Raw genomic sequence first — 69,662 nt, 5'->3', positions numbered from 1 at the left:
TGAGGCGACGACTGGCGGTGGTGATGGTGTGGGCGGTTCCCTGGTAGGAAAACCCCTTCCTTTCCTTTCTCGTTCTGGTCTACCCTAAACTAGATCTACACACTAGAAGAAACCTCGCTCTGATACTATTGACAACGTTGATAGGATCATCTAGGCGTAGGTCTAAGGGGTAAAACTTAACTGGACAAAGAACTTGCTGATGTACCTCATCCAGCGTAGTGTCGCGGCCATAGCGCCGCCGATGACGTAGCAGCGACGTGGAGGCGTGGTCTAATGGCGGCGACGAAGGCAATGGCGCTTCTCGTCGTTCACAGCGCACCTTCTCGATCGGTCTAGGGTTAGGACATCGGTGGGGAATATGCGGCTACAGTGAACCTCGTACCTTGTGCCCCGGTCTCTACCTTCCTCTTTATAGCGCTATGCGATGGGGGCCCATCAGTCAGGAGAACAGCTGTTCGTCCCTGATCAGGGCGTGGATCAAAGGTCCAATTGGCCATTGGGTCAACTGGATGGAGATCAATCTAATAAAAAGTATTATTCGTTAATTTATTGTGAGAGAAAATATTGTACTATGACCGATAAATTCAAGCATCCATCTACCACCCATGACAAGATCCATCCGTCACCCAGTCTGAAAAGCAGTGGCGAGCTGCATTTCTTCTGAAACTGTAGTTTTTCTCTTTTTCCCCCCACTGAAAGTACAGTCAATTATGATTTGAAACGGAAGTGAAGCTAGTGCCTTAAGTATACGGCCATGGGCTAATGGCTGTCTCCGGTGTGAATACTGAATACCACCTGCTCGTTCTTCTGAGCTCCTAACTCCCAACTCCCAACCACCGTTGTTGGACCTTTTCTCTGAATGAACGTCTGAAGCGCTACTGATTGAACGAACGACTAGAATGAAGACAAGACCTGGGCTGTATACATACATCCATCACCAGCGCTCGGCGGCCGCTGTTTGAGATGGCTGTCGTGTCATTGAATCCATACGGAGTTATTAGAGCCGGTGAAAATGGTTTCGTCCGTCCCTGAAGCCAACAGGAATGTGGAGCGATTCCTCTCCGTTTTGTTAATCGTTTTTGAAAAGTGCTTTAGCTACTTTAGAGAAACCCCGGTTCCGAAGCTATTTTGGGAGGAGCTGAATCCGATCCGCTGCCAAAATGGCCGCCAAAATGGCCCTTACACAAGCTCGCGCAGTAGGCAGCAGATCGATTCACTGAACTTTATTTGAGACGTCAGTTTGCGGAGGAGTGTAGTGTACATAGAACTGAAAGTAGCTTATGAGTTAAGAATTACTATTACGAGGTATTTTCGTCACTGTTCGCTGACAATTAATATAATCCATCTTTTTCAGCTTGTTTTTTTAGCTGGAACAGTGCTTTTCTCTCCCAACAAATCAGCCGAAAGAGTATTTCGGCTTTTTTTCAGCGAAGCTAACCGGCATAATCGCGCACGCTGTCAACACGACGAACTGAAAACGAAACGAGTCTGAAAGAAAAAGGAACCGATGGCAATGGAAATCTAACTTGAAGATGGACAGTAACATTTTGTCCAACCATCTCCATCCAAATCATTCCAATCCAAACCGGCCCGCTCGCCCTGCTCCGCTCCACCTGCTCCCAGCAGCGCGACACGGACGCCGTAGCCGTAGCAGTACCAGGCAGCGGGCTAGCTGTGGCAGCTCGCGCGAACACGACCGGCGGGCGCCGGGCGGGCTCCTGGTGCGTCCTCGCAGTCACAGCCTCCGGCCACAGGCCACCGACCCGCAGATGAAGGAGCGCAGCACCGCCTTGCCCGTCCGCGTCGCGGCCTTGGCCACGCCCACGGCGCTCCGCCTGCGCCGGCGGCTCCGCGCGGTCGCCCTCTTCGCCACGGCCACGGCCAGGACCACCGCGTCGTCGGCGTCGTCGCACGGACGCCTCGGAGGCCGCGGGAACGGCAGCGCCATCAGGTGGGTGTCGAGGACGCGGTGCACCGACGCGAGCTCGAACGCGTCGTACAGCGGGGTCCCGCAGTCCCACGGCCACGGCGGTTGCGCCGCCGGCTTCTTGTGCTCCGCCGCCGCCTCCTCGGCCCGGTCCACGGCCATTATTCGTGCTAGCGCCACGGGAACCCTGACGATTACTGCCTGCCATGTTTATAATCGAGCCAGCTAGATCACGCTAGATTCAGCTGGGAATCTCCTAGTTCCAATTCAGCTAATCAGTTAATTTCCACCCTGGAACTGGAATGGACGTGGACGCTCCGTGAAAGATCAACTCAACGCATTTCGCGTCGTAGCCGATCCTGCGCAAAGATTCGTCCTACCACCTTTGTCCTAAATCAAATGTTAATTAATAATATCTTTGACCATCGTTTAAAAAAAATAAATTTATGATATAAGATTTATGTTTTAGCTATAAAAATACTTTGATAATATATATTCCGTAACTTATATGTTGTGAAACTATATATTTTTTTTAAAAAAATAGATGGTCAAAAATAGTAATATTTGACAAGCTAATATGGCATATAGAAAAGAACGAGCAATAGTAGCTTGTGATGGTGTGGTATTTGACGTGCCGTCATTAATTAAATTGGTTAAAATGGCTAGATATAGTGCACCAACCACCACACCACAGTTTTTTTTTTTTGACATGAGGAGCATCAATTGCACGCTGGCGTGCAATTTGCTCGTTTAGATGGTGACTGAGAGTAACATGTTTCTAACCCAATTATGGAAAGTAGTTAACCGCAGTTGGCCGTGATGCTGGACGATATCTGGACGTATCGGTATCTCTCTATCTCCCTCCTGCCATCGAATCTACCACATCTACACCTACACGGCGGGTGGACATTCACATCCGGTTGTCCGTTGTTTGAAAAATGGAGTAATCCGTTTTGATCGTTGCGAGATTCCGATTTTAACTCAAAAATCAAATATCGTCGCTGACCACCAAACTATGGAAACTTGACGAATCTGGCCATCTAGTTGATTTCTTTTGTATTATATCTGTACCAAAAAATTAGAGTATTTTTAACAATTTTATAACTGACGAAACTTAAATCAATAAAAAATTAAACCGACACAATTTTAACACTTATTAAACATCAACTATCAATGAAGTCTTGATTTACGCCTCACAACTGACGGGGTGTTGCTGACGTGTCATCCCATTACATAAAACCGTTGTCTAAATCCGTCTTAGTGCAAAAACAAACGATTTTCAAAAATTGAAGCTGGTTACAAATTCAACTTTGTATTTTTTTTATTGGAATTCGACTCGGTAATTGAGGAGGAAAATCAGAATACGACACTGTACGAGGGATGCGGCGCGTGATGCTTTTTTCCAGCCCATGGACCCACGGCCCACTCTGAAGCTTTACTGGGCTGAAAGGCTCGTCCTGAGTCCTGACTACTGTTGCCCTTTCCATTTAGGTGCATCATCATCCGGGGACCAACGGGAGCCACCCAAACTCGGCAAAGCATCCACCCCCTGATCCCCACCACGCCCAAATGCTGGCTACCACCTGCGCCGCGCCGCCGTGCCCGTGCGCACGGTCGCGGCGGCTCCCCGCGGCGACCTTTGGCGGAGGCTATGGCATTGGGCGCACTCGCCGCAGCACGAGGCCAAGGGCGCCGAGGAGAGCGGGGGTGGTGCGGTGCGGGCTGCTGCCCGTGGACCCGTGGGCGCCGACGATGGACTCCCAGAGCGTGGCGTCGCAGCTCTTCGCCGTCTCGCTCTTCCCCTACCTGGGCTTCCTCTACTTCATGACCAGGTCCAAGACCGCGCCCGGGCTCACGCTCTTTGGTTTCTACTTCCTCCTCGCCTTCGTCGGCGCCACCAGTACGCGTTACTAATCCCATCCCTACTCTAGTTTTGCACGTCTGCATTTGGCCAAATCCCAAACGTAGTGTTGTGTAATAATTCCTCACACCTTGATTGCACCTGCTATGCAAATGGGATGGTGGTACACTGATGCACAAGTTGTGCTTTTGCCAATTGTAGTAGTAATGTTCTTATAACTTGTTTTATTGTTCTGTTAAGTGCACTCTAACATACAAGTTGGTGATTTTAGTATATCAGTACTTAGCTTGTCTACAGAAACGTACATGAAAATTTAATGCCAGGCTTTTGTCGTCAAGCTTGACTTTGCCAAGGCGTTCGACTCCGTCAATTGGGAGAGCTTGCTGCAAATCCTATGTGCCCGAGGGTTCCCAGACAAATGGATTCGGTGGATGAAGGCCCTGCTTGAAACATCAAAATCTGCGGTTTTGGTCAATGGGGTGCCAGGACCATGGATCACCTGTGGACGAGGGCTGCGGCAGGGTGATGCCCTCTCGCCGTACCTGTTCCTCCTTGTCGCCGACGTCCTTCAGATGCTGATCAAGAACAACAGGGCCATCCGGCACCCCCTCTCCGACGACGGGCCATGTGCTGTGCTCCAATACGCCGATGACACCATTGTCGTTGTCCGAGCAGACTCTTGTTCCGCTCAACAACTGAAGAAAGAGTTAGACAGCTTCGCCGCGGCCACGGGCCTCGCCATCAACTTCACCAAAAGCACCGTCACTCCCATGAATGTGGATGAGGGCCGTGTGAATGACCTGGTGAACATCCTACACTGCCGGCGAGGGAGCTTTCCACAGACATACCTGGGGCTGCCTCTGTCCAATACCAAGCTGCAACTGTCCGCCTTCGCGCCCCTGATCGCCAAAGTGGACAGGTACCTTGCCGGTTGGAAAGCTTCTCTGCCGGGCGCGTGGTCCTCGTCAATGCCGTGCTCAGCAGTCTGCCAACGTACGCCATGGGTGCCATGCTCCTGCCGCCGGGGGTCTGTGCAGCAATTGACGCCAAGCGCAGAGCTTTCCTGTGGTCGGGCACTGACCGAACGTCGGGAGCCCAATGCCTCATCGCGTGGGAAGAAGTCTGCGAGCTGAAGGAGGATGGTGGCCTGGGCGTCAAGCGGCTGGAGACACAAAATGCCGCCCTGCTACTCAAGCTAATTAATCGCCTACACCATCCAGGCTGCTCGGCCTGGGCACGCTGGGTGGCCACCCAAGCAACGCTCCATGACCTGGGGGCAACCTCGCCGGAGCTCATTGGACGGCTCTACGGCAACTCTTCCCAGCATACCAAAAAATGACGACAGTCACTGTGGGCGATGGGCGCAACACGGATTTCGGAAGGACACCTGGCTGTTGGATGCCCCATTGCAGACCTCATGCCGGCTCTCCACAGTCATGTGACGGGGGCTGCAACGTCCGTGCACGACGTCGTACGCGGTGAGGAACACGGTGCAACGCCGCCTCTCCACCCAAGCTACTGAGGAGCTGGAGCACCTAAGTCTGCTCCTGATCGACGTCGAGCTTTCGGAGAGGCCGGACGAGCACCGGTGCTGCTTCGAAACTCCGGACCACCGGCTCTGGTCTGGGCTCATCTACAAGGCGTCAATGCGTGGTGACCAAACCTGCCCCTCCTTCGACTTCGTCTGGCGGAGCTTTGCCGCACCGCCCCCCCCCCCCCCCCCCCCCCCCCCCCCCCCACACACACACACACACACACCTCGCGTCAAGTTTTTCGGTTGGGTCGTGACCAAGGATCGCATCCAGTGCTAGACAGCCCTCCGTCGCAAGAACATCTTACAGGAGACAACCTGCGACATCTGTGGTGGCGCTGATGAAAATGCCGATCACATCATCTCTGGGTGCCCGTTCGCTAAAGCCTTCTGGAGACGCATTGGATGGCAACCAAGCCTGATCGCCCCGGTCACTGAGCTTTGGAAGACGTCCCCGCCACCACACGTTCCACCCTCTGCGGTGAGCCCCCTGGTACTACTTTACTGCTGGGAGCTCTAGAAGCATCGACACGACGTCGTGTTCCGCAGCCTCCCCCCGACCTGAACAGGCTCATCACGGCCTGCAGAGAGGCAATCAGGTCCTGGAGCTGCCGCTTGCCTTTGAAAGATAACGCTCTGAGAGCGTTTTGGAGATCGATCATGAATATGTAATCTCCCATCTTACCCCCCCCCCCCCCCCCCCCCCCCCCTCTTCCAAACTCATTGTAATTGGATTGGCGCCAATGCCCTTCCACCCCCCGGCTATGCCGGCATCTGTGGAATGAAAATTCAGGTGGGGAGGCCTCCCCCCCCGCCCCCCCCCCCCCCCCCCCCCCCCCCCCCCCCCCCCCCCCGTGTTGACCTCAAAAAAGAGAAGTTATATGAAACTGTGAGGGCAATTATCTGTGTGTCAGGTACATTTGCTAAAGTTCCACTTCCACAGTTAGATCATTGTGAAGATGTTACAGATATTAGTGGTTGAACACTATGTAGAATGGATAAATTAGTCTAAAAGGGACTGAACATCTCAGTGGCTTGCTCATATATGATCACATAGGCTTTTGCTCCAGTATACCATACCTCTTTTAGAAAAGTTTGTGGATCCTATAGCGAAATATTTAATATCAGGTGAGGCATAGGATGCTGAAGATTGGTGCTGTACTGCTATTGTTGCTTTGCTTTAAATTCTTTTTTTTTTTGTGAAAGACATGCATTCATACAAGCCTCAGCAACAAAATAAAAATACCAGTAGTCTTACATATGGACCAATTGAAAGAAATAAACAGTGAGCAACTGAGCATTAGAATAATCAGAGGACCAATCTTTAACTTTCTTATTCTTGATGTTACAACAGATAAAAATACCAGTAGTCTGGACCAATTGAAACAAATAAACAGTGAGTATTAGAACAAAGACCAATCTTTAACTTTCTTATTCTCGAGGTTACAGATAAAATACCAGTAGTCTTAAAATGGACTAATTGAAACAAATATCTTCGACCTTTTCCTTTTTGGAGAGTCTTCGCTTTCTGGCCATTATTCCAGTGTCGTTAGATGGCTAGGCGGGGAGAAGTCACGCGAAGAGATTTTCTATGCAGCTTTAACTACAGAGAGATGTGTAGTCAGCTCTAAAGTTCTACAGAAGGAAGCAACCTGAAACTGAATTAGTTTAGTGATTGGAGCTTACGGACCAATTGATTCCAAGGTCACAGTGATCCTTGCAAGTCGTCTGACATTTCAAATTTTGTATAGTGTAATTGTAATTCCTACGCATAGCCCTCTTGAGTTTAGTAATGTTTTGTTTCTGACTATTTAGCTGTCTAGCAGAACATTATGTCAGTGCAATTAATTGTTTCCATGTTGTTTCATGCACCGGTTTTTATCCCTGGAGCAGTACCTGCTGGGATTTATGGTAATTATGCCATAAAATTTTCACCATCCTTATATTCTTTGCTTATACACACCGTGTGCACTTATTGATACAATGATATCCATTGCAGCAAAAGTTCATTACGGAACGTCGCTATCTAATGTTGACTGGCTGCACGGGAGTGCGGAACCGCTACTTACTCTTACCAATCTATTTATCGTTTTGGGGCTGAGGGGAGCCTTGAGGAAGCTGGAGGAAGAGGACGCGAATGGGAGGATTTCTGAAGCTTCTCAAGACAGTAAAGAAAAAAGTTCTGTCTAGATAGGTCTATCAGTACCCCTGATGGTGCATTCAGTAACTAGGAGTGCGTGTATTTCTTGTTCTGCTCAACTAGTTAGTAACGAGGTTTTGGGTGTAAAAAAATCTGGCAAATCTGCTTTGTGCATATGCTGAGAAAAAACAATGTATATTTACCGCATTTCTGTGTAGTTGTAGTCTCCAGTTACGCTATTCTGAGTAGTTGCAGTGTCCAGCGTGTAATAGGCAATGGTACTACAACATCCATTGGGATAATTATTCACATTCTGATTCTGAGTGCTTCAACATGATTACCTGGTCTGAATCTTTGCTCCTATATTTAGATTCAGATAGCCTGCTGGGTACAACGTTTTTTGGGGGGCTTTGTCCGCTAGTTCATATCATCTTGAAGCTGTGTTATCATGATTTGCATGGACCCAGCTGTTGATAGTAGCAGAAGATTACTACACTCTAGTCTACTCTGAAGCTAATACTAATGCCGGAATTCGGTAAGACAAGCTACCGTACATGCTGCACATATATATGTATTGACTGCAGATACCCCATCTAATTGTCCGCATACAGGTCCCATTGAAAGGGCTCCGTTGCATTGGTGAACAGCTCCTCGAACTGGGTCTCGAACTCCATGCCGCCTGCCGGGTGGCTGCTCCTCAGCTGCCAGTCCAAGGCCGTCGGCGAGAGGAGCGGGAAGCAGCCGGCGAAGTCGGCGCCGGCGCCGGCAGCAGCCGCGGAGGCGAACGAGTATGGCGTCGTGGGCTCTAGCAGCCCGGCCCGCAAGCACTCGGTCTCCAGCGCGGGCGTGGAGGCTCCCTGGTCCTGGTCCTCGTGGGCGCCGTGCCCGTGCCCTGGCTGCAGCTGCAGCTCCTGCCGCAGCTGCTGGGCGCTGGGGTGCGCGGCCTGGGCGCAGGTGTGCGCGCCGTGGTACACGACGTCGTGCAGCAGCGGGTCCCCGTCGGCGCGCTGCACGTGCTTGGTGGCGAGGCAGCCCTGCGAGTGGCGGTGCGTGCACCGGAAGTAGGACCTGCGATCGATTTGCAACCCACCCCACACGTGTCAGCGTCGCTCGATCTGCGCCGTCGGTTAGTCAAGGAGTCGTCTGGTGCAACAGTGCAAGGGAAAGAGGGAGTGACGTGTGGGGCGTGACGTGTGCGTGCTGACCTGGGGTACTTGGCGCCCAGGATGTCCTTCTGCCCGTACTTCCTCCAGCTGAGCCCGTCGTCCAGCGCCGCCGCGTCCTGCACCGACGCCGCCCGCAGCTGCCTCCTCACGCACGGCGTCCCCTTCCTGCGGTACACACATCGATCGGATTGCCAAGTCATGCTCTGCTTGCTACTCGCATGTTTGAAACAGTAGTACTCTGATGAAACAAGATCGATCGACTTGCCTCCTCTTGGACTGGGCGGCGGTGGCATTGCCGCCGTCGCTGCGGGGGCTGCCGGCCCCGGACGCCGGCGAGTCGACGCAGCAGGACCTGGCGATGCGGATGGACCTGTCAACGGCCGACGCCAGCTCGGCGCAGAGCTCCCGCGCGCCCGCCGGGAGCGGGTCCTGGTCCATGCGCGCCTCCAGCTCCCGGACCATGGCCAGCACCTGCGCCAGCTCCGAGGCCAGCGCGCTCTTCTCGCCGCCGTAGCCGCCGTCCATGTCGTCCTCAGCTCAGCTCCTTCGCCAAGAAGGCAAGATCAGCTACTTCGCCAAGAAGAGAAGGCAGAGGCAGTCTGTGTGAGCTCTCGCTCGGTGGTGAGTGTGGCAGCGACGGTGGGGGAGAGGCTACTTATAGAGTTGGAAAACGGGGCATGATACTGTTCAAAGCTGGGAAAACGAAAAACGGGATCATTTCGGGTTGGACCGGACCGAGACCGATCACCGAAGAAAAGGTGGAGACTAACCAGCGAATAAGAATACCCCTCTGACTGGCGTTCTGGTTCAAACCAAGCACTTGGACTGGTCTTTGGGTTCTGGGCCCCGGCCGGTCACCTGGGTCCGGCAGTGTGCGGCACTGGCACTCTGGCAGTGCCATGTCGCAGACAAGCGGGGCCTAGCTAGATGCTAGCTTACTACTAGCTCCTAGTGCTCTCTGACTATTATTCCCGGCCGGCCGACCGGGCTTTCTTTTTCACCGGGGAGATTCGTAGTTGCATTGCTTTCGGTCCAAGGAGTTCCCATTTGGGCGTGTCCGCGTGGTAACCACGGCCATTAGCGATCTTTCAGAGAAAAAACCCACGGACATTACCTGTGCCCTGCGACTGCCAGCGGCCACGCCTCTCGATCGGTTGCTTGCCACCGGACGCTGCTGGATTACATTGGTTGTGTGCTGTGCTACTGCCTACGGGCTACAAGCTACAGCGCGCCCGTGTTTTTCGTGACTGTGGTGGGCAAGTTTGCCTGGCGTCGTCGGGCCGTCGAGTGAGCGTGACTGTCTGCGTGAGTCCCTGCCACGTGTGCCAGCGGCGACAGGCGTAGGACGCGGTTGTGTGGCCTCGCCGGAGGGAAGGAAGGTGACGCGATGGCTGCCAGCGGTTTCGCGGCGGCTTCCTGCAGAAATTCAGCGAAGTTTGCACGTAGCTTTTCCCTGTCAGAGTGTCAGTGGGCACGTACGGCAAAGTTAACCCTAGTGAGAGCGACGGCATCGATACGCTTCGTCTCCGTGGTATAGTATGGCCATGTTTACTTTGCAAAAAAAATTTTTGAACCCGATGAATAGTATCATTTTCGTCTTATTTGGCAAATATTGTCCAATCGTGGACCAACTGGGCTCAAAAGATTCATCTCGTGATTTCCAACTAAACTGTGTAATTAGTTATTTTTTTACCTACATTTAATACTCCATACAAGCAGCTAAAAATTGATGTGATGGAGAGAGAGTGAAAAAACTTGGAATTTGGATGGCATCTAAACAAGCCCTACGTAGGACCAATCTGGTGCGTCAAATCGGGGCGATATGGTAGACCGTAGCCGTAGATTTCCTGTCCCAATGGTGCCGTCATATCCTAGCGTCTGTGGTCTCCTGTACAGCTGTACTCACATAAACTCACAAGAGCATGGTGAACCCAGCTGCTGGCGGCTCGCCTTGCTTTTTTCGGATACAGACAAGTCAACTCGATCGCTAGCTCAACCTAAAGTACTAGCGGTCCCTAAATTTACGACGATTCCAAAGGTGTCGTTTGTAGCACGGTTCTTCAGTTCTTCAGGTCGGTCGCTAATGGGAGTAGTTCATTCAATGTTGGTGCTTTTAGGGTAATCTACGATGGCGTTAGTATGGGCCTCGGATATTCTCGCAGCAAGCAAAACAGCCTGACTAGGATGGGTATGTCGAGCATGTCACTGAGGCTTTGTTAGGATGCGTATGTATTCATCTAAATCTATATGTGTTGAAGTGGATTGGAATGGAATTAAACTAAATTCCATTCTATTCGACTCCAACACAGATGCGTCATGTTCGCTTGGCTTATAAGCCGTACTTTTTCAGCCAACGAATAATATTTTTCTCTCATAACAAATCAACCAAAGATACTTCCAGTCATGGCTTATCAGCCAAGCGAACAGGGCAGTGGATTGAAGTGAATACACTTGCATCCAAACAGGCCATGAGGAGGTTCAAACAGAACATGTATCTCTATTACTTGGTAGATAAGCTATAAGCTAGATATACTTAGAAGCCAGTCCATTCGGATCCAACTCATATTCCTCGTAATAAACTAGCAATTAGAAAGTAGTCATATACTATCATGGTTACCCGATGTAAACCCTATTCCGAGACTATATAAGGAGGGGGTAGAATCTCCTGTAGGACATCATCGTTATTTTTGGCACTTAGCACTCCTTCAAACCGAACACACGTCGCATGGAGAAGTTGTTATCCACTAAACATAGGATACCGTGTACCCGAACTAGTAAAAATATGTATCTTGTATGTTACCTCTCTAATTCCCCTACGTGCAAAATAATAATATATTGTCGGACGCTAAAACCTATGACAATTGGCACATCAGGTAGGAGGATTTCGCGTGTAGATTCAATCTTGCAGATCGGATGGACATCAACATGAACATTGGTAACCTCGACACTTTTGGTCTAGGCATCAAGATCTCCTTTGGTAGCTTGGATTTCGTCATAGATCGACTCGGCGATCTACAAGACTGCAACTGTGCGACCTCGAGCCGGTTTGTAGATTGCTGAGCCGATCTTACAGGAGAAGACTTGGCACCATTTCTGAATAGGGTCAATTCAACTCACTAGCCCAATCCTAAGTACTAGTGGTCCCTAAATTTGCGTCCCTTTCAAAGGTGTCGTTTGTAGAACGACTCTTCGTTCTTTAGGTTGATAGCAAATAGGAGTAGTTCTATAATGTTGGTGTGGTTTTACGGTAATCTACGGCTTATTATGGTAAGTTTATATAAAACTGATAATTTCTCTTAATGAAAAACATATAATAGCACGGTCTCGAAAAGCTAGTGGTCTCCTAAATTTGCACAATGATATCATCCGGGTTCTAAACTCTTGAATTTTGAATATCTAAATCTCTGAACCTGTATACTAGTTTCGTTCGGGCCCTAACTCCCAAATTTTGATATTTAGTTTTCCGAACTTATAGGGTTGCGTCGTCCAGGTCCAAAAATTTGTTCAGAGTCAACATTACTTCAAACGAACTTTGACCCGCTCCATGTGTTGACAACTTGACATGGTATGTTGATACACCTCCACCTAGGTTGATGTACATTGGTACTCCATTCATATTTTGACCATGTAATTGAATATAAATGGTTTTAGTCCCTCAACTCCTACCATCATCCCTGGTAGATCATAGCCCATACTGTGTTAGTGTCATATATATCATATATTCATAGCAACACCATCTCATCTGGTCTCTTAAGCTCACAAGAGCTTGGTGACCCAGCTGTGCTGGCTTCGTAAAACACGGTGTCGGATCTACTGTTTTGGCCCCTGTCCTAAGCTCGATCGGAGTGTGAGTGTGCGACGTGTCAAGCTATTTCTCGGGTTAGTTCGTTGGGTTGAGTTGGGTTCCGTGTAAAAAAAATGGGCGTACCCAATGTAATGGTTGTTGTGGGTACAAAATTATAAGAGGAACCCATCTAGTAATATGTACTAGTTGGTTTAGTTTTTTTTCCAGTGGGGTCAGTTACTGCGATCATGTCTAACTAGCTAACCGCAGTATGCCGCTCCAGCGAAGCAAACCCATGGGATTCGACAGGGGGCGTGTCCCGGCCGTGTCGGCGCTGCGATTGCCCTTGCCCCGGCTCGAAGTAACGTTCGGGCACGGAAAGGGGGCCACCAATAATATGTCTCAAGTTCATCCTACGTTTCACACGACACGTACGACGAGCAGCAGTAGCCCGGATTCGGTTCATTGATTGCTTGGGATTTGGGAGGAATCCCCGTCCTGGCGCGTCCTCCACCAACTTTTAAGTGAAAGTGACGGCAATGGTAAAAGCCCGGATTCGAGAAGGCCGGACCGCCGGAGCCACCTCCCGGACCCGGTGTCGTCCGTGCGGTCGCCGCCGCCGCTGTCAGCTAGCAAGCTGCCGCCGCTCACTGAAGTCGTGGCGCTGATCCGCCTGATCGAGCTTTTCCCCTCGTGTTTTCCGGTGCCGAAAGCGGCCTCTGCCGATGGCTGAAGGCTGACCCGGGCGGCCCCACCACCAGGTCGACATGCCGTCACGCGTGACCTAGCTGGGCCTGGATCTCGTTGCGTCATCCAGGACAAGTGGCCTTACGCATGTGGGCCGGTATTCTCCGAAACGCCAGCGCGGAAGGAAAGCGAAAAGAAAAGTCGGCACCCTTTAGGCCGAGAGAGCGACAGGCAGTCGCAGAAGCGCGATCGCTCTTGGAAAACTCGAAGGGACGATGTACGCACGGCACGGTACAGGGATTGCCGCCTCTCGCCTCTCCACATCTCTGTGACACTGACCCTATCCAATTCCAAGCAGGAGGAGCCACGTGAGGAGCAGCAGGAGGAGGAGGAGCTGCGATGCCGGATCACGCAACCATTCCGTTTCCAGGCGTGCCTGAGACTGCCTCTCCTCTCAGTTTCCAAAACGATCGCTAGCAGCAATTAGCATGTAGTACTGTGACCGATCGGTATGTGTTGGAGGCGAGAGGGAGAGGGAGTGAGAGAGAGACATGCCGAACAGCGACGGAGCCTGAGCTAAAATCAAGAGGGGGCCAATTCCATAAGCTCATGTTACACCTAACTAGATGTTACTACCTTCTAGCTTACGCTTGCTCCATGAATAAGAGAAGCTGGTAAGTAAGATGAAAAATGAGATGAAATGCTTGTGCATATGTAAAACTCGTCTGATGACATCGTGGATGAGCTCCAACATCATTCAATACAATGCCTGCCAATGCTTTAAGAAGAGAAATGCTTGCGAAACATATATTGTCTTTACGTAGTATAGCAATTGTTGTAGGCAGCAGCAGCCAACTGTCATGGGAGCTAAAAAAAATCTATAGTGCCTAATAGCAGTTGCAACGTTTAGAATAGAAGGTATTGCTAGCCACAGTCCACATCAAAGAGGCTATATATCTTAGTAAATTTCAGTCCAGCATATTGCACCAAGCTAGCATGAAGTCCAGCATATTAAGTATCAAGCATTGGTAACAAATAAAAAGTCACTTTTCTCCTTCCTACACGTAGAACAGGGAGGGAAGGAGGGAGGGAGGAGAGCAGTTCAAAGACTTCAGGCGCATATATAGCAGTGCAAGCCAATTTTTTAATCGAAGCACCGTGTGCTGAGTTCGGCAAGAGGTGCTGCGATACACCAGACGAAGAATTCACTCAAACGTATTGCACTTAATAACGTGCGTCGCAGCTGTTCACGTTTCGCTCTTTAGAAAACTTCTTGACCAAAGGGGGGCCGCAGCCCTCACGTGGCTCCGCCCATGATGCCGAATGCAGAACGTCCGGTCCGGCGTGCACGCACGTCCTTCCTGGAACCTTCGTTGCTTGCTAGGACATTAAAATTCCCCAAATCTATTGTCTTTGACTATGGGAGCAGGTGAAGGCTTATAATTTTGCATACTGTATTCCTTTAGAACATTTTCTAAATATATCTTTTGTGATAATCCTAAAACCTCCATTCTTCTATCTCGGTGAATCTCTATTCCTAGAACGAACGAAGCTTCACCGAGATCCTTTATATCAAAGTTCGAGGACAAGAACGTCTTTGTTTCTAGTAGTAGATTAACATCATTACTAGCGAGTAAGATGTCATCCACATATAAGATTAGGAAAATGTATTTCCTATTTTTGAACTTTGCATAAACGCAATTGTTCTCTACATTTTCTTAAAACACAAACTTTCTTATTGTACTATCAAACTTTAAATACCACTATCTTGATGCTTGTTTTAATCCGTAAATGGATTTCTTCAGGCGGCATCCCATACGTTCTTTTCCTTCCACAACAAAACCTTTTGGTTGTACTATGTAAATATTTTTCTCCAAATCCCCGTTTAGGAACGCCGTCTTTACATCCATCTGATGTAATTCTAAATCGTAATGTGCTACAAGCACCATTATAATTTTAAAAGAATTCTTACATGAGATTGGAGAAAATGTCTTATTGTAATCTATGCCTTCTCTTTGTGTGAAGCCTTTCGCCACAAGTCGCGCTTTAAATCTTTCTACATTTCCTTTGGAATCATATTTAGTTTTTTGTAGACCCATTTACTGTCTTGGCTCCTTTAGGAATTGTTTCTAAGTCCCAAACTCCGTTGGTATTCATTGATCTTATTTCATCCTGCATGGCTTCAAGCCACTTTGATGAGTGAGCCTTCTCATGGCTTCTTCAAATGAGGTGGGATCACCCTTCATTTGAAATTCTTCACATTCATAGACTTCGTAGTCATCAGGAATAGCTGGTTTCCTTACTCTTTGAGACCTTCTAGGAGCCTCATTAGTTGACGATTGTTCTACATGTGGCTGTTGTTGCTCTTCCTCATGTGTGACAACGGGTTCTATAGGATCCTAAATGACAGGTTCCTCATGTTCATTCATTGTTGCCACTGGAGAACTAACAACATGTGATGTTACTACAGTGTCTTGCACTATTGGTACAACAACAACAGGTAGCGTGAAGAATGGCTCCTGAACCATCGGAGTGGGCACGTATACCCGCTTTCCTTCAAAATTAATTTCTCGCGCTATCATGCTCCCCCTGACCATATCATCCTCCAAGAACATAATATGTCTTGTTTCTACAAACTTCGTATGTCTGTCAGGATAATAGAAAAGTTAACCGTTTGACTTTTTTGGATAGCCAATAAAATAGCAACTGATTGTCTTGGAGTCTAGCTTCCCTATGTTTAGGTTAAATACTTTAGGCTCAGTTGGACAACCCCATACATGTAAATAGTCAAGTGAGGGTTTTCTTTTCTTGTCCACAACTCATATGGTGTTTTGGGCACCGACTTATTTGGCACTCGATTAAGAATATGAATGGCAGTTTTTAACGCCTCCATCCATAAACTTATCGGTAGAGTAGAGTAACTTATCATACTTCTCACCATATCCATTAAGGTACGGTTACGTCTTTCAGCTACTTCATTCTGTCGAGGCTCGCCCGGTGTAGAGTACTGGGCAACTATGTCATTTTCCTATAAGAACCTTACAAAAGGTCCAGAATGGCCATATGGGGTGTGTCGACCGTAGTACTCTTTCTCACGGTCGGATCTTACTATCTTAATCTTTAAGTTGTGCTGATTTTCTAATTCAGTCTTAAATATTTTAAATTTATCCAATGTTTCTGATCTTTCCTTAATTGAATAAATATAGCCATAATGAGAATAATCATCTATGAATGTTATAAATGAATCATAACCATCCACACTCTTCATAGAAAAAGGACCACAGATGTCTGTGTGAATTATTTCTAAAATTTCTACGCTTCGTTTAGCATCTTTCTTTATTTTCTTAACATACTTTTCTTTTATGCAATCAATGCATTGTTCTAAATCTAAATATTCTAATACCGGAAGAATTGATTTCTTAATCAATCGCTCTATTCTTCCCCTCGAAATATGGCCTAAACGACAGTGCCATATGTAACACCCCGGTGTTATGCTAGCATTTAGGCACTAAAAATCATGCATGTCATGCATCATCAAGCATCCTAATCATACATGCCTAATCATGAAAATAATAACTGAAACACTGCTTCGAAACATATGAAACATGTTGTGAAACCTGAATGTTGCATACACTTGTTAGAGTTGTTTTGCCCTAATTTTGCTTGCTAGGTTAGTAGAACTTGTTTGGTTATGATTGTAAATCATCTAGAATTGTTTAGCACAATTTTTGGAGCAAGGTTTGTATTCAAATTATTGTCAAATTTTGCTTTAAAAATAATTCCCCAAAAATTAGGGTTTTGAGTTAAAATTTAACTTTGATTTTATAATTCAAAATCCAGATAGAATTAGACTTTGGTCATAAAATCAAAGTTGTAGAGAATTACATTCTAATCAACTTTCATTTTTGGTACATTTTTAAAAGATGTCATTTTCTTGCTCAAAATGATATTTGAAAACTGGTGTTTGAAAATCTCTTGAAAATATAAATTGAAAAAAGGCTTCCCTCATTTTGCGGGCCGCCGCCTCGTTTCCGGCCCACGGCCGAAGCCAGCCCGGCCTGCAGCAGCAAGCCTCCCGCCGCGCCGCGCGCCTCGCCAGCCTAGCCCAGCGCCGCGCCTGGCCTGCCTCCACGCTCGCCCGCCCGCTGACGCGCCGCGCCGCGTCCCGACCAGCGGCAGAACACGCCCGCCGCGTGGCAGCCATGCGCCGTCGACGCTGCCGCGCGTCGCAGCCGGCCTGCGCCCGCTCCCACGCGCCGCCTACATCTGCTGAAGCCGCTGCGCTCGCTTTCACTCTCCCACGCTGCCTCTCTTCTCCTCCCGCGCCGAGCTCGCTCGCTCCCCCTCGCCGCGGCCTCCGCACCCGCCGGGCAAAATTCGCCGCCCCTCCTCCACCTCGGCCAGCAATCGAGCGCCAGCAGCTCCGCCTCGCTCTCCGGCACTTTGTGCTCACGCTTGTGCCGACTGTTGAGCCCAGGTAGCGCCTTCTCGCGCCTCGCCACCGTCGGCCATGGCGCCGCCGTGCTCGGCCGCCGTGGAAGGCACTCTTCCTCCCTTTCTCCTCCCTACCTAGCTACATGCCCGCATTCGCCAGCTTTTCGTGAATTGCATGCGCTCGCTCGCTTGCCCTGGCACGGCCGGAAATGGCCGCCGGCCCCGTTGGCCGAGCCGCGCCGCCGCGACGTCACGGCGCCGGCATGGCCTTCGCCTCGACTGAGCTGGGCCAAGAGGCCATGGGCCAACGCCCGGCCAGGCCGCCTCCCTTTCCCGTCGCTCGGGCCGCGCAGGCCAAGTGTGGCCGTGGGCCGACTGATTCCCGCGGGCCGGCCCAGTAGCAATAGGGTGTTTGTTTTCAATTTTTCTTTATTATTTGAAAAGAGAAATGGTTTGGAAAATGTCTGGATACTCAAATTTGCTCCAAATCTGTTGAAATAAATTTTGCTAGGTTCCTTATCACCAGATCTACTTGGGAAAATTATTGTATGTCATTTTTGAGATATTTTTCTGTAGAACTTTATTTAATCATGTATATTGCTGATAACTTGAAAAATATGTAGAAAAAACCTATAAACTTCAGAAAAATATGATTTCCAAGATTGTTAACCTTCTTATGTAATGTACTTCCTAGAAAAAATATGTGTCATGCTTGTGCTGTAGAAAATTTTTGAGGTGTAGTTCAAGTACCTTTAATAGCTGATTTTTGTTATTTTTGCTAGAGAGCAAACTTTGTATAAAACATGCATGTGATAATTTTTATACAGTAATTGTATGCTATGAAGATCATAGGAAAAATGCTAACTTTGTTGTTTGACACTTTTCACAGTACAAAGTAATTTCATGTTCATAATCATGCCATAGTTTGTTATTTTTGTGTAGGCTAATCCACTCATTCAAATACCATGAAAATCTGTTAGTAGACTACTTAGGGTAGTGCTGTGCTATGGTAATTTTCTAAGATTTTTCTAAGCAATAAAATTAGATGTTGCTATTCAAACCTATTATTAATTAAGGTTTAATCAAGCGTTGCTTTATGTGTGATTAAGAAATTAGTGAAGCTTTGGTGTATCTTTGAAGCATTTAATAAGATGTGTTGATTTAGCATATTAGTAGTAGAAGAGAATATAGTAGATGACATGTGCTTGTAGTATATGTTCTCGGATGATGTTGACTACCTTGCATTCAAGCATATCCATTTTATTCATCTCATCCGATGCACCGATTGCATAAGCACTTACGCACATTGCATCATATAGGATCGCAAACCGAGAACTCAGTCGTCATATCCGAGGAGCCCGAGGAGCAGTTCGAGGTGCAGCCGTAGGAAGTGCCCGAAGCCGACGAGGAGGACGTTGAGGAACTTCCAGAGTGCCCCGATCACCGCCCGAGCTCCTTCGAGAGAGGCAAGCCCCGGAGCATTTTTCTCCCGGTTTGCAATTTTTAATTAAATACTTTACTTTAATTGATGCATTACGTTCAGGAGTTGTTTGCAACCGTTGCTGCATTATACCTTGTCTACCTTTGTTATACTATATCCTTGTTACTCTGGTATCCGCAGTCGAGTCAATGCTTAGCTGGCTTAGACCGGTAGAAGTCGGGTGATTTCCTGTCACCTGCGAGCTATATGTGGTTACCTGGATCTGCTTGGATGACTATGAAGTTATGGTATAACTAAGTGTTAAATGAAGTTGAGACCGGACGGAGACTTACAGAGTTTTGGACTGTAGTGCTTTCCGTCTGTGTCGATTAAGGACCGACCGTTGTTGGACCTCGAGTCATGTTGAACGCATGCCTTACATTTAGCTGGCCGGATAAAGTACCTTCCGACCGCGAAGCTGGGAGATTATTCGGGCCGAGTAGATTGCCCGCAGCGCACTGTGCCGGAGCAGGTGTGGTAGGACACGGGGGCGAGATGATAAGACCAAAGTGCAGTCGGTCGGCCCCCGGGTACATGTGGTTCCTGGCAAACTCGAGATACCTGGATAGTTGACTCGGTGATCAATATCTCACTTTAGCGGGTGAGTGAGGTTTATGTAAGGAATAAATCACCAGCTGGTTAGGAATCGATTCGAATCGCCATCGCTCCTGGATAGTGAGCATTTGACTTGAGTGACTTCATCGTAGTAATGTTGATGGAACACTTGGACAGTTATCATGAATATGACATTATGGAAGTTGTTTAATGATCATTGGTTATCATTATCTGCTTAATCACATGTTTGCTCTAGTATAGGTGCAAATCTAGTCGACAGGTTAATAATAATTAACTTGACAATAATGCTTTTGAAAAGGGTCTTGAAATGCTAAAAATGCTTCTTTTTGCAAATGAGTCAGCTACCCTACTATAAAGCTCTTCATAATCCTTGGTGTCACTTATTTTCGGTTATGTCGGGTAAGTCTAGCTGAGTACCTTCTCGTACTCAGGGTTTTATTCCCACTTGTTGCAGATGGGCAGATGTATTACGGCTACTGTATCAACTGCCTTTATCCTGCGATGGGTGATGCTTAGGACCATGGGCATGGTCATTCCTTACGTCTCATCTGATGCTTTTGTTGGAGATGATCATTCGCTGGCACTATATTTGAACTCCGTGTGAGTGTGTGTGGTTTGAACAAATAGCTTCCGCTACTTTTATTCGAACTTGTTTTGTAATAACTATGTTTAAACTCTGATGTATCTGAGACGCAAACTTTTATGTAATATGTGATGGTGACCGCTAAACTTATTACGATCTTGGCTGAAATGGAAGTTGGTTTGAAATCCTTCGTGATTTCACGGACTACCGGGTTATACGGGCTTAAGTTTGCTAAATCGTCTGCTCTGGCGGATGATTTTCTTACTTAATTTCGTATAATTGGTCGGTTCTGTTACACCATAATTTCGAGGATACATCATGAACTCTCTTCCGCTTATTTTTTGCATTCATAGACGAAGAGGCATTCTCATTCTCAGTGCTCACATCATTCACATTCTCAGAAAGTGATAACAAATAAAGCTTGTCTTGTTGAAAGGCAAGACCAACACACTTATTATTAAACACAATCTGACATTTGCCATTACCAAAATGGCAATCATATTCATCATCGTCTAGAATCAAACACTTATCAAATTTCTACGCAAAGAGGGTACATAAAGGACATCTAAAAGCTTAAGTATAAAACCATCATTTAATTCTAATGGAAGGTCTCCAATGGCTTCAACTTCAGCTTTGACTTCATTTGCTACCTTAATTCTTTTTTCTCCTCTTTGCAGGGTCCTCCTCATATGGAATTCCTATAGTGAATTTGCAACATGAATAGTTGCACCTGAATCAATCCACCAAGTAGATTTTGCATAACTTAAATACAAGGACTTATCTATAAATATAATAAAATCATCACCTCTCTTCAAAAGGCTCTTTAGGAAATCTGGACAGTCCCTCTGGTAATGTCCATACTTCTTGCACCATTTGCATTGATCCTTGTCAACTTGACCATTGCTGTTCTTCTGATGGTGGTCATTCCGAGGGGCTTTCCCTTGAGGTTTGACATTCTTGTTAAAATTCTTCTTTTTATTGTCCTTCATATGGTTAGCAGAGTCACCATGTGAGCTTTTAAACCTTTTCTCTTCTTGCACACACATTTTAATGAGCTTCTCAATGTCCTATTTGTCGGGCTGCATGTTGTAATTAACAACAAAAATTTCATACTCTTTAGGCAATGAAGCAAAAATAAAATGAATCGGGAACTCATCCTTGAGCCCCAAATCCATTGGCTTGAGCTTGGAAGCCGTGTTCCTCATCTTCAATATGTGTTCTCTTATCCCTCCACCATAGTATTTCTCATCGAATAACTTCTTTATCAGGGTACTGGCATAAGCCTTTGAAGAGCCAGTAAACTGACTCTTTACTTTTTTGAGATACTCAGTGACGGTGTCACAATCTGGGATTGGCCTCCTTATTGCATCTGAAATAGTGGACTTAGCCACCATTAAGCACATGCGGTTCGAAATATCCCATTTCATACGATCAAGATCGTATTTCATTCTCACTTATGCATGATCTCGCTGTCGAGCAGTGAAATCAGCATCAGTTTCATTTTCTTCCCTCGCCGGGTTCACTGGCTCAGTAGGACACGGAGAGGTAAGCGCTAGGTCATTTTCGGACAACGTAAGTGTTAATTCATACTTCTCTCGCTATACACGATAGTTGCCCCCTTCAAGAGGTGGAATGTGCGAGATAAATGTCATAGGGTTGAGACCTGAAAACAGCGCCAGAGATAGTGAGAAAATATGACATAATAATTGCATGCCTTAATTTAGCGTTGGTCAAAATTAAAACATACAATATTATTCTATATTAATTCTACATCATCGTTGGGTAGAAATAGAATTAATGCATGAAAAAACTCATTAATACAAAATTATAATATTGCTATTATCAACGTTGGTCAGAAAAATAACAATATCATAATTTACTGAATAAAATTAACTGCTCTTCAAATTAAATCCTCCCGTTGGTTCGAATTTCATTAGAAGATAATAAACATCTACTTTGTAGTGGAAACATGAAAAATTAATTTATCTACTTTTCAGAAGCATTTTACTATACTCATCTACTCTCTGAAAAAATTGTCCCTTTGATTTAAATTTTGACAGAGATTAAACATTAAAACTTGACAAAAGTCATCTAAACTGCTTCTGAAAAATAATAAAACTTCAACAGTGAATTTACTGTGCATTCAGCCCGGCCCATCCGGCGCACGCGCACGACGCAGCAGCAGCGCGTGGCCCAGCAGCGCCTGCGCACGCGCGCGCGGTGCCTTCCCCGCGCCCAGACCGCAACCTGGGCCTGGGTCGGGATTTGCCAATCTTGCCTGGGCTGAAGCGAGCCCACGCGATCTCAGCTGTTCATCACCATCCGACGGCCAGGCGTTGATTTCGCGAGATCAAAACCGCTCGCGGCCGCCGTCTCCAAAACCCTAGGTCCATTTCGTCCCTCCCCTTTCTCTCTCTTCTTGCACACCATGGCCGCCGCACCCGAGGTCTCAAGAGCGGACGCGACGCAGGAGGTGGCGGTGCCGCCGTGGCGCCCTTCGTCGGCGCACGCGTGCGGCCGGAGCCACGCGCGGCACCGTCGAGCGGCACAGCGGTGGTGCCCTTTGCGCCCTGCGCACGTGTACGTAGCCCCGCAGAGCGCCGGCGAGCCGACGGCTCTCTTCCAGCGCGACGGTCTTCCCGCACGACGGCGGTAGCGCCGGTGGTGAGGGAAACCCGGGTAGGTCCCTCCCCTCGCCGACCTTTCTTCTAGGGTTAGGGTTAGGATTTGAAAATTTCGAAATCTTTCATCTCCTTCTTATTTCTTTTTAGTTTTCTTCCCCGATCTGGATGTACACACTAGGTAGGCTTTGACACCATTGATAGAACTTAATACCGACTAGCAGTAGATCTAGCGGGTATAAACTTGCATTTACGATATAGTAAACCCTAGAACATGAACTAAAACTGAGAGAGATAGAGAGAGGATGAGAGTGGGGAGGGGTTACCGACCATCGACAGGCTTGGCGGAGGAGCTGACCATGGTGTCGATGTAGGGCAACAGTGGAGTCCGGCGGCGCAAGCGGTGGCGCTTCCCGTCGCTCACAGTGTCCTCTCTAGATTGGCTTAGGGTTTGTAGGTAGGATTGTGGTGGCAGCAGTGAACCTCGTACCTAGTGCCCCGGCCCCTACCTACTTTTTATGGTGCTGCGCGACGGGAGCCCACCAACCATTGATTCGGTTGGACGTCCCCGATCAAGATACGGGATAAAGGCCCGACTCGGTCGTTGGACCGAGTCGGAGAAGATCAACTTAACATCATGTTCCATCTCGCATGCATGCATGCTATCCACTCCAGTCTCCAGCGATGATCCAGACCAGAGAAGGTTCCTTCCGGGGCTCCGCAGTCCACACCATCACCATGGCTGTGCTGGTGCTGCATTCCTGCGTGCTGCGCATCATCACTAAATCCAGCCGTAGACTAGTAGCACCACGACCACAGCCACACAGGAATACATACCAGATCCAGCACCTTTTGATTTTTTAAGGGAACAGCAGGGAAAAGGCGAGGCGGGCAGCGACGCCGGCGTCTGCATCGGCACTCGGCTCGGCGACTCCGACATTCCGACGTAGAGTAGCTTTTGGTCGCCTCGCCTGGAAAGTTTTCTCCGTCGTCAGCTTGGGCCGCCGTTTTTTTCAGCCAGCCGGGTCTCGATTGATGGCGCCTGGTGGTCTCCACTCACCACCCTGCAGTTGGACGACGTGGTGTTTGACCGGAGAATTGGAGGTAGCTTTGCTTGCTAGTTGGGCTGTGACTACTGGCGACGACGCCCCAGCGCCCACGCGACCCACCCGCGGCCGCCCGGGCTCCACTCCACCGGGTCGAACCGGCCTGCACGGCCCCTGTACGATAACAGCATGCGGTTCATTCGTCGGCCAGGGCCCAGGCTTCATTCTCCTTTCCCAGTGCGGTGGCCCGGCCGCCGGCCGCGTGGGATCTGCAGGCGCGGCCATGCGCCGCCGCGAGCTGGACCGTCGTCCGTAAATGCGTTGTCGGCCGGCGTCTCTCGTACGGTCGGCGCGGCCGTACGTGATGGCGACGCGCTCTGTACTTTGCGCTCCTCCCCTCGTCCTGCTCCTACGTTATTATACGTTAGTAGCGTCGTCCAAAGACTGTCCTTGAGATCATGTCAGGTTCATACGAGAACGAGATGCTGATTTTTACTGCTACATGTTCGTGCCGCAGTTCCTCCTCCGAGCCGGGGACCAGTTCACGGACAGGGGACATCACGATTCATCGATCCTTCTCCCCTTTAATTAATTCCCACCTCAAGGCCGCTAGTACTATCATTTGTCAAAGCATATGCTTAGGTGGTGTTTAGATCCCGTGTGTAAAATTTTGGGTATCACATTGGAGGTTACATGAAGATATCATATGGGGTGTTCGGATACTAATAAAAAACAAATTACAGAATCCGTCGGTAAACCGCGAGACGAATTTATTAAGCCTAATTAATTTGTCATTAGCACATGTGTTATTGTAGCACTTTATTGTCAATTCATGGATTATGCTTAAAAGATTCGTCTCATAAAGTAGTCGTAATCTGTGCAATTAATTATTATTTTTAGTTTATATTTAATACTCTATGCATGTGTCTAAATATTAGATGGGATATGACGTAAAGTTTTAACGGAGGAACTAAACAAGGACCGACTTAATTTGACGCGATGGCCGGTGCTGTGCAGGGATTTCAGTGCACATCTTCAGTCGACGAAGCTATATACAGGCTCAGGGTTTTTAAGCCAGGAGGTCTCGAGTTGATTGCAGTACACCCGCCAAAGATCTTAATGCAGCATGTGAGCTCTGGTTGAACACTGCAAGACGAGAGACGTGCCTTGTCTCGTCGGAAAATAATAAAAACACAGCGAATACTGAACAGACAAAGGAGGAGCCCACGCCATTTTTGCAGACTGAATGAACGGTGCTTATATCAAGAAAACAGCTACAGTCTACAGATACATAAAGGCTTCCAGTTTTCCACGGTAAATCTTAATAAGTTAATACAACTGATGTGAAAAAATGAACAACAAAGAAGCACATCGTAGAGCTCAGCATCTGAAACAAGCCATGATGTTCAGATGTTGTCTTCCCTGGTCACCAACCGGCAACCGTGCAGGGAGCGGTTCCTTCTTGCCTGCCGGGAAGATTGCTGCTTGTTGAGTCGCCGCCGCCGATTCCTCTCAGGATCTCGTGGGCATGGCCGAACTGTTGTAATCGGTAGTCGGTACCCAGCTCTGTCTATCAATGGCTCTGTACACGGCACCGCAGAGCGCCGACGGCTCTCTTCCAGCGCAACGGTCTTCCCGCACGACGGCGGTAGCGCTGGCGGTGAGGGAAACCCGGGTAGGTCTAGGGCAACTAATCCAGAATAAACGAACCAGCCCTTATCAGGTTTTATAGTGCACATCTCCTCGTCTATTTGTTTCGGTGGCAAACATTCATTGGACCGGTGACTGGTTTGCATTTCTTGTTTCCTACCTTCTTTATCATCAAACTTAACGCCCATGCCATCACTGGGTTACAACTGAAAATCAGGTTACAATTGCTTCCAAATGACAACCGTGTCCTAGGAACAACTGAAACTAGGTTCATAGTTTTTCCAAAGAGCTAAACACAAGCTATATCTATTACCAGGCAATGCAACTCAAGAGAGCACTTGTATTTAACAGAGTAAACAGCAGAGCCCAATTTTTCATGAGAGGCCAACATACCAAACAAGACGGTGAATTAAAATACATTTTTATACCTAGTCATTATATGCAGGTCAGAACACAATTTATATAAGAAGTAACGATCAACCACACCACCCACAAATTTCTGAAAATGGCAAAATTCAGACCATGGCTGTATCTTAACGAATTTGTGTGTTAAATGAAATACTGTGTGCCCCTAAAGTTTTGGCTGCCTGTCCAGACAGACAGGTGATGGAAGTGGAAAATGTCTCAACTTATCAATAGAAAGGCCAGAATTCAGCTTTGGTAAAAAAATTGTCATAGATATTGCATGACAAGAGTATACTGGAAGATCAATGCTTCATTGAATATTAACAATATCACTTAAATCCCTATAAGTTCATTTTTCTCATTCCACTTTCCAATTGTTTGGATATCTCATTTCTTGCCTCCACCTTCTTGTTGTGGACTCAACTTAAACAACTAACAGATCAAGGGGTGAAAGGAAAAAAAATGGCAATGCCCTTGGTTCCAGTGGCAGTTACTTACTAAGAAAGATGTATGTCTCAGAAACAAAATAAACTATAGGCATGGCTGTGCTGTGCCAAAGTTATTTGCCATCCAGTCCACTGAAAAATCAAATTACTACTCTACATGACTTAATATGGTCAGCTTGGCGAGCAAAGCATTGGAGGTTGTCGTTCTGGACATCTTTGCCAAGAATGGATAGAAACAATAATAGATTTTGCATATATGATTTTTCTTCCGTTTGTGTTTGCTCTTTCCCTTATTTTGATAATCAGCAATTGAGTTGAAAACATTGTAAGAATTGGATGTAGAGGCCAGAACTATTCCTTTTTTTTTCCTTAAAAACATGACTTCATAACAACAGAAATCTTTTCTTTTCATGAAAAGGTCAAGATGTCCAACAAAGATGCCAGATATTCATGCATAGTCTACTGATACACTATCCTGACATTTAGTTCAGCACATATTTCATATATCAAGATGACTCTTCATACAATCCAAAACTAAGAAACACCAACCATGATGATTATACACATTTATGTGAAATATAGGTTTATGAATGTGTATGCCTTTTAACATTCACTAGGAGATTGTGCTTGTAGAGTGACTTTTAGCATTTCCATGTAGGTTCCTCGAAAGGTGATGTGCTTTGGTAACAAAAAATCAGCAGGGCACCTCAAAAGACAAAAGGCTTTGCAACTAGATATGATAAAAGAACTAAGATTAGAGATTAATAATTCTATCAACCAAAAGTTTAAAACATCTTCATTTACCACCGTTCCCTTGGTCTGCCATCAGGAAATACAGGAACAGGTGCTCTGCCATTGGCAGAACCATCAGCATTTTTCATAGCGACCTTGACTTCTTGTGGACTTGAGTAATCATCTCCAAAGTCTGGCGGCGCGTCATCATTCTCACCAAACCAGCCATCACCCCACTGGTAGTCAGCATCCGATTTGCCACCAGAAAGTTCACTTATCAAATCTTCCATATCAGAGAGTCCCTCATCTTCATCACATTCCTCGTCACTTCCTTTGTCCGACAGTTGCAGTGATCCATTGATTCCCTCACCCTCCTCGCCAATCCTAGCTGTGCCTCTTCTTGGGAAGCGTGGTACAGCCACAAGAGCCCTCATTTTCTCCTTAAGCAGCACCAGCTTGTTCTTCTCAACCAGCTGCGAGTCCTTGTATGCCTCACGGAGGAAAACCGAGTCCCTATCCCCTTTGAACGATACATAAAACATGTCCGGGTGACGAATGATCATGCCCCGCAGGGATTGCGAGAACCTGAACTCCTCCCTGAAGTGTGTCAGGTGGTCCACCAATGTGCGCTTCTCCACTGTTAAGCTAAGAATTTCATGAACCACTCCACGAGCGTGCTTCTCCTTCTCAGCCGACCCAGACCGCAGGTGCGAGAAGTCAGCATATGGTGAAATGTACGGCATCTCCTTGAACTGTGCAATCCTCCTGGCCTCTCCCCGTGTCAATTTGAGCCCCTTGGGGAGCCTCACACGGTTGAACTTGAGTGGGCGGTCGATGATCAGATTCCTCTCCTCGGCTTCCCTCACCCGATTCTCCTCCTCGGCGAGCTCCGCCGCGGATACCGCGAGCTCGGGGTCCCAATGCGTGAGCTCCAGCGCCGGGCCTCGGTCCATCCGGACGATACGGAAATACTGCGGGTACCTGAGGCAGATGGTGTCGCGGAACTCGGGCGGGAGGCCGAGGTCGTGCTTGAGGTGCGCGATCTTCTCGATCAGGATGCGCTTCTCCTGCGACATCATGAGGAGCTTGCGGAGCTTGGCGACGGCGAGGCCCTCGGACTCGTTCTTGAGGCGGAGGTCGTCGAGGTAGAGGCGCTCGGCGCGCGGCGTGAGGCGGAACCTGAGCGAGTAGACGCCCTCCTCGACGATGTCGAAGACTCCCGGGAAGCGCTTGAGGAGCGCGATGAGGCGGCGCTTGCGGGTGAGGCCGAGGTCCCGGCGGAAGCGGCCCAGGTCGCGGAGGCTCATCACGCGGTCGGGCTGCGCCACCAGGATGTTGCGGAGCTTGAGCACCAGCTTCAGCTTCTTGTCCCGCTGGATCACGTTGTCGAACGGCACCTCCTTGCGGCGCTTCACGGCGGCCTGCGCCACCACCGCCGCCGCGCGCCGCGGGCGGAGGCGCAGCGGGAACGGCGGCGGGCGCAGCGGGAGCGAGGCGCCGAGGAAGAGGGACTTGGGAACCGCCGGGTGGAGCGCGGCGGGCAAGGAGGGGAAGGGGAGAAGCAGCTTGGCGTCCATTTCCGCCGCGGGGTTGCTCACCGTCGCCGCATCGGGGGAGTGGTTGGCTGGTAGGGATAAACCTCTGTTCCCCTCGATGGGTTTGGATCTGGATATTTTTTGGTGGGTTCAGCTCTGGACGGCGATATTTCGTGGAGGATGTGGTTGGGCTCGGCCTTTGCTAGGCCCAACCAAGTATTTGGGCCTCCCTTTGGGTCACTGTCATGGGCCCGGCCCGGTTTATGCTTTCCCTCTTGTGTTTGCTGGAGCGAAAATGTCTACGGCCTTCAGGATTTCTCGCTATTGATTGGGAAGGCACATGATTGATCACATGCTTGAACACTGCAGTACGGTGATTTGTGATATCTACAAGTACATAGCGACCGTGCATGAACTTACCGGATCTCGCACGTCAAAAATTTCCGTCTGCCTATAGTGGGTAAGCGGGGCGAAATAAAGGCCACGAATTCACGATGCAAACCGATAAGACCGGCCGGCGACGGGGACCTAACCGAGAACGAGAAGGTGGTATCAGGGGAAGGCATCCGCATTTTCTAAATAAGAAAAAGGCCTCCGTCCCGATATTAGATGGACGGGTCACATGCTAATGCTAGGCGACTAGTACAAGTCATCTTTCCACTTGCCAGGAGAGTTCTTTCGGAACTATTTTTCTAAGAAGGAAACAATTTATTTTGGAACATTTTCTCTTACTTCGAAACAAAACGATCCAATTGGGAAAACTTTTATATCTTCTGATGTTACTAGCAACTAGAGTAATAAAAAAAATGTTTCGCAGTATATAGATCATCTATGACTTGTTTGGACCAGCGGGGCTTATGGCAGCTCAAATTTTTACACAGTTCCTAAGCTACAGGCGCCTGAATCTCAGGCGGCTGCTCTGCATGCCTCAACTAACCCAAGGAGGAGGATGATTCAAGAAAGATGAAGAAATGCACTAGTAATCTCGTGGCAGTCCTGTGATGTCTGAGAAGAAGAGAGATTTCAGGTGTCATTTAACAAATCCCAAATTTTTATTACATAACTAGGAGTAGCTGGCTCTCCTCTCGATCTCCTCCCAAACAGAGTACGCAACAGACCATTTGGAGTCGTCGTATGTGTTTGACGTTACGACTAGGACGTACGAGTACAGCATCTCGCCGGTGGATCCTTTCCGTTTCCAGGCTCCGGGCTCTCGAGTGGCCGAAAATGGGCAATGGAAAGTTTTTTTTATTTATGAAACAGGAGGGCAATGGAAAGTGTTCATTTTTTATTATTTCTAAGTCTATCTAACTAGCTATTTGCAAATTGCCATTGAAGACGCCCTAACAGATGAGCAGGAGTGTATGGCAGTGCTCTGTACAACGTCGCCTTCAGATATCACTAATAGTATATGTTACTGTATCTTCCACGAATGGGAAACAAGCGAGTGGTCGAAGCGCAAAGCTGCCTTTCGATCGCCCGTACCAGTCCCTGGCCCATACTGCCGTGCCCAACCGTGCTGTTACCTGTCACGCTCGCCTCACCCCAAGAAAGAATAGAGAGAGAAAACGAAGGCACGCAGATCAGTCGCAGTGCACGACACGTACACGTACTATACCATGCAATGCAACAGCAACAGCGCCCTGTTCGTTCCCGCTTGAACCGGCTTCCGTCACGTTGCTCGATCGATGCGTTCCACTTGGGGCGCTGGACGACATGCACCGTGCAGCAGTACTGCGGCCGTGACCGCCCGGGAAGAAAAGACGGAGACGGTAGGAGGGAGGCATCGGTGCTGGACTGCTGGGCGATGTCATCGTGTGCATGTGCGTGTGCATGGGCGCCCCGCCCAGCGCCCACACCACCTTGGACGGCTGGACGACCAGTGGTAGTACGAGACGAGAATATGGCCGGGTCCGGGGCAGAAAAATCTGGGGCCGGGGGACGGCCGCTCGTGGCCTCACGATTGTCCTATGGCCTGGCCGAGATCGCGCGGTGGGAAGCTGGGAATAGTTTAGGGGCCGGGGGTGGTGGCGGGCAGCGCCCCACGTCGCGGCCAGGCGCGCGGCGCGTCCCGGCGCCTCATCGGCATACCGCACGCACGCGGCTTTGCCCAAGGTGGTGTGTCTGTCACTGAACTGCGTCTGGGATTATGTTTTTTTTTGGCGAAAAGTCTGGATTGTGTTATTGATGGAGCCATTTGGAACACGTGAGAGACGTTGCGGTGCTGCCGACGGTTCCTCTTCTTCATGTTATATCATACACGTAAGAGTAAAAAAATTCTCGGTATTAGTATGGTTCAGCAGAAAAATACTCACTAGTACAAAGGCAAAGTCCTTCCTTCCATTATAAAAAAGGGGTAAAGTTCCAGCCTCATCGGTTCGCTTCTGTTTTTCTTTTTCAAGAAGAATCTCAGGTTTCTCCATTGAACGTATGGAAAAGGTTTGGTGCGGATTGCCGGCCGGGCTGCTCTTTCTCTTTGCATCATCATCACTTGTAAACAACCCTGCGTGCCATCGTGCTTGTGCCTGCTGCATGTACCACAGGCATGCCATTTCGGGAAGTTGCAGGCTTGCAGCGACCTTTGCTTTCGGTCGTGTCGTGCTTGTGAACCGTGGAGCCGGTTAGAGAGGGAGAGCTGATTGGTCGGTGTGCTGGAACTAGCCAACCCGCCATCAATTTTTTAATTTCCGCACTTCGACGTCTTCGCTTATTATTTTTGTTCCCATAGGCAGGTTAGAAAACCTTATTTGCATGGCTAGGATGACTCACGCTCGTAAACTCTCTCTCTCTCTCTCACGTAGTAAAACTCAATGGGTGATAACTAATGGGAGACAAGGCTAGTAGTAATCCTTACCAGAATGGATTTTTTAAACCCTATCTCCGCAAAGGTGGAAAAACGCAAGTATCTAAGGCTTATATGCAAGTTCCTAGATTACAAACACGTGAAATTCTTAACCCTACTTCCATCAACTGAAGCGCAGTTGTTTGATCGTTTAAATTAGAATTTGACCCTAACACCAAGCGATATTCAGTATACTTGACCCATCATCTTCAATACCGAGTCACGTGGCCTGACCCACCATTAACGCCTTGTCGTTGCCCCTTACGCATACCCACTTCCGATGCATCACCCCTGACCTTCCACCGCTCGACACGCTTCAGATCCTGCCGCCCCGCCCCTGACCATCCACCACCTGATGTGGCGCCCGACGTGCCTCCGCCCCAACTTGCCGCAGGCGTAGCCGCCATGATCGCCTGCGGGGCAACATGGCTTGTGGTAGTGAGGCCTTCTTCTTCCCCCCACGACCGATGCCCCTCCCTAGGATTCCAAAAGCTAATAATAGGCATCCGAACAACCAAATTTGAGTTTTGGTCAATTTATACCAAAGCTAGTTTGCTATTGAACCCAATTCAATTCCATGTCCTGAATATTGCACCCAAATAACCGGATAACCTCTTAGTGTCTTCTTTCTCCAGCTTTAAAATATATTTTCTAAGTTTCCTGTGGGGGCAAGCTCGGCGCATGCCCTAAAACTACTACGTACTAGTAACGGTAGAAAGCAATAGTTAGGGCATGTTTGGTATAAAATTCTCTTTTAGTTTTACAAAGTTATTTTCAGCTTCTCACCAAACATGCTATTTGAATAATCGAATCTGTTTTTCAGCTCCTCTTCACTAATGAAACTGAGGTGGTGTATCAAACTGTCTCTTCAGTTGGATATACCACCTGATCGGCTGGGAGCGGCTGGCTGGCCAGCCCTCTCACATAGATACTATTCACGCGAACCAGCCAGCAGTACTTCTCTCACGTAAACGAACCAGCAACTATACGAACCAGCCAACGGAACAGACCTAACGGAACAGGCCGATAGTTCTCAATTCCCTTTCCACGAGTGGCTGGCCCGGCACCACAGAACCCGCACCGAACTCGAGGATTCCTGGCCGAAACAAGCGGCCAGGGTTGCAAGAGGCCGCGACGACGCGCGAGCCCACCCATGGCGTGCTCCAGATGCCTCCGCCCGAAAGCGTGAGCCGTCCGGGCGGAAGCCAACCCGGAAAAGAGGCAGCAAAAGCAGAGCTCGCGTCGGAAGAAAATTCGTTTCCCCACCCATCAGCGACTGCCGTGGCGACTACTCGAGTAGTAGTAGTTCTTCCCTCCCCTTCCATCCACTCATCCAGCACGCCACGCTCGCTCGCTCGCAAGGGGAGGGGAAGAAAGCAGGCGGAGCAGAGAGGGTCGGACGGCGAGAGAGAGAGAGAGAGAGAGAAAAAAGGGAAACCTAGGCGGCTTTCCGTTTCGGGAAATTCCCGGGCGCCCCGTCCGCGCTGCTCCCGGCGCCGGTGGCCGGGCCTCCGCGCTCCCGCAGGGCCCTCCGCGGCTCGACCTCGGTAACGTGTGGCCCTCTTTCGCCGCGGCGAATGTGGCTGTTTGGATCGGGCGAATCCTCCTAACCCGTGGCCTGGAACCGCTCGCGGGAGGGGGTCCGGGGCTTGTGGCGGCGCTGCGCTGAGGATGCGCCGCGCGAGCGGCTCGCTGCTGGTCTGCTGCGCGCGCTCGCCGCGAGGTATGGCTCCCCGCCGCTGAATCGGTCCTGGGGCGGTTTTGGCTTTGTGCGACTGCGCCCGTGCGCCGTGACCTTATTGCGAGCGGGCCGCGCGGTTTTCGCAGGGTAGGTTTGGTGCGATGGAAGGGACGACGGCGGCGGAGGTGGGCGGCGCCGGCGACGGCGCGGCCGGGGATGTGCAGATTAAGGGCTCCAAGGAGAATGGGCAGCCCGCGGCGGTGGCGCCGCCGCAGCCGTCCGGCAGCGAGGCGCTGGAGCTGGCCACGCCGCTCCTGCGGGACGACTGGTCCGAGCACTTCCCCTTCTTCACCTCGCTGGGCGGGTTTGGGGGCAGCTCGGACGGCGCGAGGGGCCTCACCAGCGTCGGCCTGTCCAATTCTGAGTCCAGGCCCGACAGCGTGACGCAGCGTGGCTTGGACCATGAGGCGGAAGAGAGGGTGGAGGAGCTCACATTGAAGAATTGCATCAACACTGATGTCCAGCCCGAGGTTTCTGCTGGTGGGAGCACAAGCAGCGGGGATAGGCCTACTGTTATTAAGGGCCTGTGGGGTAACTTCACACGGATGGCCCGGAGAACTAGCGATTTGGCCAGCAGGGAAAACGCCGCCGCACTGAGTTATGGCAACATTGCAAACTTGAGGGCTGCTGATGCTTCTAGCAGGGAAAATCTGGCGACGAGCCTTGCCAACAATATCATCTCAAGGAACAACGATGCGTCCGGCAACGAGGCACCTGTGAGTCGTGTTGGATATGTCAATAATGAGTTCATGACGCCGTTTCACAGCCAGCAGATTCTCTTGTCTCCATGGTCTAATCAGGACAGTGCTCTTAAAGTAAGCAGCTTCTCGAACAGGATTCTTGACCGGATGAGAAGTAAGACTGTGGCACCCCCATCTGGGGCTCTAGGATCACCACTTCAAAGCAAATCAAAAGGTAAAGGGGTTGCGTACCAAGGAGCACGGGAGGAGATCCAAGTGCAAGCTAATGCAAGACCCAGAGACCCTTTGGACAAGATTCCGACTATTCCTACCTCAATTCATGATTCTAAGGCCAGAGTGGACCCTATGCTTTTCAGTACTGGTGGAAATGTTGCGAAATCCCACTCTGAGGGAACTAGCCTGAGGGAACTGATTAAGCCTGGGCGGCAAACAATGACCAAGTTTGAGAAAATGCATTTGTTTAAGCAGATCCTTGATCTTGTGGATAAGTGTCACGCACAGGGTTTTACTTTACAGCATTTGCGACCGTCATATTTTACGACCCTATCTTCAAATCAAGTTAAATATATCGGTTCTTATACTACACAAGATTTGCCAACATCAATCAAACAAGAGGTTGCTAGAGAAGATCTTGTGAATAGAAAAAGGGCTTTTGGCCATAGAATTGATCACCAAGAGTCTAATGGCCATGGAAATTTGATGCTGAAGTATCAAAAGGTTGGTGAGCAAGGCTCAGTTGCTACCAGGCGACCAGCAAATATGTTTTGGACTGACCAAATATGCGACAATCAAAATGAAGATGCCAATCCAGGTGTTTCGAGGCAAGAAAATTTTAGTTACACTGCCAGAGAACGTTTTAAGTTCGTCGAACCATATGGCAGTAATACATCTTGTGCTCAACATGTATCTAGTTCTGGCAACCAACAATCAGCATTTGAATTGAGGAATCTTGAGGAAAGCTGGTACAAAAGCCCAGAGGAGCTCAGTCAATTTAAAGGGACATTCCCATCAAACATCTACAGCCTTGGGGTTCTTCTATTCGAGGTATATCAAATACTTCAGTGTCATTTTTCTTAGCAGTACCCATATTGGTTCTGTAGAAGTGATGTGACATTGTGCAACTGCAATTTGTAATTTTGCGGATGGTATATTACTAATCATTTACTAGCAAATTCAAGTGGTCTACCTAAAATCTAATATGAGCGGTTGGACTTCCAACATGCATACCATGGTGTTTCCCACCACATGTTAAACATGAAAGGATAGCATGTCAGGAAAATTAAAAAACGACACAGATAATCACATCAATTGTGAGATAGTTGTTTCCCTTTCACATGGTGATCTCCATTGCCAATGAAAAAATACGATAGGCATTCTGCTTTTTATTGGTGCATCAGCTCTTGGAATGCTGAAAGCACCTTGCTATGCAGCATATTTGCATCACACATGCACCTTATAACGAATCTGGTTGTGGTTTCCATCTTTCCAATTGCTATTGAGGCCTAAGACCATGGAATTATGATAGTCTACGATTACCTTAATTACATGTGAATGCCGACTGATACCCTTGTTCTTACTATATGCATTATGTAGTCTCTTGTTATTATAGGATAATTCCACTTGTACCACTAGCACCATGCGTGCACAGATTCCGTGTGATTCTGTAGATTATATATCCTCTTGTTTCTGACTGATGTGTAAGATTCTATCTGAAGTCTGCCAGGCAAGGTATTTAATAAATCTAATATTTTTGTCAGCTCTTTTGCTGTTCTGAGACATGGGAGGTGCACTGTGCTGCAATGTCAAATCTTCGCCAACGCATCCTGCCTCCAAATTTTCTTTCAGAAAGTCCCAAGGAGGCTGGCTTCTGCCTTTGGTTACTGCATCCAGATCCTTGTTCAAGACCAAAAGCAAAGTGAGTTTATTCATCTCTCTCATTTGGAGGCAAAATAAGAAAAAATGCTTACTGATTAGTAAATTAGTTTGATATAAGTAAAGGCCAATCTTCTTGTATCTGGTGAATTTTGTACGGTACAGTTGAGTTTAGATAACTGTTTGTCCTATGGAAGAAGTGCTAGAGCTTTGAAATATTTTATAGCATAAATAAGCTCTATCACACTCAGCTTCTTATATTTGTTACTTTCTTTGCTTCTGTTCAACACAACTGTACTTCTAGTTCAGGTTTTATCTGATTATTTAGCTTTGTCTATAATCCATACCATGAATTTAAATGTATACCTAACTTATGCCATGAAATAACACCTGAAGTTCATTTAGAAGTGTTCGACTTAGAAAAATGTTTCCAAGTATAAGGATTACTTCTGCCATTCATCGCATGCGGAAATATGTTAGATATGCTTAGTATTATCCCTTTCGTGCCCTTTTAGCTGATGTTTCTTTGCCGTCTGAAGACTGGAAATAATAATTATATAGCTGTTCGTGCCTAATAGCCAGCTTACTGATTTTTCAGAGAGATTCTTGGATGTGACTTGATAAATGAGGGTCGGGATTTGTCCTTGTTAGATCAGACACCAGTTTCCATCAGTGAAGATGACACTGAATCTAGTTTGCTACTTAACTTCCTTTCTCAATTGAAAAAAGAAAAGGAGATGCTGGCTGCCAAGTTATCAGCAGAGCTTGGAAGCTTAGAAACAGATATCACAGAGGTTGAGAGAAGACACTCAGCAAGAATGAGATTGAGTTTAGAGGACACGGATGTACTGCCAAGTTCTGGTGCTTTGTCAGGAGCTTCTGTGAGTGCCCTTCAAGGTGCATTGCTGTCAGGTTTGCTACCGGCATCGTGCAAGTCGAGCGTATATGAGGAGAGGGTAATGAGGAATTTGGTGCAGCTTGAAAATGCATATTACTCCATGAGGTCCTCTGTGGACACCTGTGAAACTAATGCAATCAAATGTCCAGATAACGAGGCATTGAGGGTCCGTGAAAATTTCCATCAACTTCACAGTGATTCTGATGCTAAGGGTGAGAAAACAGACCGTCTTGGATGCTTTTTTGATGGTTTATGCAAATATGCCCGGCACAATAGGTTTGAGGTACGAGGAATTCTGAAGAATGCAGATATACTTAACTCTCCGAATGTCATCTGTTCGTTGAGTTTTGATAGGGATGAAGAATATTTTGCTGCTGCTGGAGTTTCAAAGAAAATAAAAATATTTGAATTTGATGCACTCTTAAATGATCGTGTTGATATTCATTACCCACTGGTAGAGATGCCTAGCAAGTCAAGGCTTAGCTGTGTCTGTTGGAACAACTATATAAAAAACTACCTGGCATCAACAGACTATGATGGCACTGTTCAGGTATGTATCTAACTGTATGCTGCTATATAATTCCCAAGATACCCATTTATATTATCATCCATGAACAAGTTGGCATATTTTTCAGCCCTTGCATGTAGTTTTCCTATATTTCTTTTGATGACACCATTTATCCGGTTCAGATGGATTTGATCTTATATAATTTGGTGATGCTGCTTTTAGTAATGCACCAAAAAATGCTGACTGTAAATTTGAGACATTGTCAATCTAATTAGATTGGTTTATGTTGTGGGCACAGATCTGTGTTCCATAAGCTGTCTACTGATTTACACTTCACATCCTCATAGTTTTAGCTTTGGTGAAGGCATTCTGTCTCTTGTGCCAATTTCTTCTGTTTGGATGCCTTCTTTTTGATCAGTATTATTATCTGAGACGGAGCACAAGTAATCAAGTATGTTGATTGTTAAAACAAGTACTGTGAACTTGTGAAGGTGAATATGGTGAGCTTTAGGCTTACTGGTCATTGTTTGAGAATTGCATTTTCTTTTGTTGAATTTGATGCACATGTTCTACTGAAAAGCTTAAGGGTTTGTTTGGCTGCACTTCACCCCAATCCACCCCAATACATGTGGATTGGGGTGGATTAGAGTGCAGCCAAACAAGGCCTAAGGTGTTGAGGATAACAAGGGTAGTTATTTATGTAGGCAGGCCAATAACATCATTTCATATCTAGACCGCTTGGATCTTCTAGTTGCTTCATGTGAAAAGCAGCAGTCCTTATCATTTAGCATTTTAGCCCTCAGCAATGCTCAATCGCTACATGTTTAATTTTTGAGCTCCTACCTTTTCCCCTCGATTATAATTTTATTATGGTTTGGATACCTCTTTACTGTTCCCTAGATACTTTACACCAAAGAGCAAAAGCCTCTCTGCTATAAGCGTCATGCTCTGGGAGATGGACTTTGTGTTATTCCCGTGTTTCCTTTTTTTTAACCATTTGGCTTCATTAATATTGTGAAATGCAGCTATGGGATGCCAGCTCTGGTCAAGGATTCACACAGTTTACAGAGCACCGGAAAAGGGCTTGGTCTGTGAGTTTTTCAGAAGTCGACCCTACTAAGTTGGCAAGTGGTAGTGATGATTGTTGCGTGAAAGTATGGAGTATTAATCAGGCATGTTACTGAAATACATCCCACTCTTTTCTTTATCAGCTTATGAGGCAGTTTTCTTACTTGAGTCCTTATTTTGAGCATGGGTGTTATGTCATTCATATCTTGTATCCTGAGTTAAAACCATTTTAGATAATTGATACTTAAGGTGAGACAGAGACATATCAAAGTCTTCGTTCAAAAAGAAAGACATACCAAAAGTCATCTAGCTGTCATTTTTTTGGCTGTCCCTTGAATGATAACATATTTTGAAGGCTGAAAGCTAAATAGGATATATCACAGTACACAGAAATCTGCAGTGCATGTGTGTAGACGGTCGACCGTCGACCCCTACTTTTACCCTCCATAACTTCAGTTCATACTATGTTTTAATAGCATTTATTTTTTTTCTCAGAGAAATTGTATTGATACAATCAGAAATGTGGCGAATGTATGCTGTGTACAATTCTCTCCATACTCCTCCCACATGCTAGCTTTTGGTTCAGCTGATTACAAGATATACTGTTATGATCTGAGGAACACAAGGATACCTTGGTGTACTATTTCGGGACATGGAAAAGCTGTCAGTTATGTAAGGTTCTTGGATCCAGAAACACTTATCTCTGCATCAACCGACAACACATTGAAGATATGGGATCTTAACCGGACTAATTGCAGTGGATTATCTACCGATTCTTGCAGCCTGACTCTGAATGGTCATACCAACGAGAAGGTATGAGAAGGTTTTATGTACTGCATGTTTGTTTTCTTACATTAACTTGTTTGTGGAATTAATCTGAACCTTACTAATAATGCTTGTGCAGAATTTTGTAGGGCTATCTGTTAATGATGGATACATAACTTGTGGCTCTGAAACCAATGAAGTGAGTATTTTGTTTCATGCATACATTTTCCCTGTCATGCAGCACTTGTTTTAGTTAAGACACAGTCAGGAATTGATTTTTTTTAAAGAGTTTTTACCTCTGCTTTTAAGAAAGCAATGTAACAGTACAAGAATTACTAGGGGTTACCAGTTACAAAGAAAGAACTCGATAACAAAAGCCCTAGTACAAGCACTAAATTTCGCCAACATCTGAGACTGAGAGCATCATGATACTGGGCTTGAACCCCTTGAGCCAACTCATAATGGAGTCCTTCACCTGGGAAATTCGCTCCTGATCCTTCTCCTTAAGGTTGACGCCACCTCTGCATCAATGATAACGCAATGTAGATCACATCAGTTGGGGCCTTAGGTAAATGCTTTTCAATTGCCATCTTATTCTGGAAGTCCACATAGCCCAAGCAAATCCTGCAAAAAGGAATTGAGTTTTCTTCTTCAGTTACAAGCTTCTGACTGAACATCTATGTGTTGAGCACATTGGTATGATCAGGAAATTGTGTTTGTTTCCCCCCTCTCCCATAGGCCATAGCACAAGGCTATTACCATGGAGGCATGGACCCAGTCTCTCAGCCTACCCAGGTTCTCAGTAATATGACTAACAATCACAAGTGTTACATTTTTTCCTCTGCCCCCCTTTGGAAAAATCACCTTTATCTGTTTACTACAATTTGCGAACCATCTCTCTCATCCTTACAGTGATAATTCTCAATTTCTCATGTTGATGCTGTGGTTATCTCTAGTACTTAAAACAGTGGACTTGGTGTTGATGTGCCTGTCATTCCACCATTCTACCCCCTATATTTCTCTTTATCACCCAGCCACTAAACACAAATCAGTTGCACCCCCTACCCTAATCTTCTCAAACAGCTTTATCATGGAACCAACTCATGCATTTCTTTGATTTTAGTGCTGTTGCAACGCACAGGCAATTTTGGTAGTTACTATATCACACCAAGGTGACAGATTGCAAGTTGGATTGACAATCTGTTGAGATTTACTAATATGGAACGTTGCACTGGGAAATCTTCAGCTTCTGAAATTCAGTTCACATATTTATTTATGGCAAATTTTGTATTTGGAACCAAGAAACACCTGTATTTTGATTTTGATTTTGCCAATGAAAAGTTGCAATCTTTTGTTTTCACTACCTGTTCTTTGGCAAATCTGAAATCCTCCCATTTTTTCATTGGAATATCAATGAAGCATATTGATTTTTTTATTAACAAAAGAAACATATAGATGAATCTATTAAGTAGAAGGATTGCTCATGTGCCTTTTGGTGTGTGCAGGTGTTTTCTTACTACAAAACTTTCCCCATGCCAATAACTTCTCATAGGTTTGGTTCTATTGACCCGATAACTGGACAAGTGACAAATGAAGATAACCAGCAATTTGTGTCGAGTGTTTGCTGGAGAGGGAAGTCAAACATGGTAGTGGCTGCCAACTCCAGTGGTAGCATCAAAGTGCTTGAGCTTGTGTGAATGATCCAATGAGAGTCATATTGGAGAAGAAGGTTCTAGGGTTGCCATGCGCCAATGCAGGCCTGTGATGCTTTCGTGCCCTTGGTGATGCTCTGATGGCCCTGCTTATCCAGTGTCTGCATCCTCAATGGAAGCACTAAGCATTGGTTACCTCTTCTAGGTCTGCATTTCACTGTTTTGCCAGGGCACTAAAAGATGCAACTACTCTATGCAAGCAACCTACAACACCAATCATTGGTTATTGGAAGCTTTGCTTGAAACTCCCAAGCAAAGCAAAGAAAATTTTCAAGAGTATGATGGCCTCATCTCTATTTGTTGTGTCTGTAAATCTCTGTGGCATTTTGACATGGTAGCTATTCATCGTCTTAAGGAGGGCCCCAGGTCTGTACAGAATTAGGGGCCCCTGGGGTTGATGAAATATACCATGCAGGCTGCCGTGGTGCCTTAATCAGTGGGAATTTAACCCAGTTTTGATGTGCGCGGGACTTGCTATGACTGTTAAGAGCAAACAATGGAAAGAAAGGAAAAATGATCCTGTAGCTCGAAGAAGTTAATCGTGCTGTGAATGTTTTAAGGAGAATGTGTCTAATAATTTTCTATCCCCCTTCATTATTGTACATATATTTAGGGCTGCCTAATGAAAGGCCTTGTAAGTTGTAACTAGAGTAGAATGCTCAAAAGACTAGATCATGAGTTAAGTATAATGAATGGTCTTCTGAAAAGATTAATTAATGGCAGATTCATACATGTAAATGGTTATTCTGTTGATGTTTTGTCTGGAACAAGGGACTGTAGCACGGCTGCAGACCTGCAGTGGAGCTCTGCTTATTTGCTTATGCCTGCGCACGAGCTGGCTGGCCAAGTCTTTTCCACTCTCCACTGTTGATGCTCGTTTGCCTGGCCTGGTAGTACGGAGTATTTTGCATTTACGATATATACGAGCTGAGCGTGTATCTGATTAATCTTGTTGTCAACATGAGTCACATAGAGGTATTGCAGTTATCAACTCGTACGTAATCAGGCCACGAACTAATAGGGACACTCGAGTTGATATCAAGAACAGAGCATCAAAATTGGAGAATATATAGAAAACAAAAACAATTGCAAACAACAAAGGGGGTTGCATGAATCAAGCAGAGACGGGCGACTGAATTTGTTCACGCGACCGGCCAGACATGGAAAAATCACAGGTGTGTATGCTACTCCCATCGGTTTCCCATCTGTGACCCCCAATGATTTGCCAACTTTGGAGCGGAGAGACGGCAGCAAACCCGTCTCAAAAATAGGTAGACGTCCATGGACTCAACCAAAACTCCTCAATTTGCCTCCAATTTTGCTCGCCGCGCGCCGTCCCCCCTCCACCTACGTCTCCCTTTCTGCCATTGCAGTCTTTGTTTCCGGGAGGGGAGGAAAGGGAAGGTTCCGTCCGGCCCAGGGAAGAGAGGGAGGACGACGCGAGGGACAGGGGCTAAGCTAGCAGAGGAAGGAAGAAGCGACAAGCGGCAGGGATCGGTGGTCGAGCATGGAGCGTAGGAGGAGCCGGCACGCCTTGTTGCTCCTCTCGGCCAGTCATGGCGTCCCTCGTCTCCGGCTCGACCGCCGGGATATACCACATCGTCGGCGCCGGCAAAGGGTGGCGGATGCCCCCCAACAGGACGTACTACGAGGACTGGGCGCGCACCAGGCAGATCAGCATCGGCGACAAGCTGAGTAAGGCGGCCGCGCGCGCACTTTTGATCAATTTCCACGACGCGTGCTGCATGCATGAATGATGATGATGATGAGCCGGTGCTCTCTTGCGTTCATTTGGCTACCGCCAGTGTTCCTGTACCGGAGCGGGGTGCACAACATCGTGGAGGTGCCGACGCGGGAGCTGTTCGACGCGTGCAGCATGCACAACATCACCAGCCGGTACCAGAGCGGGCCGACCATCATCGAGCTCACGGAGCCTGGCCAGCGCTTCTACTTCTGCGGCGTCGGCGAGCACTGCGAGGTCGGGCAGAAGCTCGCCATCAACGTCCTCCTCGTCGCGCCGCCGCCGCCGGACACGGACGAGGATGACGACGACGCGGACAGCAGCTCCGGCGCCTCCGCCCGGCTCTTGGCCCACGCGGGCGCGGCGCTCGCCGCCGCCTGCCTGTGCCTGGCGTCCACGCTGCTAATGGCCGTGTGAATTGGCACACCGCCGCCGTAGATTGGCGATTCCTGTCGTTGGCGTTGCTTGTTGGGTGTATGTGTATCAGTGTCGTGCTGTTGGCGTGTGCATGTGGTGGGACTAGGACTAGGAAATTTGCCTTTCGCTTTGGCATTTGGCTGCAAATTTACCTGAAATTTTGCTCCCCATCGTCGTTGAGCTGCTATTGCACGCGACAATCCATAGTGCCGCAGATCCGTGGGGATGTGGGATGAGGATCGCTTAAAATGCAGTTTACGAGATGTGTTTTTTAGAAAAGGAAAAAAAAAATCTGCCCCGAGCCAATAACGAATTCTCTCTTACATACAAGCAACACGAGCAAGATCCATTTGGGCACTCCACGGCTGCTCCGGCTCAAACATGGCGCATAGGCTTTGGGCGCTCGAGGTTCGAATTTGTGCAAGATATATCATGTGTTGTCTTTACTAGGGGAAGACAGTCTGCCTGCGGAAGGCCATGCCATGATTTTGGAATTCCGCATCAAGTTTGGATGGCAAAGTCGGTTTAGGATAGGGACTTGAGTCTCATCACTTTGTCTTATGTCTTTGTATCATCTTATGGTGAAGTGTGGTCTAAGCACCTTATGTCTAATATAAATGGTTATACTCATTCATCCGTGAATGTTGGAGGCTGAAATGTTATATTCTTTTATTAAAAAGATAACTAACTGCGAAAATTAACCTTGTTCTATAAGTTGTGAATCCATCGTTGCAAATTTGTGGATGTAGATGATCTACTTTCACTGGGAACTGCGAAGACACCTCCAGTAATAACAATTAACAAGAGGTGAAATAAAACACCGCCTACGTGCACTCGACCACGTGATCAGATTTGGCCCAATCGATGTCCACACAAGCCCAGGCCCGACATGATCCATTGAAGGGTACAACTTTTCCCATAGCTTCACAAAACTGTTTTTCCGCTTCTCGCACCAAACAGGTCTGAATGAAACATTTTCTCCTTAGAAGATGTTTTTCACTCACATGCACTGTTCCCTAGCCAAAAGCTGAAAATACTAGCTTCTTCCAGCCTTCTCTCTGCTATCCAAGCTATTTTACCATTTAAAAAAAACAGTATTAGCTTCACTAGGAAAGCTACTTTATGAAACCGAAGAAAAAAAAATAGCTTTACTGGTGAAGCTCACTAGCTGTACCAAACAGCCTCAAAATCACGCCTCTTCTTCTTCCAATTCAGGGCATGCTTGGATGTATGACCGGGTTTGCCTAGCGTTGCTTAGCTAGGCGAGGCTAGCTTTGCCCAGTGAGGGGAGCCAATTTGACTCTCCTAGCCTTGGAGGGAACTTGCTTGCACAAAAATCAAGGTAGTAGGGCAAGGAAAACAAGCATCCTATTCTGTTTGATTTCTTGCTGAGCGAGGTGAGGCAAGGTTCTTCCGAAGAACCAAACAACCCCTCACTCTCAAGCTACAAATCTTCCAAAGCCTTGTAAAACATGTTGTAAAAAAACGCCTTGTAAAACAAAATCCACCCCACCGGCTACGGCAACCGCCAACTTCCTGCCCCGCGCACCCAAGTCCCAAGCGTCAGCGTGGTGCGTGGTAGGCAACTCCGACCGGGCTTAACTTGTTTTAGTCAAGACACGGTCAGGAATTGAGTTTTCTTCTTGACTTATAAGCTTCTGACTGAACATCCCCCGTTCGGCTTGCTGAATTATGGCTGAAACTGGCTGAAAACAATGTTCTGGCTGAATTCTTGTGAGAGAAAAATACTATTCTGGCTGAAAAAACAAGCTGAATAGTGCCGTTTTCTGGGTAAGCTGAACGGGGCCTATGCGTTGAGCACACTGGTATGCTCAGGAAAGTTTGTTTGTTTCCCTCTCCCATGGCACAAGGCTATTACCATGGAGGCATGGACCCAGTCTCTCAGCCTACCTAGGTTCTCAATAATATGACGAACAATCACAAGTGTTACATTTTTCCTCTGCCCCCTTTGGAAAAATCATTTTTATCTGTTTACTACAATTTGCGAACCACCTCTACTATCCTCACAGTAATGATTATCAATTTGTCATGTTACTGTTGTGGTTATCTCTAGTACTTAAAACAATAGACTTGGTGTTGTTGTGTACTTGTGTTGCTATTCTGAACTCGACCATTGCTTTGAATAACGTTTTTTTCCTGTCACATGCAGGTTTCAAATTTGAGCACAGTACCATTGCAGCCAAGGATGCGACAATTTTGCCAATAACTCAAAAGGAGGACACTATCGTGGCGGTTTGGAGAGACAACTGTTACGATGCTTTTTGTGAGATTCAAAATCTCATGCTGAGCAAAGAAAATAACTGGGTTATTGGAATGGATACCGAGTTCTGTGAGCAGGAGCTGCCACCTCTCCCATGGACGAGTCCCCCGTTCGGAGATGAATCTTACAAGCATATGCGACACAACGTCGATGAAGGTAATCTTGTCATCAATCTTATTTATGGCCTTGTTTTGCTCCATATCTTCTATTAGAACATACTCTTCTTTTGACTGGACTTGACACCATTGTTTGTTTTCTAAGAAAGAAAAGTGCTTATAAATGCATCTAATCGACGAGGATTGCCCCAATATAGAGAGAAGAGTTAGAGAAGGTGAGCAAGACTACAAGAGAGTGGGATACAAATTCCTCTCCCCTCCTCCTAAGCCCTAGGGATCTATCTATAGGAGGGGAGATGGTTGTTTATAATCATTTCCTCGGTGCACTTAAAAATTACAAACAAGTCTTCAAAATTTATAATTAGACCCCTATATATTTTACACATATGCCCTTAAACCTAGTATATATTGGGTCTCTTTTACACACAAAGGTGGGCCCTAGCATATGAAAAACCCTCATGAAAGCCCTATGTTTGGTTTTGGTAATTGAGTGACAACTAGTGGACTAACCATGTGACTTAAGTGTTGATTAAGTTAGGTGATGTCCACACCAAGGGTTGAGCTAGATTGCATCCATTGTGGAGATGCAGAAGGCCACAAGTTGATAAAGTGCTCAACTTTGGAAAGAATAAGATAGGAGCAAACCCAAAGGTAAAGGTATACATGATAGGTTTAGGATAGATAGTCGTACTATTAAGAGAGGAACTCTAACACTAAATGGTTATCCAAGTGCCACTATGTGTGAACTAACTTTGCATATGCATTAGACCTAGTGACGTGGTGAGATGCAAGTGAAAATGTTTTTTTTAAAAGATAACTCAATACCTAAGGTGGAGATGTTCATGTTGGAACATATTGGAGTTAGCAGAATTGAGATGCTTGAGAAAAATAGAACTTAGTGCAGGGTTCCTATGCTCACTGGAAAAACTTCGGTGCCCCTAGTGGGGAGGTCACTGGAGAAAGTGGTGCACATAAGGGTTTGCAAAGTATGGTATGCCACCGGGTTTATCCTGTGGTTGCCACTAATGCGACATCGGAGCATGAGTTAGCACTATTAAATTGGTGATACTTTTTGAACCAAGCATTGGATAACCCAGTGGCTGTCACCAAACTTTTCTGGTGGAGGTTTATTTGTAGCTCTGGGTGCATGGCAAGTAAGGTTTTGGGGGTCACCGGATCCGGTGACCCCACTGGATGACCACCGGAGTAAAGGATATAGCCATTGGAGATCCCAACGGCTAGTTTGGCTTGGCTTAGAGCGCGCGCGGGCACTAGATTACTCTGGTGGGTACTCTTAAGTTTTCACCGGAAGAAAGCAGTTGGAAGTTTAATTTTTAGATTTAATTTGAGTTGTTCATCTGTGGAGCACATGCTTCGATGGTGCTTCTTTGGTGCCAAGTTGTTTCCCACCAGCCCAACGACTGGTTTCTTGGGGAGGCTCTATAGATAGAGGTTGGCTAGCCCCAAAAGGTCTCTCTTGGCATCTAACTGATCCAACACTTGTGTGAGCTCTCAAGAACACCTCCCACTCATCTCCTTGCTTGTTGCTTGATCCAAAGTGAGTTTGGGAGAGATCTAGTGCATTTTCTTAGTTGATTTGCATCTAGTGGCACTAGTTCATTGTTTGGGCTATGGATTCCTTATTACTTGGTGGTTGCCGCCGCCGAGATGGCTTGGAGTAGCGATGATCATTGAGGGCTTGTTGGTGATTGTTGGTCAACTCCGATTGGTGATTTGTGAGAGGTTTTGAGCCCACCTCACTGAGATTGCAAAGGGCCTCTAGTGGAATGCTCATGGCTAGTTGGAGTGCTCATTGAGTTTGATTCTTACGGCACCCAAGTCATGGTTCAAGATTGAGTGGCTTGTTAGCGCACGAATCACTCACCTTCAGACTCGCCACATCAAGAACATAGGTTGTCACAAACAACCGAACCTCGGGGATAAATTGATTGTCTCCCTCTTGCCCGACTTGGTTTGCCTACTACCCACTTGTGCTTTAATTTCATACATATTGCCCGTGTGTGGTAGTTGTTTGGTACAGTAGCTCACTAGTGTAGTTGTAGCTCTAGTGGTAGAAGTAGCTAGTTTAGTTGCTCACTAGTTTAGCTCTCCAATGTAGCTAGTTTAGTTGCTAGCCTTGTGTGGTGAAGTGCTCTAGTTGTAGAATTCATTTGCTACTAGAATTGTGTAGGGACTTGCATTGGTTGGATTAGAGCTAGGCAAAGTAGTTGCTATTAGGGCTTCATATCTGTCTAGTCACTTTGCTCTAGTGTTTTTGCAATTGTAGAGAAATTTTCTAATAAGCTATTCACCCCTCTCTAGCCACCTAGATCCTTTCACCTCAACAACAATCCCTTATATATATTTGGTTTTGGCTAGAACAAGATCTAATAACTATTTCTACCATAGGAGGCCCAATTATAATTATGGCTTTGGCTGCAAGGAACACTCTTCACAACCTACACGTGTGTGCCTCACTAAAAAACTCCATCCCAAAAAACTTGTGGAAAAAAGGGGCATGGAGAAAAGAGCACACACATGACTCAGATCCATACAAAGATTGATATGGGGTACTTTCATCTTCAATTGTCCTTGGAGGCTACCATCGCTAGAACCTTCATGATTTTGCCTTCAGAGACTTGATCCTTCACATGACTTTGAGCCTTCGGTGGCTTTTTTTGTGGATACGCCTTGGCCGATGTAGTCGAAGTAATTTAGTAGACAAAGCTGTCATAGATGGTCACCGCGGTGCCTTTAGACCTTCACTCATGGGTGCCATGCAAAGCTTGTCTCATCATGTGGATTGCTTCTCCAGTGCACCCCTCCCCGACCATCTTGGTTGTTGCTCGTGAGAGAATCTTCATGTATAGTTGATGTAGACGAAGTAAAAATGTATGACGTCGTTGAATGTGAAGTCGACGATGAGGATGTTGAAGTCATAGAAATTGATGGAGGGCCCCAGAATCGAAGATGTTAGCTGAGGCATGATCAATAACGATGTTGAAGGTTGATGATGTGCCCCTCAGGCTGAATTGGTTATAGGAGTAGGGTCGATGATGGCAAGCACCTCAAGGCAAAAGTAGCAATGAGAAGTCAGCGATGGGGCTAAAGGTTGACGGTGAGTACGTCGAGCTAAGGTAGTGGCAAAGGTGGAATCGATTTATTTACCAAGATTGGACCAACATGCACATTTAACACTTGGTCAAGCTTTGCACTCTCAAAACCCCTTCTGTGCTGTCGGTCTTGTGTGTGCACTATGCTGTGCAAACAAAGGGATCAGTCTGTGAACCCACTTACATATATAATATACAGAGGTCATTTATTTTAAGTTGGGTGTACGCTGAAAAAAATAGTAACATGATATTCTATTTTGCTATACTGATTTGTAATCATGCTTGTGTCGTGACCATACCTTTGATGTGTGCGCGTCCCAACAAAATAACCTTATCACCACCAAGCCAAAAGCAGGCGTATATATACAGTACATATCATAACAAGTTGAGCTGGGAGAAGAATTAGAAGCTTCAAGAAATACCAAAATCCTTGAAAACTCGACCGTTTGTCATGAGGGGCCGTGTACTGTGAGGGATTCTCGGAATCGACCAAGCGTAATCAGCATTACGAAAGGGAAAAACAAACATGCACACACCGAACGCTTGTGCTGACGCTTCGATGTCAGCAAATTAATCAAGAAGGGCAAGACGTAAGCAAAACTAGACCAAAATGCTCTCAATACATAAGTTCCTTAAAATCCATTCTTATACGGTGAATAGAGCTGAAAATACTATTTTTTTAGCTCCCTCTCATTTCTACTAAAGAAGCCTTTTTACCAAATATTTCATACAACGTTCAGTTTCATCAGTAAAGTTGTTCATATAGCCGAAGCCTAACCAACACTATTTTACCAATGAAGAAGAGCTATACGAAACGGAGAGTAGCAAGCAATAAATAAATCAACAACTAGGAGTTTAAGTATAAATAACTAATTTACCGACTCGGCCTGAATATAGCTTAGGTGAAAGAAATATCTCAAAGTTGCGCAAAGTAACGTTTTTGGGATTCACAAACACAAAGTCTGAACGCCTAGGATTTCATTGACTTTTTCCACCCTGCAAACCTCAAAAGGCCTCAAAATCCCTTGTGTTCCCGTAAAGCGGCGAGCAGACGGGCACGTGTCCGTGGTGGACGGCTGCATTCTACCGGGTCGGGTCCCATGCTGTCTGGTCTCTGGTGCCTGCTCCTGCAGCTCTCCCTCTCGCGCCAGTGCACCGCCAGTCCGCCACCATTTCCCTTGGATCCTTGCGCACGAGTCGAGCCGTTCCACTTCCATCCATCCCACCCCGCCCTCTGCCCCCACCTCCTCCTCCCATGGTGGTGGCATTGTGACCGCGCCAGGTCCCCCGCTGCGCTCCTGACGCCTCGTGTAAGCCTGTCGCCGCGCCCGCACGCAGCAGCAGCAGTCAGCACCCCGCGCCACGCCGTGCCGTGCCGTGCGGGCTTGCCGATCCTTCTCAGGCTTTGCGGGTGGTCGGAAAAGCAGAGGAGGAAGAAGAAGGCTGCCGCTAGCGCCGTAGCGCGAGCGCGCTAGCCGCTAGGTAGCTTTGGCTCACGGGTTCCAGGCCGCCCGCGGCGCGGCGCGCGCCTTTTTCGCTCACACGGAAAGTGCCCGTGCCTGTGCCGCCTGCCCGCCGCCCCGCGTGGCCTGGCCGTAACATCCGAACCGCCCCCAATGGCGACACCACGGGCTCCTCACCCTCCTCCGCATTAGTAGCAGCGTGCCAGCGGCCGCAGCGCAGCGCTCCTCCGCACACCCCCGCTCGTGGACCTCTCCTCTCAGCTCCCCTGCGCGTGCGCGCTCTGCTTCCCTTGCCACCGTGCGCTGCGCGGGCCGAGCGCGCGCTGCTTGCTGCTTGCTGCTTGGGTGATCGTCGATGAGCATGGGGCGCTTCGTCAACTCCATGGATCCGAGGTCGGGGCTGGAGGTGATCAGGGACTGGAACGGCGTCGCCCAGGTCGTGCTCCGCTCGCCCAAGGGTGCCTCCGCGCGGGTACGGACTACGGACTGCGACTCCACTTTCTCTTGTTGGGCGATCGATCGGCTCCGGCATTGCTTGGTTGGTCGTGGTTTTGACGGGGTTTTGCCGTCGCTGGCTGGATTGCCTGATTTGCTTCGCAGGTGAGCCTGCACGGCGGCCAGGTCGTCTCCTGGAGGAACGACCGCGGCGAGGAGCTCCTCTTCACCAGCAGCAAGGTAGAATTTTCTTCGTCTTATTTTCCACACTTACTCTTACCGTCCAGTAATCTGTAATGCTTACAGGTTCTCAGATTATGTAAAGGTTCAGCCATGCCGTTTGACTTTCTTGTGGCTGAGTGTTCTTCTAGCATTTCTGTGAGAAGACATGTGTTCAACTGGGCTGCAAAGAACACTGAATTGTATTCATGTATAATTGCCATTGTTTCTTTAGTCCATCCTGGTGGCTGGAGAAGCGAATGACAAATTAAGCTTTGTTATGTGCCTATGTTACCTGTGAGCTTGGACTAGTTTGTGGTCCTAAAGTTGCATGATGGTTTCCCTCGGTTTCCTGTGCTGAGCTCCTTTTTCTCGTCTTCCAGTAGACAGTAGTGGGCCTGTAGCCTTCTATCTGCTCCAATGGTCTAAAGCACTTTCATGTCCGTTGTTTCTGACGTGCAGGCAATCTTCAAGCCGCCAAATGCGATGCGAGGTGGAATTCAGATGTGTTTCCCACAGGTGCTGCAGCATGACCCATTCTTGTCACTGTTTCTATCGAATCGTACTTTTCTGGTGTAATTATGATTTTATCTGCATTGTACAAATTTAATGTACTATAAGCTGACTGATTGTGAGGGTCGTGCTGTAAAATGTCCGTGGGGCTTCTGATAACTGTAAAATTCCAAGCAGTTTGGATACTCTGGGACATTGGAGCGACATGGATTTGCAAGAAACAGGATATGGGCCCTGGATGATGAGCATCCACCACTGAATCATAATGATAACGGCAGCAAAGTTTCTGTTGACCTTATACTAAAGCCATCTGAAGATGACCTCAAGTGCTGGCCACATCGGTATGCATTTCTGCAGTTATCTGCGTTTGTATTCCTATGACCATGCCTACTTTATGTTACAACTAAATGAGGGCTAGATGTCAAATCTCTGTTAAGTATTGTGTCATTGAGGTGTGTCGTCCAATGACTCAAGTTGGGTATTTCTTGACAATATTTTCCTGACATATTTTCAAAGGATTACATGTGGAAATTGAATTCTTAAAATAAAGATGTGGGAAATTAACAAGGATGCATTTTTATGGCATTGCTTGTAAGGAGGGTCTTGGATTTGGATATGTGTAATCACTACTACTTCATCTTATAGCATTTCAGTTTTTTTACTAGAAAAGGAAATCTGAACAAGGCTGTCGTTGCTTAGCTGGATGATTCTTTACTGTTGATCAGTATTTACATGCCTAACATTTTTTTATGGACCCAGATGCCTTCTCATGCTTAAGTCACAAAATGCAGAATCAGTAAAGTTTATTCATATGAATGTCCTCATGTATGAGTATGACTATAATTTGGTTGCAGTTTTGAGTTCCGTCTGAGGGTCTCTCTTTCAAAGGATGGGGACTTGTCGTTAATATCACGCATTAGGAATGTCAATGGCAAGCCATTCAGTTTCTCGTTTGCTTATCACACGTATCTTTCTGTTTCTGACATCAGGTCAGGCATTATTTGCCCAGCACATCGTTATGTATACCTCACTATCTAACTACTCCCTTCAGGGAATTTTCATGAGTGACATGCTACGTCTTCTTAATTCCAGTGAGGTCAGGATTGAAGGTCTGGAGACACTTGATTATCTTGACAACCTTAGCCACAAAGAACGGTTTACGGAACAAGGAGATGCCATAACATTTGAGTCAGAGGTAAAAAATTTCCCAGTACTTAATGAATTGAATGTACATATATATTATTTAAATATGCTCAAACTAGCCAGTGACTTGCATCTTGGCAAGTCCTTCATTTTTATTGGTATCGACATACATATAACTATATGCTTGCTTCTGTGGATAGTTAAACATAACTGTAGAAGATTTTGTGCTTTAGTTGTTGTTTCTACTGTAATTATACTGTCTTAGATGCTCAAGATTTATAAGGTCATTGGTGACCCCTTCTCTTTGTCCAATCTCTTTACAGGTCGACCGAGTCTACGTTAGCTCCCCAAATGTAGTAGCGATTCTTGACCATGAGAAGAAACATTCATTTGTCATAAGAAAGGAAGGACTTCCTGACGTTGGTAAGATCTGCTTCCATTTGCCAAAATGTCACCTACCAGAAAATCAACTGCTAACAGAACTACTGATTTATCATTATAACCACTGCATCCCTGTCAGTTGTGTGGAATCCATGGGAAAAGAAATCGAAGACCATGGTAGACTTCGGTGATGAGGAGTACAAGCAGATGCTTTGCGTTGATGCGGCCGCTGTGGAGAGAGCAATCACGCTGAGACCAGGGGAGGAGTGGACTGGGAAGCTGGAGCTTTCTGCGGTTTTATCCACTAACTGCAGCGATCATCTTGATCACCCTGTCAGCATCTAGCGTTTAATCACATTTTAGTGCTATATATTTGCCTCACAAGAGAAGTATGGGCCCCTACAGCTCGACTTGATTCTGGAATCGGCACAATTTTGTGACCTGTTTTTTGGAATCTCAACAATGAATGATAATAGCGCCTTGTTTCATGCATAATGTGAAACGACCCCAATTTCCGCGAAGGGAAATCCACAGCGTCGAAGTATAATAAGATCGTTGTAGATCATATTATTCAAATTCCAGTCGAATATCACATCCATACAACGATAATATCAGAGTACAAATAGTGCGGAATTACATAATTTATTACATCGCCGCATTGGCGGAATCAAAAGTAGCATTCATTCAGAACAGCTTGAAGATAAGATCGCCAAACTCGAGCGTAGGCACGAACCCCTCATCCGTCAAACTCCTCGGAGCTATACTCCTCAGCAGAACCTGTGTGCCAAAATTTATCAGTACGATTTGTACTGGCCACTCCCATCCCTATGAGCATTGCTTTGTGGAAGTTGGATGCAAGTGGGACATGATCAAAGGAACCTATAAAGCTGGGGTTTTCTATGCAATAGCATATCAAGTAAATAGTAATAGTTTGTTAAGTTTTAACACCATTCCCACACACATTCCACTCCTTTCCCTTTTCCGAGCCATGTTTCGATCCTGGGATCGACATACCACCATCTCCATACCATCACCATACCATACCATCGCTCAGTCGACAGGCCAACTCCCTCTCGGCACTGTCTCAAGGCCCGTAGCCCCTGGCTACGACCGACACTCTCTCACGGGGGAAGAAGAGAATGACTCATCTCATTATCTAGTTTAAGCGAAACCCAGGAAAGGTCCATAACCGACAAGTCGGCACATGTATCGATCGATCAACCATACACTCTGCAGAGGTTTTACATAACCACAAGATCCGCCTTCCTCGCTGACCGTCGTCAACTAGGCTGATTCCGGCCGCTTGCTAGCCTAGAATAATGCCACTCTACCATTCAGCCCTGGTTCACCTCAAGTCAAGTCTGGGGTGGCTGAAACTGTGAGTCATGAGCCGGGTCCACAAGGTCTCCATGAAGTCTCGGAAGGGTGGGGGGGGGGAATCCTCCGCGCCCCGTACCTCCTTACACTGTCCGCTATCAACCTAGCAGTAGTGGCAATATCCTACCAAGTAGTCCAGCCGTCCCGCACCATATAGGGCGAGTGGTACGTAAGGCTTCCCGGTGAATCTGAGTACTAGTAAGTCCTTAGGGATGACCAAGCCAGAATGTCTCCATCAGGGTTTCCATTTACCGTGCCACCACAGCACCTCCATCCCGGGCTCCACCCGTCACAGGTTCACATCTAGGTCCACCTCATATACCATTTACCCACCACAGGTATCCATTTTCAGGGGTGCCCAGGTAGCATCCCATAGCAAGACTTGCCCCAGGCTCGTCGTATACTCCAACTTGGTCGACACAACCCTCACCCTCCACACACCCAAGTCACACACGCAGCACTCTCCCCATAGTCCAGGTAACACCAGTTTTCCACCACGCACGTAGTATAAGCATAGTAGAAGTATAAGTAATGAAATATATAGCAGTAAGCGTGTGTCTAGCCTAATAGCAGGGTATGCAGAGGTAAAGTTGCGTCAAGATAAAGGCTTTCAAGCAAGCATACAACCATGCAAGTCCTAGCATAATATAATTGTAGCAGTAAAGTAAAGCGATAGCAGTTCTATATTAGCCATGCGTAATAGGTGCTACGAGATTGGGTGGGATGTGGCACCTTCAGTGTAGTCGTCTCCGTACTCCTCACGGTACTCACGATCCTCGTCTGTCTGTTTCTCCTCCGAGTCTGCAAACGATCATAATATAGTCGCGTTAGCGACATCTATAGAATAGCACAAAGAAGCAATGAAAATTCAAAAGAGCCAAATGCACTCAAACATGGGTTCATTGCGTAGAGCTTGATTTTAGATGAATTTTGGTCCTGATTTCGTATTTTTCTGAGGTCATATGAATTAGTTATGAATTTTCGAAGTTTAAATCTATTTCTGAAAATGCAAAAAGGCTGAATTAATCCTGGGCTGACACGTGTCATCATGGTTCCGAGCTGACAGGTGGGGCCCAGCTGACGTCAGCATGACGTCATCAACGTCGTCCACACCGACAGGTGGGGCCAAAGGCTATTAGGTCACTGACAGGTGGGTCCGGTCAAAGTCAACGTCAGTCAACGACGAGTCAGCGGTCAACGGTCAACAGTCACTGTCACTGACATGTGGGCCTGGTCTGCTGACGTCAGCAGCTGATGTCAGCGTGACGTCAGCATGACATCACCTCGGCTGTGCTGGCTTCTGACATGTGGGTCCCACATGACGTCATCATGACGTCAGCATCTGACGTGTGGGTCCAGGGTGTCCGTGTCACTGACAGGTGGGGCCAGGTCAACGGTCAGCGTTGACCAGTCAACGGTCAATACGGGCTAGGTCCGAACTAGGCCGGTTGGTCTTCGGGTTGGGCCGGTCTGGGCCGGGCCGGGCCGAACACATGGCACGCTGTGACGCTGCCACGTCACGGCCGTGGGCTCTTATTGGGCTGTGGTCCATGGCTGCGGTCTACGGTGGACCAATTGATGCTGGTCCATGGACCACAGACCGGTCTACGGTGGACCGAGTCCATTGTATGTTTCTCTCGGCTCGGCTCGTATGCACCGAGTTCACGCAGGGGTGTCAGCGAGAGGGGGTGTTCCCCTGTTCTCTTCCGCGGCGGTGCTCCCGTCGGTGGCAAGCGCTCGGTGAGCCCCCGTGGCAGTGCTGATGTCCGATTGGAGAGGGGAAAAGCTTCCCCGGGTCACGGCGACTGCGTCTGTGGGGTCAAGGTGGCGGACATGGCTTTCCACGGCGCTGGCCATGGTGATCAGCGGCTCAAGCTCCACCGGCGTGCGGGAAGGCACGGGTGCTGCGGCATAGGCCATTTCTGTGGTGCGCGTGGGCGACACGGTGCTCCAGCGAGCATGTTGGGCAGGTCGAGAGGTCTTCCAGGGGCTCCGGTGACTTTGGCCACGGCGACGACCTTCCGAGCACAACGGCGGTGAGGCGCGCGGGTCTCTACATGGCTCCAGTGGGGTGGTCACGGCGTGCGTGTGGTTCCAGCGATCAAGACGGGCGAGATGAGGGAACGCCAGGCGCTCCCAGCGAACCTGTCCCGGTGGAGTTGTCGCGGCGGCGGCGGTGCTCCGGCCGTGGCACGGTGTGGCCTCCGGGGTCCTCCGGTGGCCTATGCCTACCCGTGATCGCGATCGTGGCGTCTTCCATGGCAGGAAGAAACTAGCCAAAGCGGTGGCGTGACATCTACTACGGTGATGTAGCCGCGGTGGCTCCGCCACGGCCGTGCGCATGTTCCCGGCATGCGCCCGTGCGTGCTCGTGTCCATGGGGCTTAGGAGAGGGTCTCAGTGGCGTACGGCTCACCGTCGGTGTTGAGGGTGAGAGGATAGCGGCGCAGGGAAGGGTTGTGGCCGTGTAGCTCCAGAGGCAGTGCCGTGTCGTCCGCTCCGGCTTGATCCGCGGCGGCGCTCTGAGCTCCGGCGTCTTTCCCCCCCCTTTCTTCCTCCTCTCCCTCTTCTCTCTTGGCTCGGGTGGGTTGTGGATGGCCACCGAGGTGGCGGCGGGGCGACGGATCGAGCGCTAGGGCTCTGGGGCTGGGGCTTTTATAGCAGAGCTCGGCCATGGAGCCTGGCGTTCGGTGGTAGGAGATTGAGGGGGATCGGAGGCGTGCATCCCATCCGACGGCCGTGCGTGGTTGCATGGGCGTGGCGCAAGGGGGGGGCAAGGCCATGCCCCGGGCGTGACCCCCTGGCCCGCCCTACCATTGCTGTTGGGGCTCTGTTGCGCGGTGGTCGTGCACGGCATGGAGAAGAAGAATAGTAGGGCTGGCTTGCGGGGTCTAGCGGCAGTGGCTGCAAGCGGAGGCAGGGAGACGCGTGGGCATGGGCGTCGTGCAGCTGACACACGGGGTCCAGTGGCAGCGGCAGCGAGCGAAGGCGAGGAGCGCGCGGGCGTTGCTGGGCCGCAAGCTGGGCCGTGCGCGCGCTGGGGCTGGCTAGGCCGAGCTGCCTAGGCTTTCGAGGCCTTCTCCTCTTCTCTTTTCTTTTCTATTTTTCATTTCATCTCCATTGTCTTAAATTCAAATTTGGTTTAGAATTCGAATTTAAAACTGAGGTAACTTGTTCATTGGAGTTTAGGGAATTTTGTTTAATAATAACTTTATGGAATTGTTAAGCATAACATAAAGCAATGAGAATCCAAATCACAATTTAAGTTAACATGTATGCAACATCTATTTGTTAGAAATTAAATAATCATAATCAACATATGACATGCTATGCTTATGTGTTGGCTTAGGTTGGGTTACTTCTAATGCAACTCCTGGGTTGGGTTTCTTTACATGACACTCATCATCACATGGAAGTTTTGAGAAAAATTTTGTAGTTAGTATTTTTGGTGTGTGGATTTTTGGGTTGTTACAGTCCTACCCCCTTAACAGAATCTTGTCCCCGAGATTAAAGCGTAACGTACTCTTCGAAGAGGTAGGGATATCGTAGCCGGAGGTCAGACTCTTTTTCCCATGTTGCTTCTCTCTCAGTATGATTACTCCATTGAACCTTGCACATAGGAATAGTCTTGCTACGGGTCTCTTTAGTATCTCTGCCCAGAATTCTGATAGGATGTTCTTTATACTCAAGTGTATCTTGAATGTCAAGTGTACCAGTTGGGACTACTTCATCGGGTACTCTTAAACATTTGCGTAGCTAGGATACATGAAATACGGGATGTACACCCGTCAATTCCTCAGGTAACTCAAGTTTGTAGGCGAGCTTTCCAATTCTCTTGCAAATCTTGTATGGGCCAACAAATCTAGGGGCAAGCTTGCCTTTCACATGGAATCTGACCGTTCCACGTAGCGGGGATACCTTGAGATAGACGAAGTCCCCCACATTGAACTCTAGTTCTCTTCTTCTTTTGTCAGCATAGCTCTTGTATCGACTTTGAGCAATTCTCAAATTCTCTCTTACCTGAGCAACTCCTTCTTTGGCATCTTGAATCTTGGCGGAGTCAAAGAACGATCTTTCTCTCGGTTGGGACCACATCAAAGGTGTCTTACAAGGTCTGCCATACAGAGCTTCAAATGGCGACATCTTGATACTGGCTTGGTAGCTATTGTTGTAAGAGAACTCTGCATAGGGTAGGCATTTCTCCCAATCAGAGCCGTAATTCAGTACACTAGCACGAAGCATGTCTTCTAAGATCTGATTTACTCGTTCTATCTGTCCATCTATCTGTGGGTGGTAAGCGGTACTGAAATCAAGTTTGGTTCCAATAGACTTGTGCAGAGCTTCCCAGAATCGGGACACAAATTGAGGACCATGATCAGATACAATACTAGAGGGAGCTCTATGCAGTCTAAGAATATGCTCAACATATAGATCCGCTAATTTCTCGGCGTTGGTCTTGGTCTTTACTGGTACAAAGTGAGCAATCTTGGTCAAGCAATCAATAATCACCCAGATGGAATCATTGCCTTTCTGTGAACGAGGCAATCCAACTATGAAATCCATGGATATGTTCTCCCATTTCCACTCGGGTACGTCAAGAGGCTTTAGCAATCCTGCAGGCCTTTGATGTTCAGCCTTGACTCTATTGCAGGTGTCACAACATGCCACATGTCCTGCAATGTCTGTCTTCATGCCTTTCCACCAGAAGTGTTTCTTCAGGTCTTGGTACATCTTTGACCCTCCAGGGTGAATACAGTATTTGGAATCATGAGCTTCTGACAGAATTTCCCCTCGTAGTACTGGGTCAGATGGAACGCAGATTCTGTTCTTAAACCAGATGGTTCCTTGTTCATCTTCTTGGTGGTTGGTATTGTAGCCTAGTTTCATCAGACCACGGAGATACTCAATCTCTTCACAACTTTTCTGAGCTTGATGGATGCGATATGTGAGATCATACTATATGCGGAGCTCATTCAGCAAGCCATGCGGTAGTATCTCTAGTTGGAAATCATCAATCTCTCCCTTGAGCTCAGGTGGTACTGATTCAGTGATCAAGGTGTGACAGTAACTCTTGCGACTAAGAGCATCTACGACTACATTAGCTTTTCCCGGATGATAGTGAATTTCCAGGTCATAGTCCTTGATCAACTCAAGCCATCGGCGTTGCCTCATATTCAAATCTTCTTGAGTGAAAAAGTACTTCAAGCTCTTGTGATCAGTGTAGATGTCACACTTGTTGCCTATCAAGTAGTGTCTCCAGATCTTCAAGGCATGCACAACTGCTGCTAACTCTAGATCATGGGTTGGGTAACGGTTCTCGTGTTCTTTCAACTGTCGAGAAGCATAAGCTATCACTCTTCCATCTTGCATCAGCACACAACTGAGTCCTTGACGAGATGCATCACAATAGACCATGAAATCTTTGCTGATATCAGGCAATGATAGCACAGGAGTTGTGGTAAGCTTCAGTTTCAGTTCCTGGAAGCTTTGCTCGCACGCGGGCGTCCATTCAAACTCCTTAGTCTTCTTCAGAAGGTTGGTCATTGGACGGGCTATCTTGGAGAAGTTCTCAATGAATCGGCGATAATATCCAGCCAATCCCAAGAAACTTCTGACTTCTGTCACATTGCGGGGCTGATCCCATTCTTTCACAGCTTCAATCTTGGCTGGATCAACTGCGACACCCTCAGCTGATAGTACGTGGCCTAAGAAGGCAACTTCCTGTAGCCAAAACTCACATTTACTGAACTTTGCATATAGCTTATGTTGGGCTAGTTTCTCAAGCAAGGTTCTCAGATGATGTTCATGTTCTTCAGCGGTGGTTGAATAGACAAGGATGTCATCAATGAATACCACCACGAACTTATCCAGTTCATCCATGAAAACTTTATTCATCATGTTCATGAAATATGTGAGAGCATTCGTGAGTCCAAAGGACACCACAGTGAACTCAAACTGCCCATACCTAGTCACAAAAGCTGTCTTCGGGATATCACTTTCTCGAATCTTCATCTGATGATAGCCTGATCTAAGATCAATCTTAGAGAAATACTTTGCACCTCGAAGCTGATCAAGCAGATCATCAATTCTTGGCAGGGGGTACTTGTTCTTGATGGTGACTGCGTTCAAGTTCCGGTAATCAATGCACATTCTCATTGAGCCATCCTTCTTCTTGACAAACAGAACAGGGGATCCCCAGGGTGAAGCACTGGGCCTGATATATCCCTTCGAGATGAGCTCATCAAGCTATTTCTTGAGCTCAGTTAGTTCATCAACTAACATGCGATAGGGTCTCTTGGCAATGGGTCCCATTCCCGGTAACAAATCAATGATGAACTCAACATCACGGTCTGGTGGCATACTCGGTAATTCTTCAGGGAATACATCGAGATAGTCTCTGACTACTGGCACATCATGAACTGTCTTCTCCTCTTTTTGCGATTCTGAACTTGCTTTAAGGGCACATAGGATAGAGGTGGACTTTCCAGACTGGGGTTCACATCTAATGACTTGGCCTGATGGGTGGGTCACTTGGACATATCTAGGTGAACATGATATGATACCTCGGTGAATGGTTAACCAATCCATGCCTAAGATGACATCTAGGTTAGTGGAAGGTAGCAGGGTTAGGTCGGCTCTAAAGATAAGACCCTCAATGGTAAGACTCACTCCCTTACAGATGTGGGTGCATTTTAGGTCTCCTAACGGTGAACTGGTGATGATAGGCTCTTCATGTGGGGTTACAGATAGGTCATGTTCTCGTGCAAACTTGGATGATATGTAAGAACAAGTTGCTCTAGAGTCAAATAGAACTGATGCAGTATTGCCATTAACTAAAAACATACTGTACACAACGTCAGGGGCAGCTTGTGCTTCCTCGATGTCTAGATGGTTGAGACGTCCACGAGTAGCTAATCCCTTGAACTGAGACTTCTGTGCAGCTAAGTTCTGAGGGCACTCAGCGGCTTTGTGACCTGGTTGGCCACAAGCAAAGCAGGTGAAAGGCGTACCGCCTGTAGGGGTTGACACGGGTGCCTTCCAGTTTCCAATGCTTGGTGCGGAGCGGTTCTGTGCTGGGCGTTCATTCACTGTGCGGGGACGGTTGAAACGGTCCTGACTGTTGCGGTCCTGAGCATAACGGTCCCGGGTGTAACGATCCTGAGCAGGGCAGGAGTATTTGGCGGTGTAGCCTCCACTTCCCCTACTCGATCCGGGGTTGTCATCCCTGTTATGGCGAGAGCGTTCCCTGGATGGTGCATCTCTGCGGAACCTCTTGCGATCACAACCACGGAGAGACTCCTCAGGCTTACGTTTCCTATCCCTGTACTCTTCTCCAGCTTCAGCACGGTCCTTCTCAATCTGGATGTAGCGATCCACCAGAGCACGCAATGTGTTGCTCTCAATACCGCCAAACTTTAGCTTGATGTGCGGGTTAAGTCCCTTGCGGCAATAGTACAGCTTCTCCTTCTCAGAGTTCACAACATAAGAAGGTGCATAGCGCAGAAGGTTGGTGAAACGAGTAGTGTACTCAGTCACCCTGTCCTTTCCCATCTTGATGTTGCGGAACTCCTCGGCTTTGGCCTCCATGATACCCTTGGGAATGTGATACTCAGTGAATGCTTCAGCGAACTCATCCCACGAGATGTGGGCAGGGTCCTCATGGGAGTCACTAAAACTGTCCCACCAGGAGCGTGCTGCACCCGTGAGCTGGTGTGTGGCAGCTCCAACACACTCATCATCAGTGAAAGTAGTGAGGTCAAGCTTCTTCTCCATTTCCTTGAGCCAGTCATCGGCTACAAGCGGGTCAGGGTCGGTGCCATCATAGGTAGGTGGCCTTAGCTTCAGAAATCCCTCTAGCTTCCTTTGGAAGTCGTTCTGCTGACCTCCCTGGCGATGGTTTGCTCCTTCAACAAGAGCTGCAAGAAGCTGGGTCTATTTTGCCATCACTTCTGCCAGGTTCGGTGGTGGTGGTGGAGGAATGTTCTCCTCAAGCGGTGGAGTATTCTCTAGGTGGAAAGGTATCCCTCCACGTCCATGGCCACGGCCACGACCACGGTTGTTGCCACCACGTCCCCCATTGGGTTCAACTGGTTCAGGGGTGGGCGCACGTCCTCGATTCATTAGGCGATTAGAACGACGGTTCGGCATCTGCAACACGGATCATAGAGAGTTTAGTGCTTGTGCCATAAGTGCTTATAATTCAATATGATTACATGATTTTGATGATTTAAATAAAAACATTTATGCTATCCAACACTCATTACAAAAGAAGCAATAAGATTCATAAAGATGCAATAAGATCCGAAACATTCATTACATGGTTTTTATTACATAGCATCATCTCCAGTAGCTACACTTGAAGACGTGCGAGAATCGTTCTACTCATAGTGTCTCATAATACATCTCATAAGGGGTACAACTTACGGAAGCTACTGACATGACTCATGACCACGCAGGGTCATCTACTCTAACTCATACACCATAGCTGGGAACGACTGTTCTCGATCTCGATCTCCTCGTCAGACTTGTGAAGTCAGGACACGTACTTCAAGGCCTCGGCGAGCTCCTCAGTAGGCTTGGCTCCAGGTAGGGTAGGGCAAGCATCTAGGTTGAGGCGAGTCGGGGCTAACTCAAACTCCTCTATCCTAGGCTTCGTCTTACTACGAACCTCCTTGGGTAGCTGATCCCACATACCCTTCATCTCCCTGAGGCACTTCCTGTCAGACTTCTGCCAAGCCTGCCATGTCCTCTCACACTTGTCCTGTAGGTACTCGGTCTGCCTGAGTGCCTCGATCAGGTGACCCTGGTTGCGAACGGCCTTCTTCCTAAACTCCTCTAGCTCCTGAGTTAGGGTCTTGTTCCGAGATTGGATCTTCAGTATATCAATCCCCTTAGATCTCTCTCTGTCTCCTCTGCGGTTGAACTCAGCCTTCTTGTCATCCAACTCACTCTATAACTCCAAGACCTTGCTGTCGAGGTAGCAGTTCCTGTTGCCTAGGTCGGCTGCTTTGTCCTATAAGTCAGCGACCTTGGCTCTGTGGTCCTCCTCACGACGGTTGAGCTCATCCTGTAGCTTGGCAACTGTCTCCAGTAGGCTAGCTCGCTCCTGTGCTCCCTGCGAGTCTCGCTCCTAGTACTCCCACCGAAGGGCCTGGTCCTGACATCTCCTCTGCTCCAACTGGGTCACATACCTATCCTGCTCCAGTAGGTGAATAGCTGAGACACGAAGGCATCTATCCTCCTCGGCAAGGATAACTCTGCCTGCTGCGAAGCTCTGCTCACTGGGGGTAAGGCTAAGGTCGAGGGCCTGAGGAAGTAGACAGAACTCTGTCGTCTTCAGGTGCTCATAATGGTCCCTCATCACTCTGTGAAGTGCCTTGTGCGAGATAGCTCGCAGTCCCTCCTCGACTGTGTCCTCTATAGTTAACTCGGTGGAAGCTGGGACAGAAGGTAAGGTAGTGCTAGCTAGGAACTCGGCTGAGGTGACGACTGGTCCTTCAATTCCTCCTTCCTTAGCTGGCTTTCCGGTGTAGGTGACCTTGACAAGCTCGTCGGGGACACCTAACATGACGAGAACTCGGTAGAGGGTCTGTGCAAAACCCCCGAGCTCACTTAGGTCAAAGGTAAGCTTAGCGTGGTCCAAAGGTAGCGGTCCTAGTGGTGGCCAGTCGACGTTCGTTGCCATCTGCATGTTTCAAGGGGACAGGTGTTAGCAGGTCAATAATAGATAAGCCTTGCATAAAAGTAAATGCAGGGTCGGTATATAACCGAAAGAAGGGCTGTTCACGTCCTATTCTATCATCCATTTCTAAGGGTTTCGTCCTAAGGTCAAGTATGTCTCTGATACCAACTGAAACGACCCCAATTTCCGCGAAGGGAAATCCACAGCGTCGAAGTGTAATAAGATCGTTGTAGATCATATTACCCAAATCCCAGTCGAATATCACATCCATACAACGATAATATCAGAGTACAAATAGTGCGGAATTACATAATTTATTACATCGCCGCATTGGCAGAATCAAAAGTAGCATTCATTCAGAACAGCTTGAAGATAAGATCGCCAAACTCGAGCGTAGGCACGAACCCCTCATCCGTCAAACTCCTCAGAGCTATACTCCTCAGTAGAACCTATGTGCCAAAATTTATCAGTACGATTTGTACTGGCCACTCCCATCCCTATGAGCATTGCTTTGTGGAAGTTGGATGCAAGTGGGACATGGTCAAAGGAACCTATAAAGCTGGGGTTTCCTATGCAATAGCATATCAAGTAAATAGTAATAGTTTGTTAAGTTTTAACACCATTCCCACACACATTCCACTCCTTTCCCTTTTCTGAGCCAGGTTTCGATCCTGGGATCGACATACCACCATCCCCATACCATCACCATACCATACCATCGCTCAGTCGACAGGCCAACTCCCTCTCGGCACTGTCTCAAGGCCCGTAGCCCCTGGCTACGACCGACACTCTCTCACGGGGGAAGAAGAGAAGGACTCATCTCACTATCTAGTTTAAGCGAAACCCAGGAAAGGTCCATAACCGACAAGTCGGCACATGTATCGATCGATCAACCATACACTCTGCAGAGGTTTTACATAACCACAAGATCCGCCTTCCTCGCTGACCGTCGTCAACTAGGCTGATTCCGGCCGCTTGCTAGCCTAGGATAATGCCACTCTACCATGCAGCCCTGGTTCACCCCAAGTCAAGTCTGGGGTGGCTGAAACTGTGAGTCATGAGCTGGGTCCACAAGGTCTCCATGAAGTCTCAGAAGGGTGTGGGGGGGGGGGAATCCTCCGCGCCCCGTACCTCCTTACACTGTCCGCTATCAACCTAGCAGTAGTGGCAATATCCTACCAAGTAGTCCAGCCGTCCCGCACCATATAGGGTGAGTGGTACGTAAGGCTTCCCGGTGAATCTGAGTACTAGTAAGTCCTTAGGGATGACCAAGCCAGAATGTCTCCATCAGGGTTTCCATTTACCGTGCCACCACAGCACCTCCATCCCGGGCTCCACCCGTCATAGGTTCACACCCAGGTCCACCTCATATACCATTTACCCACCATAGGTATCCATTTCCAGGGGTGCCCATGTAGCATCCCATAGCAAGACTTGCCCCAGGCTCGTCGTATACTCCAACTTGGTCGACACAACCCTCACCCTCCACACACCCAAGTCACACGCGCAGCACTCTCCCCATAGTCCAGGTAACACCAGTTTCCACCACGCACGTAGTATAAGCATAGTAGAAGTATAAGTAATGAAATATATAGTAGTAAGCGTGTGTCTAGCCTAATAGCAGGGTATGCAGGGGTAAGGTTGCGTCAAGGTAAAGGCTTTCAAGCAAGCATACTACCATGCAAGTCCTAGCATAATATAATTGTAGCAGTAAAGTAAAGCGATAGCAGTTCTATATTAGCCATGCGTAATAGGTGCTACGAGATTGGGTGGGATGTGGCACCTTCAGTGTAGTCGTCTCCGTACTCCTCACGGTACTCACGATCCTCGTCTGTCTGTTTCTCCTCCAAGTCTGCAAACGATCGTAATATAGTCGCGTTAGCGACGTCTATAGAATAGCACAAAGAAGCAATGAAAATTCAAAAGAGCCAAATGCACTCAAACATGGGTTCATTGCGTAGACCTTGATTTTAGATGAATTTTGGTCCTGGTTTCGTATTTTTCTGAGGTCATATGAATTAGTTATGAATTTTCAAAGTTTAAATCTATTTCTGAAAATGCAAAAAGGCTGAATTAATCCTGGGCTGACACGTGTCATGCTGTGGTTGGTCCACGTGGCTTGCTGACAGGTGGGGCCCAGCTGATGTCATCAATGTTGTCCACACCGATAGGTGGGGCCAAAGGCTATTGGGTCACTGACAAGTGGGTCCGGTCAAAGTCAACGTCAGTCAACGGTCAACAGTCACGGTCACTGACATGTGGGCCTGGTCTGCTGACGTCAGCAGTTGATGTCAGCGTGACGTCAGCATGACGTCACCTCGGCTGTGCTGGCTTTTGACATGTGGGTCCCACGTGATGTCATCATGACGTCAGTATCTGACGTGTGGGTCCAGGGTGTCCGTGTCACTGACAGGTGGGGCCAGGTCAACGATCAGTGTTGACCAGTCAACGGTTAATACGGGCTGGGTCCGAACTAGGCCGGTTGGTCTTCGGGTTGGGCCGGTCTGGGCCGGGCCGGGCCGAACACGTGGCACGCTGTGACGCTGCCACGTCACGGCCGTGGGCTCTTATTGGGCTGTGGTCCATGGCTGCGGTCTACGGTGGACCAATCGATGCTGGTCCATGGACCACAGACCGGTCTACGGTGGACCGAGTCCATTGTCTATTTCTCTCGGCTCGGCTCATATGCACCGAGTTCACGCAGGGGTGTCAGCGAGAGGGGGTGTTCCCCTGTTCTCTTCCGCGGCGGTGCTCCCGTCGGCGGTGAGCGCCTGGTGAGCCCCCGTGGCAGTGCTGATGTCCGATTAGAGAGGGGAAAAGCTTCCCCAGGTCACGGCGACTGCGTCTGTGGGGTCAAGGTGGCGGCCATGGCTTCCCGCGGCGCTGGCCATGGTGATCAGCGGCTCAAGCTCCGCCGGCGTGTGAGAAGGCGCGGGTGCTGTGGCATAGGCCATTTCTGTGGTGTGCGTGGGCGACACGGTGCTCCAGCGAGCATGTTGGGCAGGTCGAGAGGTCTTCCAAGGGCTCCGGTGACTTTGGCCACGGCGGCGGCCTTCCGAGCACAACGGCGGTGAGGCGCGCGGGTCTCTACGTGGCTCCAATGGGGCGGTCATGGCGTGCGTGTGGTTCCAGCGATCAAGACGGGCGAGATGAGGGAATGCCAGGCGCTCCCAGCGAACCTGTCCCCGGTGGAGTTGTCGCGGTGGCGGCGGTGCTCCGGCCGTGGCGCGGTGTGGCCTCCGAGGTCCTCCGGTGGCCTACGCCTACCCGTGATCGCGATCGTGGCGTCTTCCGTGGTGGGAAGAAACCAGCCAAAGCGGTGGCGTGACATCTACTGCGGTGATGCGGCCGCGGTGGCTCTGCCACGGCCGTGCGCGTGTTCTCGGCGTGCGCCCGTGCGTGCTCGTGTCCATGGGGCTTAGGAGAGGGTCTCAGTGGCGTACGGCTCACCGTCGGTGTTGAGGGCGAGAGGATAGTGGTGTAGGGAAGGGTTGTGGCCGTGTAGCTCCGGAGGCAGTGCCGTGTCGTCCGCTCCGGCTTGATCCGCGGCGGCGCTCCGAGCTCCGGCGTCTTCCCCCCCCCCCCTTCTTCCTCCTCTCCCTCTTCTCTCTTGGCTCGGGTGGGTTGTGGACGGCCACCGAGGTGGCGGCAGGGCGACGGATCGAGCGCTAGGGCTTCGGGGCTGGGGCTTTTATAGCAGAGCTCAGCCATGGAGCCCGGTGTTCGGTGGTGGGAGATTGAGGGGGATCGGAGGCGTGCATCCCATCCGACGGCCGTGCGTGGTTGCGTGGGCGCGGCGCAAGGGGGGGGGGGGCAAGGCCATGCCCCGGGCGTGACCCCCTGGCCCACCCTGCCATTGCTGTCGGGGCTCTGTCGCGCGGTGGTCGTGCACGACGTGGAGAAGAAGAATAGTAGGTCTGGCTTGCGGGGTCCAGCGGCAGCGGCTGCAAGCGGAGGCAGGGAGACTCGCGGGCATGGGCGTCATGCGGCTGACATGCGGGGTCCAGCGGCAGCGGCAGCGAGCGAAGGCGGGGAGCGCGTGGGCGTTGCTGGGCCGCACGCGCGCTGGGGCTGGCTGGGCCGAGCTGCCTGGGCTTTCGAGGCCTTCTCCTCTTCTCTTTTCTTTTCTATTTTTCATTTCATCTCCATTGTCTTAAATTCAAATTTGGTTTAGAATTCGAATTTAAAACTGAGGTAACTTGTTCATTGGAGTTTAGGGAATTTTGTTTAATAATAACTTTATGGAATTGTTAAGCATAACATAAAGCAATGAGAATCCAAATCACAATTTAAGTTAACATGTATGAACATCTATTTGTTAGAAATTAAATAATCATAATCAACATATGACATGCTGTGCTTATGTGTTGACTTAGGTTGGGTTACTTCTAAAGCAACTCTTGGGTTGGGTTTCTTTACATGACACTCATCATCACATGGAAGTTTTGAGAAAAATTTTGTAGTTGGTATTTTTGGTGTGTGGATTTTTGGGTTGTTACATAATGTACATAAAATGGCAAGATTTATCAGGTCTTTGCGACTTTGTTTTCGAAAGATTTCTAGTAATAAAAAATACGGGACGACATATAATGTTAGGCATATTAGTATTAAACATGCTTGTATAAGCCTAGAGGGCTAGTGGATGAGAGAGTTACATGTTGGGGTAAGGCATATGTTAGGAAACCCATTAGAGTGTTTAGGGCCTAATTACAAAGTCTAGGGGCTTATTTGAGAATATTTAGGATAGAAGAGACCCGACCCCCAACGTCCCCAGCAGGCGACTCGGGGGGGGGGGGCATCACTGGCGCCGCCAGGACCTCCCCTCCCTGCAAGCAGTCATCGTCGCCCTCCGGCATGCGGCGGCGGCGGCCCCCAAACATTCATTCCTCTCCCACCCCTCCTCTTCCCCATTGACTCTAGCGATTTTGGGTGGCTAGCAGGGCAGGTCTGGTCCTCCTGGGTCCAGATCTTCTGCTCTGACCCCAGTTCCATGTTTGTTAGGGTCCGATCGTCGGCGACCCTAGTCCGCGTAGGGGTGGCTGCTACACGGCGCATCTGCGCTAGTCTTCCTAGTTGACTCCGACTGGTTTCAGGAAGCCAACGGGCTAGGTCCGATCCACTCGGGTCTAGATCTACCGTATTCGGGCCCTGTACTGCGTTCGGCGGGGTGTGGCGGTCGTCGATGACCCTGGTCCGCACGGTCATGGCTGCTGCTCGGTGCATCCGGGCCGATTTGTGGGGTTGGCTCCTTGGGGCCAGTGCTCGTAGGTCTGAGTCCTCGCAGGGGCCTTGGCATCGCCCGGTGGTGCCTCTAGCTCGCCTGCCTAGTGGGCCGTTCTCAGCGGCGATAGCCTGCCCTATCGCCAGTTGGTGTGACTGGGCTCGTCCTCCGGGACCCCTAGGACTTGGCGCTCAAGGGCACGGAAGCTGGCTCAGCAGGCTCTCGCCGTTCGCCTTTGCGGTCCGGGTCCCATGTGTAAGGGCGCCTCCCCTTGCATCTAAGGTCGAATAGTTTCTAGGTGAAAACCCTGCCCGACTTCTTGCTATGGGCCGGCGGTGGTGGCGTAGTCTACGCCATCTACCTTCTTGGATGCACCGGCGAAGTTTCTATTCATCACACGTGTCAATGGGGCAGGTGTTGGGACGAAAGTCCTTCTGGTGCGCTTCTACCAACATTGATGGCGTATGCGGATGTCATTTCCTTCTTGAAGGCTTTGTTGGTGCAATTCTGCTGCCGTCCCGCTTCTCTCGCCAGAGTTGCTCCTTGTTGTGTTGTGTCTGCTTGTGCTTTAGCTTACTCTTCGCATTGGTCTGTCCAGCCCTAGTGTTTGGTGTTGTTGCAGTCGTTTGGTTCTTTGCAACGGATACTTGGCCACTGGCGCTCTCCTTGACGGATGCTTTGTTGACAATGCTTCTCAGGCGGATACTTTGCCGCCGACGTTGCTTCGGTCTCCCCTCTGTGGCAGATGCTTTGCTGCTGAGTGCGTGATGACCCACCTTCTTGTGGATACTTTGCGCTACTTTCATCCTTGGCAGGATACTTTGCCGCCCCATGTTGTCTTTGGCGGATG

The 69,662-nt window shown here is 48.2% G+C and overlaps 5 protein-coding genes and 1 pseudogene across 8 annotated transcripts; 4 read left to right on the top strand and 2 right to left on the bottom strand.

Moving 5' to 3' along the window:
- Positions 1-3,454: 3,454 nt before the first annotated feature.
- LOC136518229 (uncharacterized) lies at positions 3,455-7,775 on the top strand. 2 transcript variants are annotated; one of them, XM_066511873.1, is made up of 3 exons: positions 3,455-3,827; positions 7,213-7,230; positions 7,319-7,775. In XM_066511873.1, exons 1-3 carry the CDS (start codon positions 3,497-3,499, stop codon positions 7,507-7,509), a joined length of 540 nt encoding a protein of 179 aa, XP_066367970.1. In that variant the 5' UTR covers positions 3,455-3,496; the 3' UTR covers positions 7,510-7,775. The 2 variants fall into 2 exon arrangements, with proteins under 2 accessions (XP_066367970.1, XP_066367971.1); XM_066511874.1 differs by lacking the exon at positions 7,213-7,230.
- Positions 7,776-7,801: 26 nt separating this feature from the next.
- Positions 7,802-9,233, bottom strand: LOC136518228 (transcription factor WRKY19-like). Its single transcript, XM_066511872.1, has 3 exons — positions 8,887-9,233; positions 8,665-8,786; positions 7,802-8,527 (listed from the first exon to the last, which is right to left on the bottom strand). The coding sequence occupies exons 1-3, from the start codon at positions 9,148-9,150 to the stop codon at positions 8,053-8,055; spliced, it is 861 nt and encodes a 286-aa protein (XP_066367969.1). The 5' UTR covers positions 9,151-9,233; the 3' UTR covers positions 7,802-8,052.
- Positions 9,234-25,094: 15,861 nt separating this feature from the next.
- LOC136517357 (protein WHAT'S THIS FACTOR 1, chloroplastic-like) lies at positions 25,095-28,721 on the bottom strand. Its single transcript, XM_066510906.1, has one exon. It carries the CDS (start codon positions 28,644-28,646, stop codon positions 27,138-27,140), a length of 1,509 nt encoding a protein of 502 aa, XP_066367003.1. The 5' UTR covers positions 28,647-28,721; the 3' UTR covers positions 25,095-27,137.
- A 3,818-nt stretch (positions 28,722-32,539) lies between these two features.
- LOC136518435 (protein SUPPRESSOR OF PHYA-105 1-like) lies at positions 32,540-41,441 on the top strand. Of its 2 annotated transcripts, XM_066512094.1 has the most exons (8): positions 32,540-33,169; positions 33,274-34,932; positions 35,646-35,803; positions 36,359-37,208; positions 38,192-38,338; positions 38,730-39,047; positions 39,139-39,198; positions 40,505-41,441. In XM_066512094.1, exons 2-8 carry the CDS (start codon positions 33,289-33,291, stop codon positions 40,694-40,696), a joined length of 3,369 nt encoding a protein of 1,122 aa, XP_066368191.1. In that variant the 5' UTR covers positions 32,540-33,169; positions 33,274-33,288; the 3' UTR covers positions 40,697-41,441. The 2 variants fall into 2 exon arrangements, with proteins under 2 accessions (XP_066368191.1, XP_066368190.1); XM_066512093.1 differs by having other exon boundaries at positions 32,540-34,932.
- A 216-nt stretch (positions 41,442-41,657) lies between these two features.
- On the top strand, positions 41,658-43,499 carry LOC136518437 (blue copper protein 1b-like; annotated as a pseudogene).
- A 6,096-nt stretch (positions 43,500-49,595) lies between these two features.
- Positions 49,596-53,021, top strand: LOC136517156 (putative glucose-6-phosphate 1-epimerase). 2 transcript variants are annotated; one of them, XM_066510675.1, is made up of 8 exons: positions 49,596-50,314; positions 50,443-50,517; positions 50,959-51,015; positions 51,187-51,350; positions 51,864-51,998; positions 52,102-52,204; positions 52,476-52,575; positions 52,673-53,021. In XM_066510675.1, the coding sequence occupies exons 1-8, from the start codon at positions 50,198-50,200 to the stop codon at positions 52,876-52,878; spliced, it is 957 nt and encodes a 318-aa protein (XP_066366772.1). In that variant the 5' UTR covers positions 49,596-50,197; the 3' UTR covers positions 52,879-53,021. The 2 variants fall into 2 exon arrangements, with proteins under 2 accessions (XP_066366772.1, XP_066366773.1); XM_066510676.1 differs by lacking the exon at positions 51,864-51,998.
- Positions 53,022-69,662: the final 16,641 nt, after the last annotated feature.

This window comes from Miscanthus floridulus, chromosome 17 (genome assembly GCF_019320115.1).
Source record: "Miscanthus floridulus cultivar M001 chromosome 17, ASM1932011v1, whole genome shotgun sequence".
Taxonomy (NCBI): Eukaryota; Viridiplantae; Streptophyta; class Magnoliopsida; order Poales; family Poaceae; genus Miscanthus; species Miscanthus floridulus.
The sequence above is the reverse complement of the archived record's forward strand: the minus strand, read 5'-3'. Positions and strand labels throughout refer to the sequence as shown.

What these genes read in the sequence shown, in the direction of transcription:
- LOC136518229 (XM_066511873.1), top strand. Translation starts at nt 3,497, where the DNA reads ATGCTGGCTACCACCTGCGCCGCGCCGCCGTGCCCGTGCGCACGGTCG.
- LOC136518228 (XM_066511872.1), bottom strand. Translation starts at nt 9,150, where the DNA reads ATGGACGGCGGCTACGGCGGCGAGAAGAGCGCGCTGGCCTCGGAGCTG. An exon ending in CCCAGTCCAAGAGGAGGCAA is followed by an intron (nt 8,787 to 8,886) that starts GTCGATCGATCT and finishes TACCGCAGGAAG; the next exon opens with GGGACGCCGTGCGTGAGGAG. An exon ending in CTGGGCGCCAAGTACCCCAG is followed by an intron (nt 8,528 to 8,664) that starts GTCAGCACGCAC and finishes AATCGATCGCAG; the next exon opens with GTCCTACTTCCGGTGCACGC.
- LOC136517357 (XM_066510906.1), bottom strand. Translation starts at nt 28,646, where the DNA reads ATGGACGCCAAGCTGCTTCTCCCCTTCCCCTCCTTGCCCGCCGCGCTC.
- LOC136518435 (XM_066512094.1), top strand. Translation starts at nt 33,289, where the DNA reads ATGGAAGGGACGACGGCGGCGGAGGTGGGCGGCGCCGGCGACGGCGCG. An exon ending in TTGGGGTTCTTCTATTCGAG is followed by an intron (nt 34,933 to 35,645) that starts GTATATCAAATA and finishes TATTTTTGTCAG; the next exon opens with CTCTTTTGCTGTTCTGAGAC. An exon ending in ACTATGATGGCACTGTTCAG is followed by an intron (nt 37,209 to 38,191) that starts GTATGTATCTAA and finishes TGTGAAATGCAG; the next exon opens with CTATGGGATGCCAGCTCTGG.
- LOC136517156 (XM_066510675.1), top strand. Translation starts at nt 50,198, where the DNA reads ATGAGCATGGGGCGCTTCGTCAACTCCATGGATCCGAGGTCGGGGCTG. An exon ending in TCCTCTTCACCAGCAGCAAG is followed by an intron (nt 50,518 to 50,958) that starts GTAGAATTTTCT and finishes TCTGACGTGCAG; the next exon opens with GCAATCTTCAAGCCGCCAAA. An exon ending in CCATAACATTTGAGTCAGAG is followed by an intron (nt 52,205 to 52,475) that starts GTAAAAAATTTC and finishes ATCTCTTTACAG; the next exon opens with GTCGACCGAGTCTACGTTAG.